A 61,040-nucleotide genomic window follows, 5' to 3' on the forward strand; every position below is an offset into this window, starting at 1 on the left:
TTTGACACAAGTTTTCCTCAATAATATTCACTGTGAGCAGTTGCACAGGGATAAACCAATCCCAAGTAAAATCCGCATCTTGGCAAAGTCATTTTCCTTAAGGTGTACAACAGGAAGTAGCATTTTACTGACATACATTTTAACATCTCAGTTAAGCCCAAATGCAAATTTCTAATGCCATGCCACCAGCACTGAATGCAGAGCCTTTCTTCAGTATCATGGATCAGCCTGTAAAATGGGTCCTGTGCATTTAACACGGCTCTTGGCGTGCACAAAAAAATACTGTGTACTAGCCCAAACCTTACAAATATTTCTCCTTGATTTCTCAAAAGCAGTAAACCCTACCAACACCTGTATTTCATCTAGTCCCTGCCTCTCAGCCTTGAAATTTTTGCTGTTAATAACCAAGTCTACATGTAATATGCAAAACAAACAAATTAACTCTTAACTTTCTGCAAGCCAAATACTATCTCAAAGTATTTTATTTATAGATGTGTTATAACCCTGGAAAAGGTGTTTATTTTGATAGTAATCAAAAGCCTTTAAGAAAATTGAACTATTCTATATTAAATGTTTTTAAAATCTCTGGAAAGCAAAATCATCACAATATATGCTAACAGTGCAGTTAGAAACCAACTTTATTGTTGCAGCTTTAAATTATTTACACAATATAAATCTCTTTGAAAGATACATTACTTCATTTAATCAGTGGTAGAAGGCCTTATTATAATATAGCTTCAACATTTAGTTCAAAAGAAATACAATTCACTCCAAATGATAAATGATGCAGCTAAACTCCACACTATACAAGAAAGGTCATGAGGTCTTTGGAGGGATGACAGTACTGGAAGATGATAAAGGCTTATTTTTAAATTGGACTTATTTTATTCACAAGACATAAATGAACTCAAATGTTTAAAAAAAAAAATACACCCCCCTCCCCAAAATGCAGTGAAAGACAGAAAATGGAATATATCCCTAATACAATATGGCCCTGTTTCCGTAAGTATTTAAAGGGTTTTAGATAGCTGGATTAAGAGGTTTGAGACAGAACCAATGCATCTACTTAAGCCACGTTTAAGAAAGATTGGATACATTCTCAGTGCTGAGACTATTCAAAGCACTTGTGTACAAAGCAGCATTATACTACCACAGACTATAGTTGAGATACAAGTGTTAAAAGGAACATTTCTACAAAAACAAAAAACAAAAAAGCAAGCTTTCACACACTAAAGACTTTACACACCTACCATTTTTGATAATACTTAAAAATTACTACCATCAAAAGCATCTACTTTTTCCAGTTTATTCTGCATTTTACAGCATTGTGTATAACATTTTTCACGTTTCTCCTCCGTAGTTGGTTTTGTGTTTTGCATGGATCTTTGCTATGTGAAAAAAACTTCAACACACGAGAAAAAAATGCAGGTGCAATACCACAAAAACAGGTCGGACAGTACAGTACCTCAAGTTATTTCAGCATTTAAGTTGATTAGATTTCAAGTAACTTGTATGCTTTCTAAACTTGCACCCGATTTCTAATTTCCACAGTCTCTGGTAACCGTGCCCACCCGTTCCAACTTCAGAGTACTCTGTAACTGCAGGCCCATTTCATTCAGTTTTTGACACTTAAAAAGAATAAAACAACCCACTATTGTCAGAGAATCTAGTGCAAGAACACCTACATGATTAAACATGAAAAAAGCCAAACATACACTTGAAGTTAGGCAAATTAATCAACTGCACACAGTTTTTTTTTTTTTAAAGTAAAATTTTAGAACGTTTCTTCTCTCCCCCAAAGTTGGCTGGTTTCCTAGTCACTTTGACTCAAACTTTACAGATCAGATCCTTTGGAAAAAGCACTTAAAAATCAGACAGTGCTATTACCAGTGTCTCACCACGCCATTTAAGAGCAGCACCATACCATTGGCAGATGCAAACAATTTACACATCTTCCTTTCCATTCCAGAGGTCTATAGGTCACAGAGGTTGGTTTCTTCTGACACATGGCGTCTGGGCCTGGGCATTTTCCCACTGCTGAGAGCCCCTTTCTTTAAGCTTGTGTGGTTGGCCAGCAGAACACCTACCTTGCACAAGATCAAGGTCAGGACTTCTCATATCTTTCACAACCGGTGAATACAATTGGCATTTAGCCTATTGTACTAAAAAAAGATGGGGGGGGGGCAAGCAAAAATAGCTGCAGGGCTGCTCAACACCAGCCTTATATTAAGTAGAAGTCTGATCACATGCTTTCTGTTCTGCTGCTGTAATTACAACATGCCTGGTGTGGAAGAGAGGACAGGAGACAGTAGCTAATTCCAATAGTTTAGTACTCTAGCACACCTCAAAAGGCATTTAAGACAATATTAACCAATACAAAAACATTAAAACCCAAAAAGGAGAGACAGCCACCTCACACTCATAGACAGGAGGCAGTCAACCTTTTCTGCAAGCTACAGGGAGGACTACCCCAAATGAGACTATATTCCAGTCGGTTATATTAAAAGGAAAAAAAGAAAAGAAAGAAAAAAGCATGCAATCAGAAAAGCAGTTACCTAATTTAAAGATCTCTTTCAGTAGGAGTGATAAAGCATATTTTGTAAGCTTTTGTTATCTACCAACTGCTTTAAAAGAAAGCTCAACTTCATTCTGAAACAAGTCTGTCTTTCTTTACAATTTGCTCGTCCTTAAACTATGCAAGTAAACAGAAGGCATATTCAATACCTTGTCACATGGAAAAACTTAAGCTTGAACTTCCATGTGACTTATTCACTTTTACTTATTTTTACTGACCCCATCCCTCCTCTTGACTAATACTTCTTTGACAGAAATTTACTTTCCAGGACCCTTGTAACTTCAAGTGTCTGCCCTGGTGAGCACGTGTACCGTTCATCAGACGCAGGTAAAACTGACAGACTGTACAAACTGCACCAAGATCAATTCACCGGATGAACAACGAGATTTGCACATCAGTATCTTCCAGCAATATTATTAAACACAGCAGTGAACAAGAACTGAGTAACGGCCTGAAGGACACTATGATAAAGTTTAAAAGCAAACAGACAATGAAAGGCAACAATAACTGTATCTAATCTGGCATTTAGGGAAAACAACTGTCTATGCTTCACTTCCAGGATTAAAGGCCTCTTCAGAAACAAACTTCCTACACCAAAAGACACTTCTTACCAGAAGTCATATACTTAAAGGAGAACACCATTTCCAACAAAGAAAGTAGGTAATGATGGTCAGATCTGGGAAGAAGTTTTTATAGTCCAAGCTTAATAGTCCTAGCACGTTCCCCTCTAATGAACTGGGGGGGGCGGGCAGAAGAGGAGGAAAAATACCTCAGAGAAGTTTCAAGTAGTCTAAAGGGACTATCAATAATTCCAGTGCTGAGGAAAATGGCCAGTTAGAACTATTTTAGCGATTTGCAGTTTTATTACAAGTATTTAAAAGTTAGTAGCTAATCCTATTCTAAGGCTATATCCACCAAAACCATTTAAGTCAGGAGACTTCTATCACAGTTAACTCAATTGCTTTCAACACCAGAGCACGCTCCTTAAAAGAGTGCTTCAGTTCTACATGTTTCTGTTTAGAAGTTACCAACATTCAAGGATATATGAGAAATTTTTTGGACGTTAAGTAATCAATTTTAACAGCCTTCCATATACCACAGGTACTACATGTTCCCCTGATATTTAGCTTGCTCTAATATTAGAACAGGTTTTCTCTTAATCTTATCATTGTATAAATTCCTTTATTCGCAGAATCATTCCCCAGAGTGTGATGTTAAAAAAAAGCTAATGGAAAAGACATTGGATGCCCATGGCTATAAATGGATACCTTAACATAAAACTATTATGCTCTGTTACAGGTCAAGTTAACAAAAGAAGTCAGCACACAGAGTTAGATTTCTTCTTTACATCAAAATTTCTACAAAATAGGAGAGAATACAATGCAATACACAAGTCCATAAATGCAAGATACAGTACAATTCACACTAATTTACAAATGGTTATTTACACTGTTGTATATACATATACAGTCAGACCTGGTGGATGTGAATCTGATAATTCCTTTCAAAATGCAAATTAAGAACTGTAAGTGAAGGAATTTAAAAGTTACGTGAGATCAGATTAGTTATCATTTCTAAATCTGTAATGGTTAAATGCTTTAAGAAATTATACACAGATTAACCAGATCCGACTGCAGAAATGAGAAGAAAAAAATTCACACTGTTCTGCTTTACAAAAGCAACCAGGCCACTATGGTCTATTGACTTGATGCTATTTATGCATGAATGCCATTATTAGCAATCCTCTTTATATTTACAATATACGTTTAACTACAGAAAGAATTATTAATTTTGGCATTCATGCCCTTAGCTTAACATAAAGGCAACAGAGTATCTTCTTGGCAAGTCAGTCAGAACTACTAAGGGATGTTTCTAGAGCTCAGTCATTTTTTTGTCCTCCTTCAAGTATCTTAAAAGTTGCTATAAAAAGACTGAGATAAATGAACTGAAACAAGTACGCATTCTCTAGTTTGGTGCTTTAGTACCTAACTTACATTCAGGATGTCCTGTATTCACAGTTTCAAGCTAGCTTATACACTGCACTGCTATTGCAAGCTACTGCTTCAAACTTAACACATCTGCAGATATTCTTTAGGAAGCGAGAATAGCCAAGTGCTACTGGCTAAAACTGATGTGGAGCAAGACTCAAGAAAACTGGCATTTCATTCTGGATGGTGTTTTACAGTACTTCCTCAGAATAACTTCTATCAGGAATTGTTTTAATCTGTACTTGTCTTGAAAGAAAGCTGATGCAAAGCAGTATTTAAGTGTGTAAAACGAATTTCAGCATGCAACATGAAAACCTCTATCAGTACTGCAAAGTTGACCACTGTAACCTGTGATAATCCTTGTGCTTCTTCAAAGTGGCTCAGGAAAAGCTTGCAGTATTTACTGTCTGCTTCAAAGTGCTTTTATGGGATTCAGTGGAACTTAACACCACAAAAGGAGATGAGCTGCACTCATGAAGAGCTTTGGTTCTGCAGGAGCAAGTTTCCACTCCTACAGAGTTATTGCTACTTATGCTATATAAACCAAATACTACTGAAAAAATAACACTAACTCCAAACTTAAAGAGTACTGGTACTTGAAGAGGGAATGTAGATTACCAACTGTTGGGAAAGCTGGACAGCATCTCCAAGTGTTGGATTTCCCAAGACTATGTCAATTTCACAGCCTCTTTTAAGTATTTTATGAATACAAAGCAACACTGCCAGAAATAAAGTCACCACTTGAAGAAAACAGTCATTGAGTTCTAGAACTCTTTACCATCCTTACTTCCAAAGGGATCTTGCTGAACTTAAAATGGACTACCAAGAAAGCAAGCAATTACTCACTGTGAGTTTGTCAATCACATCTACAGGGAGAAAAAGCAGAAAATAAACGTCTTCAGTGCTGTTTCATGAGCTCTAGCAACATCCTTGATGACTGCTACACAAGGAAAGTATGCCAATTTTAGCTATTTGTTTCTATTTAACTAGTAAGAGAATTTGTCCAATGCAGTAGCTTCCAACTAACAAATGCTAAAGGAAAACTTACCTAGTTTTCAAGTTATAAAAAAAAATCCAAATTCTCCCCTTTTTATTAAACTTTTAAGGTTTTGACTGAAGGAAATAAAAGTTGGAAACATTCAGAGATGAATATAAACCAGTTAAGAGGGGAAAAAAAAAATCCAATAAATCTTGCTTTTGTAAAATAACAGAATGCCATTCAAAATGGACTTTCAAGGTGAAAATTTTTCATTCACATCAATTGCTTTCTTTGTCCTGAATCACTCAAGCTTTTGTAAAGCACAGATGTATGTGTGTGTATACATACATATGTATGTGTACGTGTATATATGTATACATATGTACATGTACACACACATAACGACAACGTGCTCTAAAGCAATTTTGAATAAATATCTTTGCCGGAGTCTGTACAAAAGGCTCCCCACAATATTTACTCTTCAGGTAAGTTTGTGTTTACATGTGTATATGCACACACACAGACTTTGTACATGTGGGCACTTAAGTGACCAAAGTGCAAAGTTTTTCAGAGTATAATCAGGGTTCAGTATATGCCTGCCCAACCCCACACTGCATTGTTGGGTTGATTTTGTTTGTTTGAGATTTAAAGCCTCTTTTCCACTCCTAAACTTACATGTTATTTTGCTAAGTAAACATTTTCCTTTCAATTCACATTTTGCAATCCAGACCATTCTTGGTATAATAGCTTTACAAAATAAGAAAATATTAAGTGTGTGATGATCAAAGCTCCTTTGTTCAAATCATATACATTTCCATATTATCTTTTGAACTGGAGACTTTGAAAAGTAATTTGCTACCACAGAAGAAAAAGTAGAACATACTAGAACCTGCAACTACAAGACCAAGCACTTAAGACTAGAACCCAAGGTTACAAGATGACAAAGCAGAAGGAAAGACGTCAACAATACATGAACTGTAAACCTAAGTGTCTTGCTTCCCAGTGCAACAGGATCTCTGTTTACTAATATTCAGTTCAATAGTCCATTCTGTTCAATACTGCTGAAGTACATCAAATGCAGAGACCAGAATAGTGTTCATTTCTGAATCAAGTTTCAAAAAGGAATAAAGATTTTGGAATAGTGGTCTTTTGTTAAAAAAAAAAGTACTCTTAATAAGCAAGCAGCTTTCCCACAGAAGTTAAAGATGGTACATCTAACACTGACGGTACACATTCTCAAAGAACTTTCACATTTCTACAGCTCAACAAACCAAGAAGGAAAATCAAAATGCTATTTACCATTTCAGCAAACAGGTTGATTCTTACACTAAAGAGAAGTACCGCGATACAGAAAGCTACTTTTTTTTTTTTTTTTTTTGATCCTAGCCTTTTTCCCCCTCAATTACTGCATATTGGTCATCAGTATCTCAAGAGTATATTATCACCAATATTTGCTTGTACAGGTCTAACAGATTAATATTCTCTGACCACGTATTTCTCTCATATAAGTTAACGCAACTTCAATAAAATAAGTTGTTAAACAAATCCTTTGGAACAATTTCACCGTCTGCACCCAACTTTCACAAAAACTGATGAAAGCAGCAATGGAATCATGTTAAACTTATAATAAATAATTCACATACAACATATGTTAAATTACAAAAAAGGATTAAATTGCCATTTCTACAACTTTTTATAGATTTAGCAAGTTTCTAATCCATTTTATATCAACAGCAGTAGGTATGCTCTTCATATTAAATTTAACAATGAAGGACTGTTTAGAGGCATTATTTATAAAGCAAGAACCACCAAGTGAGCATTACAGAACTTTAACAAGTGTTTAGCTTTTTTCCAGTATCTGTTCTCAGAAGATTCAGGGGTTGTCTATCCACTTGGTAAGTTTCTTCCTCTTCATTACTCAGGAAGAGTTAATGTCATGACCTCCAGCTTCATTTTGAAATACTGGTTAAAACGAACAATCGCATACCTAATGAGAGAGAGAGAGAGAGCTTAAGAGCAAATAATTCCTTACATAAATGAAGCCGTACTAGGACTAATCAGAAGTCCACCTAATCCAGCACCCTCCAGAGCAGCTGCTAAAGGAAGAAATTAAGAACAGAGCAACCATATTGTGGTAATTCCTCAGAACACCCTCCCAGCTTGCTCAAGTTTGCAGAACAGTTACTGTTCCAGGATTATCAAAGATAGTGAATGGATAGCTGCACTTCCCCAAAGTCTGAGCCAATTTATTGAGAATACTGTTTCAAAACTCATTTGAAAACTGCAACAAAAATTTGTTTTCAATCACACTGTGCTTTCCCTTGTTTTTTGTGCCATCTAGTGGTTACTAACAAGTACTTCTACTTGAGACCAATTAGTCACAAAGCTGGGGCAGGGGGGAATTAACTTTCTGTACAAACTCATTTTCAAAATGATATAACACAACTAAGCCGAGTAACCTGCCTCAGTCATTAATGCAAAAGAACTCCAAACTGAAGTAAACTCTTATACTGAGTGAAAATGATTAATTTTATCACCTCTCCCAGTCCCCAGTGGATAAATTCCTCTGCTTGTTGTGGTAAAGGAATATAAGAAAAAAGATGCCAAGACCTGAAACAGAACCATCAACCAGTGTCTCTTGAAATGGAAACAAGTATTCATTGGCATTACAGAGATTCCTTAAAAAGGAAAAGGTTAGGAATTTCTCAAATAAATATCCCACGCAGCACGAGATAAAGAAGCTCTTTTGTACAAGAGCCTGGTCTCCTGACTTTCAGGGTCAGAAACACAGCTCTTGCGTCTGACAGACAGTAGAACACACTGACCAACCTACCTGGCTTCTGTGCCTTTGTCTATCCAATAAAAAACAATACTTACAAAACAGGTTTAACCCACTCAAAGTTCTTTGGCATGTTATATTATATATTTTAGTCCAAAGGCACATATTAAGTTAGAGAACTTTCAGCAACAAAAAGCAGACAACTTATCTTGCTATCTTCAAACGTTCTCTCTCTTTTTTTTTTTTTTTTGATTACGTAGATCAGGTCTGCTGCTCAGAGCTAGTAGTTTCTGATAGCTGGATGGCTGGACTACATGATTGGCAGAAGTCCCTTCCAACCTCAACTATTCTGTGACTCTATGAAATTCACTGACAGGAAAAAAAGTGTTTATATGTAGCAGGCATACTTACCCTAAGAAATCAAAGTCAATGGTAGAATATTTGGCTTGAATTAGAGCCCACAATCCCCAAAAGAAATGGGACGCCTAAAGGAAAAAATTAGTAGCAACAGGTTAGCATTATATAAAAACAAACATATATTCCAACGTTGAGACAATTAGCTTGAGACAATATTGAGAAAGTTATCCACAGGATAACTCTCTCCAAAAAACGTTCAGTCTTTCTGTAAAACTATTTGATATCTGTTTACCAAAACATTTTCAACAAGCATTACAGAATTAATTACTAGCAATCAGGTTGTCTCCGTAGGTCTTCTGACTTCCTACATTTCTTTTTAAAGAAAGACATTGTTGTTTTATTTGTAAAATAGTACAATCAAGTACAGTGTTGTGCAACTATATATATATTGTGTTAAAAAGTACATAGGAATACTTTTATTTCCTTGCTATTGCTATCAATTAAACAACTTTGACTGATATTGTGCTACATATGCATGCAAACACACACATTCAATATATGTGTGTGTTTATGTATGTATAAACACCAAAGCTGCTTTCGATTCTTTGAGTACACCCTGAGACTTAAACCCTACATCCTTTGATTACACCTTTGCTACCGACTTGGACAGAGAGATACAATCTGTAGCTGTGTTTCATGAGCATTTACAAAAATGTCTCCTCTGATCCAACCTTACTTGCTTTTCCAACCCAAAGAGGTCGCCTGTTTGTTTAGTTTCAGATTGGAACCACGGGTTACATGAATGATACAGTTGTTAGTATACTTTAGTAAACTCTGGAACATGTATGTGTATACACACACACAAGACATATATATAAATATATAAATAAAATGGCCAGGAGCTGGATAATCTCCTTGTGAAAGATGCATTTAATTTCTGGACCACCCACATTACATGTGATACATTTCAGACTTCTGTTCTGTAAATAACTGCTTACAGTAATTACCTAAATTGCTTCCTGAAGCTTGCACGTAACAGCACTGCACTTACATGTGTCTTTACCAGAAGCATACAACATATGCATGAACATATGCCTGAAAATGCCTTAAACTGCAACTGTTATATGCACGTGTGAATCTCTCTTCTCTACCTTTAGTTTCGTTAACTTCACCTGGTAGTAAGCAGTTTGTAGTTTTACATCGACATCTATTAATTTTAGTCTGTTCTCTCTTAATAAAGCCTTCTACTTTAAACTACATTATAACTTGTGCTTGGCAGTATTTGTATACCATGTGCAGTCTACAAATAGGTCTTGAGCTGTTCTCCAAACAGAACTCTATCCTCTTAAACATTAGCATGACCATAGTTTAGAACTGACAAAACAATGCTGAATTTTCTTAAGCAGATCACCAGCCTACATAATTGCAAATCTAACTTTAAGTGAATGGGACAGCTGAATTTTACAGTAACACTTGGTAATACAGACTAACAGAATAATGGCAAACAAGTTGGTATTTTCTGAAGTAAAGACTTACTTAGTAAATCATCTTGCTAGAAATCAAATATTTTCTTACTGCAACCATTAGCTTTTTGTCCGAAAACTAAAGGCGTTATGTTACTATGCTGTACTTGGATAGTCAGAAAGAGGACTGAAATAAGGCCAAATTGGCTTCTTAGCCCTAGTCCTCCTAGGCAGAGTTTGGCATGTTATCCTTTAGTTTCTTCTTATTTTGCTTTTTACTATCTAGCTGCTGGGTAAAAGACAGTTTTGCCATAATAATTCACGTTACATCTCCCAGGCAAAGCAAGATCAGGACTAGTCGGAAAACTTTACAAAGATAACGTGAACCTCTAAGTAGCTTTGGAAACGATACAGACATACAACCTTTTAAGTAACTCCTGGAAAAGGAGACAAGTATCTTAAAATTACTTCTAATAGTATATATAGAATTTAACGACATTCAGTGATCAAATGTCACATTTGTTTGACTTATCGTTCATAAACTATGTTTGACTGTTGTTGGACACTACTTTTTCTTCGACAAGGCACTGAAATCATTCGGAATTCTCTGACAAAGGATCAAAATTGAATATGCTCAGCCCTTTCAGAGCAAAGGGGCAAGGGAGCTAACGTTTTAGATCCAGAGTCTGCAATTGACAGATTGACAGCAGAGAGGAGAGAGCTTATACCACACAAGACAGGAGGAGCAGGGAGCAGACTCACAGAGCCAGGCATCAGGCTATGGAAAGACAAAACTTCCTAAGAACCATAGGACAGTACACATGCACTTTTGCTGCAATTTAAGTCACTGAAGTGACAAGAGTGACTTGCCCACCAAGACACTGCAGGTAGAGGAGTTGAGGCAGTACTGAAAGACTCAAAAGTGACCAAGTTATCTTTAGAAACCTAAGCATCCTATTTTTACTCAAAAAAAAAAAAAAACTTACTTTAAAAAGGCTTTTAAACTCTTAAGTGTTATAGGTCTCTATGAAGCACTACCTTGCTCTTCTGTCTCCTTACTACTATAAACTCAATGCAGACCCACTAAAGAGCTCTGGCCAACTTAGGGATCTGTCACACCAACAAACAGCTGATAAAAATACTTGATAAAAGTTCATCTCGTCTTGTTTCTGAATACTGTCTGGGTCCTTTGCTTGGAATAGTCTACAGAAGACTCATAAAACACACCATCAAAATTCTGAGGCAAAGTTACTTGCTACTTTCTGCCATAAAATCTTGAGATCTGGCAAGTTAAACAGCAAGAAGTAGTACGCTGCTAGTCTAAAATATAGTCACCCAGCATTAAATAAATCCAAATCCTATTGCTTCTTAAAAGGCTTAGCATAAAGGATACACATACTGAACACTCCATATGTGAAATAATCTAAAAAAATGAATTGCCAAATTTCATGAGAAGGAACAGTATTGGTATGACTGTGATGGTCTGAGAATGTGACACAAGAGAGAGCCTTTTGCAGTCATGTTAGAAGAAGAAAATCTAGGAAACCCAACTTGCAATCTTTCAAATTGATCAGTTCACACCTTGTTCTCTCCCCACCATCTTTTTTTTTTTTTTTTCCTTTTTCAATTACAAGGGTCAGCTGGACTGGAGAACTTGCCACTCAATTCATTTACTGGCTAATTTAGATAGCTACTCTAAGGCACAAGATGCAGCTTAATTTTCTCTCTGACAATGGGGATCAGCAGCCAAGCTGACTAAAAGGCACCAAAACTTGACCTGAGCCTTTTCAAAGGAGAAAAAGAAAAAAGAAAAAAAAAACACCAGCCTTGGGAGGGAGAAAGGTCAAGGAGGAGCAGAAGGAAACAGACAAACATACACAGTAAACAGGCCTGCCACAACAAGACTCCACATTCTCATTTAAACTGGCCAGAAATGATTTTGCCTAGAAAACGAAGTCATAAGATATAACCTTATGAAACCTAACATTATCTGTATTCCAGAGATAAAATGGATTTCAGTGACCACTTAATGCATATGTAAACAGCACTTGAGGAACGGGCATGACGTTCCCTGAAAAGCAAGAGTAAAGAGAAAGCTCAAAATTTAAATAAAACAGGCTAGGGAAGTTTTTCTTTCATAGACCACAGCACGCTGAATAAGATATAGGCAATTACGCTAGTCTATAAAGTAGCAGTCTTCTCTATAGCATTTGATATATTTTAATCTACAAATTGTGATTTACCAGCGCAAACTGATTCACTTGAACATAAAGAACTTCAACCTCCTTCTCACTGACTTCTGTACCAAATCCTTTGTACTCTTTGTAGGCCTCAAGGTAAGATCTCAGCCATTGTTCCTGTAATTCTCTGTTGGGATAAAGGCTGTAGTCTACCTCATTTACTCCTAGAAAAAGAAGAAAAAAATCCCTGTCAGGACTTCAGAGCATCTTAAAACAAAACAAAACACACACACACACAGACAACCAACAACCCCCCGACACACATCCACAGACCACAGCAGTCAACTGCTCCCGCCCCACACACAGATTAATGTGGACAAACGTAAGTATTTGTATTTTTACTTTGAGTTGATTTTATTAGTTACATGTTGGCAAGAATTTTTCATGTAGGATTCAACTTAGTAAGAATTACCCTGCATATATTTTCAGCCACACACATATTCTATTTATACTTTGAAATTCAGCATGTTTAATGTCAAGGGAAGCCTCAGAAAAAAGCATCTGCACTGTGAACCAAAAAGCCCTCCCACAGATGTCAAATATTAATACATTTTGTATGAAAATGGACTTATATGCAACATTATCTAAAGCTGAATCCAACTACATACACATTGTCACCAATTAACCTCATATTTCCAAGAAAGAAGCTTTATGAAAAGTCTGTTCCTCCCCTCCACAGGGTATTGGTAGCATTGAAAGTCTTATCTCTGTTAAGTAACTTTTTGGTCCTATTTTTCCTTTACAGTATATTGCTCCAAATCTGCCTATGCTGGAGATACTCAACCACAGGCCATGTCTGTCAGGATTCCCAATTCTGAATCACAGTTCATGCCCACTGGCTATTCTTCCCAGAAGATCTGAGAAGATTATATATATATTTATTTTTATTTATGTGTAGAATCTTCTTGTGGTACTTACTCCTTAAAGACTTATTTGGACTTAGAAGAGGTCCCAGATGAAAAATTAAAAAAACCAAAATCTTCAAATATATTTTGTAAAGAACTTAATTAAAAAAATCAGAGGGCATAATCAGCCTGCAGGAAGTGACATTAATACGTTCTGATGCAATCCGATAAACAACTACATACACAGACACAGATAGATATTTATACTGATATGCAGAGAGCATGTAAGGTACAAGAGTGTGAATTGTTTTGCTACTCAGTTGACCTTTACCTTGGAAATCCAAGTTTTACCTGCAAATTCATTGAAGTGATTCCCAATATCGTAAGCCAAGTAGTTGTATCCAGAGTACTCATAGTCTATGAACTGTACATCACCTATGTAAGACACAACAGCAGCAACATCAGAGTCCACATCAAAGTAGTCACGGCCCTAATCCTTTGGTGCCTTTGAAATTTTGAAGAAAACACAAAACAAAAAACACACTGTCTTATTTGTGCTCAGTTGTGTGCACTCAGACATTCCAAGGTAAGGCTGTGAATTTTGTGATACCATATTCTCTTGAATATTCTTTTAAAAAGCTCCTAAATAATTATCTAGAGCTTACAACATTCCATTTTTAAACTACGAATAGAAGTTCAGTTTTAGCTTCTACCACATGAGGGCATGCGTTGCCTTCAAAATAAGAAACACCACAGAAGATCCTTTACTCAAACTTTATCTAGAAACAAAACTTTTTTGCCAACTTAAAGAATAGCCCTGTTTATTCTCTCACAAGTGTATACCCAAGGCAGATTAACATGCTGTAACTTGTTGATATCATCCCCCCAACAATACTTACAATGTAAGAATAGTCTTGCTTTGTTTTTTTTTTTGTTGGCTTACACTAGTCAAAAGAAAGTGACAGAAAACGCTCAGGAGTTTGAATCTATGTAGTTTTATGTGAGAAAGAACTGATAAAGCAGCCACATTCCCCAAATGCTTCCAAATTACTAACTTTTCACCATATAGTGTTTACCTACAGGGAAGCTGGGAAAGTGCTTCATTCAAGGTACTACAGCCTTGAATCTCCTCAGGAAAGTCTGTCTATACGACAGCAAATTGTCAAGACATCATCAAGTTGGAATAATTAACCTAAATATCTTACATTTCAAGGGAAACAGTGAAATTGGTAAAAACATCAGAAAGGGAAGTGAGGGGTAATTTAAGAGTTGTTCATAGTAGAAATTTAAAACGTAAATCCAACTAGAAATCTTGCTTTTCCCACTGCTAGGCTGAAAGGAACTTTCACAGTTTGCACTGCTCCCTCTCTACACTTTACCTTTACCGACTGTCTCTGTATTTACTCAACAAAAATATATACTCCTTCCATTACAATGAATAAGGTTATTTATGTGACTCAAAACATCTTACAGATACTAATGCTAAGTACCAGATCTCCAGGTCAAAAAGGTAAGAATAATAAAACTGAACTACATTAACTACTTCCTGGACTGCAAGGATTATAAATCTCTAGTATAGTACTTGCTAAAAAGATTTATGGATATTGCTTATACCAAATACAATAGCTTTGTCATAGACAAGTGTCCCAAGCAAGTCACCACAGGACAACTGTGTTAGTTTCTCATATCTACGCAGTTCATCTTCATCATGTTTGAAACACTAACCCATTAACATTTTTCATGTTTTTATATGGATCCATCTTCTTGTGTAAGCATTTAAAATGAAAATTAAACCCCACAACACAAACAAAACCGCTCAGTCACAATCCTCCAACTCTGAGTTTACTCTTTCCTCCACAGAAACAGAGGATTGTGTACCAAGCTTATGAGGTTAAACATATCAGGCTCTGACAAACCAACATGGGACTGACCTGCAAAGTAGCAAGCTGCTCCCAGGAAAATCTTGTTGGCAGTACAAAATTCAGGTTTTCTAGAACACTAAAGCAATTTTACAACAGCTGCAGCCAAGATCTTATGATACAGTTATAGATTAACTTCTGCTGCTACTTGACTGACACATACATACATTTGCATGTTTTGTGCTTCTTACTGGTTCTTTAGTTTTCGTTTGTTTTAAACAAACATCTGTAAGTTACAAGCCAGTAAAAATGCACAGCCAACCCTGGTTACTATTCTGCTACACAACTGAACTACTAACCCCCTCCCCAATCATTTAGTATTGCTTATATTCAGAGTTTTTCTCTCCCATATAAAATATAAACATGGCAGTTTTAAAAGTCTGTCTGCAAAACATCAACGTAAGATATACTTTAAACTACTTTAATGCCCAAGTTTCATCTTGAATATACCTGTAGCGCCAGTATGCTTTTTTAAATATAGCTAGACTTTAGATCTTATTTCCAGATATAATCAATTATATTATAAAATAACAAATTGAATCTAACAAGATACAGATGAGGCTGTTACCAGGCTCTGCGCTCTCCTATGGGGAGGTGCATGTGAACAAGTGACGCGATAAACCTCCAGGCAGTGTGTTTAAGTAGCGCGGTGCACGCCGCCACAAGGCAGCAACAATGGCATACCTAATCTGTAGCAGATGAAGAAAATTTGGCAAACTCGCATTTGATAAGACAAAACTTTAAAGTAAAAAAGTCTTGCATTTTTACTGGTCTCTTTCAGACTCACACTACTGTGGAACTCAACCTTAAATTTAAATTTTGGCTTGAAACAGATTAAAAGATGCACAAGTGTTTCTTCCACAAAGAAAGCAAAAACCTTAAAGTTTGTCACTCCGTAAGTCTTGGGAGCATAACTCAGCTACCTTGTTTGAGGAGAAGGAGAAGAAACTTTGCATTAAATGTCAAATGTCCGCAGTATTAGAAGTTACTTTTAAGACTTACTGCAATTCATAGAGGAAAGTCACTTCTAAAAGATATGGCTTACACCAGTAGTTAATCAGGTAGCTTTTGTTTTATAGCACTATAAAGAATTTGTTATATCCCACTGGTATCACCAGGTGCAGGCAGACCAACAATAGATACTAATAAAAGCACATTTATTTTATTGAAGTCAAAGAGTATTTAAAACTCTGCTCTCTCATCTCTCTGGACAAGCTACTGTCATGAACAGTAATAAAGATATCAAGAATATTTGAACATTTTAAGTTGAAAACAATTTCTTTTGCTAAGTGATCTACTACTGTACTACTGTAGACAGCATACAATGTAACGTATGAACACTACAGAAAGATACAAAACAGAAGCCACGTTGTGCTTTATGCATCTGAAATCCAATTTTTAAATATATCAAAAACAAGAGGGCATCTGTTGGATCTCTTCAGGGAACTGAAAGGTAGGAAGGTGATGAGAACCCTCTTTCTAGCTGCTCTTCACTTTCGACGGTTTAGTAAATTAAACACTTCCCATGTGTAAGTCCTAGCTGTAGTTGTCAGAAGAGAATCACGTATCCCAAGCTCTCTCCCATCCTGCTCATGAGGGGAGCCAATAAGGACCTACAACACAGCTTCGTTAAAGAGAATGATCTATACTATGAACATTAATTTAAAAATACACAGAAGGGCCACATATCCAAAGAAAAATTTTAGCTATAAATACCCAATATACCTTTGCAAAATAACATAGGTTTTTAGAACAAAACCAGAAGCCTTAAACATACCTCAGTCTTCAGAAGCACTGAGCACCCACAGACTCCTACCAAAGATCATAGAAAACATTGGGTAGGCAGAGGGAATAAACAAAACAAAACCAGCCATCTACCTACACGCTTAACTTCCTGGCAGATGATTTTAATACATTCAAAAAGAGTACATATAGATAGAGACAAAAAACCTACTGATACTTGGTCTTACTGAATAGCAAGTATTTGAATACTCTTAAGACAACAGGTATCTTTTGAAACTCCTAGAGCAAGTTTAAAAAAAAAAAAAAAAGCAACATCAGCAACAAGAAAAAGCTTGAGGAACATCAGGAGGTCTATAGATGATACCAAGCAGCAGATGGACTATTTTGATGTTCAAATTGTAATTAAGAGCAACATGTAGCTCTGAATTTTCTCTGAAAAGTAATTCACGCTCATAAGTTATATAAAGTAATACTTGCAAATTTTCATATCCTGAATGAATTGAAACGGACATTAAAAAAGCAGCAAGAGGCAGTTCTCCGAGACATAGTGTGAATAAGTTCAAATTAGATGAGTGGCACACTCCATTAAATGAAGGTAGCACTAAATATGCTATTCCAGCCTTGTAAAAATAGCTTAAGGACACAAGACTGATTCTTCTTAAAAACGATTATGTGACACCACTACAATTTTTTCTTGCAACTTAATATGATCCTTATCTGGAGGACAAATCTAAAGCAAAGCACGGGTACAAGCCACAACCATTTTATCTTCATTGGACCAGAGTCCTTGTATCTGCTGACAGTCTAGCTATTTTTTTTCCCCATGCCTAGCCCTAACGTTTGCAAACAGCATAATGGATGAGGCATTGTTAAAACCAATAAACGCGTTATTTTGTTTCTGCCAGCCTCTGAAAGAACAGATGAATACTACCTGCTTTGATCACACCTGACTGAGTAAAAGAGAGAAAAAAGAAATGAGTAGTTAATCTAGAATTGTGATTTTTCTCTCCTCAACTCCAGTTTAGGGTCACCAAGATCTTTCTCATACACAGGAACCTTTCTAGATGAATTGAATAAATTTAAGATCTCAGCAAGGCCAAAGCTGTTAAACTAACTTCATACAGTTAGAAGTCATACCTAATGGTGAAGTGCATCTTTAAAGATTATATTTTGTGCTCTTGTAAAGTTACTTTTATATCAATATAAACTTTTCCTTTGCTAAACATGAATTGTTTGAATTCTGTGTATGCACAGTTAAAGTTAAAGCTGAGTTTCCACTTCAAAAATTAATGTTCATCTTAAGAGTGCACTAACAGACAAAAAGGTAGTCTTTGCTCTCTAAGTAGCGCAGTACAAGAAATAGCTTTCACAAACTAATGTTCTACAGATGGCATTGAGGTTTGGTTACTATAGAAATGGTACCTGTTGGACCTGGATTGCAGAAGTTTCACAACACAGTATATATGTGCGACATACAAGCATGTAAGTTTAACAGTCTACCTACTTCATATTTCCAAGTGTTCTTCCCAGTGGTTTACAGCTACCCTGAAGCCAAAGTGTTTTACATACCTCCCTCCTCCCCACCCTGTCCCCAAACACTAAACACTCACACACTGGTTATTGTAGGATTGCTCTTAAGTGATGCACTGCTGGCATTGTTTTTTCCTCCATTCTGTTTACAAAAAGAAAAGCATATAGCATTTGTTGTAAAAGTAGGAACTTTAAAACTATTGACCGTGTCAGTGAGCCTTCTAAAGGAGCTCCTCTTGTTTTATTTTACTTTGAAGTACGGTTCTACTATGAAAAGTGACCATAGAAAAATGACTTTTACCTCAGTGGGCTTGATCTGGAATGCTAAAAAACAAGGTAATTTCAGTATTAAAAAAACCCACACAGTAACAATGGATTTAATTTTGGTACTACAAAATTGCAACTCCAATGTGTCTAAGAATACAAGCTGATCTTTTTTTAAAATTAAGCAGAGCTGTAATCTATCACTGGTCCTAAATAAAACCCCTCAATTTTTTTTAATTGAATCATCTAGAATTTAACACTGATGGTAATCACATTATACAGGTGCAACCGGGCCTATATTACGAAAGACTTGTGTGTGCGTGTGTGTGCATGTGTGTAACTCACATGCATTCAGTGTATCTGATGCAGAGAGTGGTCATACACACACAGACAATTTTCATATGAGAACCAACTCCAGCATCTTCTTCAACTTTTATTTAGAACTTAGGGCACAAAAGCTGAAGAGCTCAAAAGATCAATGATGACTGATGGAGAACATTTCAGTTCCATTCAAGGTCATTTACTTCACACACTTTGGTTTAAATACCAGACTGATCACCAAACTGCTACAAACACATATAAAGCTACTAAAAAGAATATGTCATCGTCATTTCTAAAGAACGTCTTGAATACCTGTCTGATGAATTTGTTGCACTCAGCTGAGCTTGGATATTTGAAATGGGAGAAAAGTTGTGCAGGTAAGCTAATAAAGTAAGCATTTTTACTGCACCACATCAATTTTAGTGTCCTAAGTTTGCTTTGTGTTTTTGTTTTAATACCTCCATTTAACTACTTCATTTAGTAACCGAACCTCAAACCACTAAAACCAAGCAATAAAAGATACCGAGGGTTTAAACAGAAACTAAAAAGCTTCTGTATAAGCCATCTTTAATAAAAATGAATAATTTTATGAGTTTAATTTACTTTAATAAAAACAAAAACATAATTCACCTTTGCCAAGATATGTACTGCCTGCAACAGTTTAAAGAAAGCATGTATTTACAAGACACATCTTCAACATTAAGATGTCTGTGTACCTCATACAGAATAAAAATTGAGCCACTGAACGTAGTGCTAAGTATCACTAAGATACTTGATCATGTAGGTCTCTTCCTTGGCAACAATACAATTTGAAAAAACAGAACAATACACAGATAAATAGGAGAGAGCATCATCAAGTTATTCTCCGTGCTTGCATGATCTCCCCTCCCTCCCCACCCCCCAGAAACTTTGAGTAATTGCTAACATACTTTGAAGCCTTCAGTCATACAGGCTGGCTATGCATTAACAAATTCATTACAGAAAAAGTAAGAACTCCAAAATTTTTCCCTATGTACTAACATATAGAATGAGAATTAGCTAATTAGGCAAATAATCATTTACATAGATATTGCTACCATTACATTGAATTTTAAAATGTCAAAATGAGTTCACCTGTTGCCATCAGTAAAGTGACATCACCGACTTAGCAAATACAACTATAGAACAAAGTAAAATAAACCAATACTTACTGCTTCGTTCAATACCTACCTCGTTTCTTGTTGTAAATAATATTCTTACACAAGAGGTCATTGTGACAGAGTACCACTGGCGATCCTAAATTTGACAGTCTTTCCTTCATCCAGGCCATCTCTTCCTGAAGGACTTGAGGACTTGGAATGTCTCTTAAAAACCTTTTTAGGTATAAGACATTAATATTTAGTATTGTGCCAGAGCAAACAGCTGCAGTGAAATAACTTTATTAGCATCCTCTACCCTCTTATTTCCAACAATTCAATATACCTTCTCTCAAAGTAGGGCACTATCTCCCCTTGCCATCTCTTCAGTCAAATTACGACAATTATTCCCTTCTCCCCATCCAAAAGCAATTCTCTGAAGATTGTCTGTGCTGTAAAAAATAGCAGTCCAAAACTCAGAAGCAGGACTGAGTGCAATCCTGCACTTTTTCAAGGACTATAGATTAAAAGGGATGTAGCGTAACTTTCATTCACTTACTGCTTAAAGCATTATGTTATTTTCCTCAAATAGAATACATAACAGTAATTAAATACCACATGCATCTATACAAGAGTATCTTTTTTTCTCTAGTACAGCAAACACTCAAGTAGCTATTTCATGTTTCAGATTTTCAACTAGTTGCTCAAATTTTTCAGTTTTCTTGAGAATTTTATCTAGCAGAAAATCAAATAATGAAACTTTGCTAGTGCATTCCTTAATTAAAAGGTAGCAAACAGGGCAATAGCATCAGTATTTTTAAGGATATTTTTAAGAATGTTTTAAGCTGGAATTTGCTCATTGAGAGGTATGAAATTTGATACTGTACAAAGACTTCCAAATTATAGCTTAAACTTTGATTTCCCCTTCGTCCCAGAAAAACAGGACTTTGACTCAAGCTTTAGATTACAGCACAGAAACTTTATTCAGGTTAAACACTGCTGCTAGGATTCTTGTTCCTCTCATCCCAACTTCCCAGTGATTTGGGGGGGGGGGGCGGGGGGAAGGGAGGAGGAAAAAAAAAAAAAAAAAAAAAAAGAAAAAGGGAGTTCAAAATCCCCAAACCCAAGTGAAACCATTATCTGTATTCCACAACAGAAAAGATCTGACTGTGCAGACTCCTTTTTCCTCCTCCTCTGTAACACACTCTGGAAGCTTATCCCATCACCAAGTCAACCTTTCATTAGCTTTATTTTTATATAGACTTTCTTACCCAAAAACTGAGATGATGAATTGAACAAATAACATAGAACAGCTAACAGAGGCAGGTTAGAAGGAAGAAAGTACTCCTGCAACCCCAAAAAAACAAACAGCATGCTTTCAGTATTTATTCCAGGACAAATGGCTCTTTGCCTTTGGGGAGACTGGAGATTCTAAGCTGTTAGACACAACTACCTAAAGTACCACCTTCACTGAGCCTTGGTTCTTCATGAATAATAAAGCTACCATCATGTACCATGAAGTGTCTAATCAACACATGCACTATGTGGAGATATAAATATACACACATACACACAATACACCAAGTGAATTAAAAGTTTCATCACATTTGCATTTATAAGCTACTTAGGAGTACAGTAAGACCCAAAGTCTTACATACTTTCAACTGTAGGTGATAACTCAAACTATTTTGTAAATATTCTTCTACCCCTTACCCTGATACAAAGAAGGCAGGGTCAGAGTCAGTCAGAAAAATAGATAATGAAATATCTACCTTTTATTTAGTTCCTCATCTGTAAATTCTGTGGGTATCAGAGAAAAGTATTTCCCCATCTTCAGCCAGAGGTTAGATTTAGGGATCCATCCATTGTGTGCATGAATAGTATGGATTTTAGCAAGCTGTCTGGCAATCAGTCTAAAAAAAATATAAAGTTTAATTTAATGTTACATTTGCAACAGATGGGAGAGTCCTTATCATATCTTCTCCCAGCAACAAGAGAAGACAACAATATATACAATGGTGAATCCAAGGAGGATATGCACAAGACCAGTAGAGCTGTATGGAAGCCTAATGAACAGCCTCCTACAAGACTCAAAGGTCTTTAACAGCACTACTAAAAAGCTTGGTGGCAGGAAGAGCGCATTAGTTCAGTTACAGCATGCATATTTGACTTGTATTTGCAATTTATTCTTCAACTTGCATATCTTTACAAGAGTTGACTCAAATTAGCTGCAGCTCTTAGGCATCAGATACATTTCAGCTTATGTACGAAACGCCAAACCTTGAGATATTTTCTGTTCACTGCTGATACCTTAAAAAAAAATCAGGTCTCCATAGAAGACTATTTTGAACCTATTCACACAAAACAGTGTACTAGAAACCAAGAGATAGGATTCACTTGAATCAAATACAGCCCCCTATGCTGATGTACCACGTTAAATAAATCAATCTCCCGATGGTAACACGCGTTAATAAACGTCTTAGAATAAAATCAATTCTAATATGCACCTTGCTACCTCCCCAGAAGACTACGTATGTTCAGAACTGAAACGCCATGATTAACTAAATCAGAGGATAATGAACTGTCATACAGTAAGAGCATTAAATACTCCTATAACCTGCAGTAAATTGATTTCAGTCTACTCTCATACTAACTTTGAGATTGTCTGGGCCTGACAGAACGCCATAAATGCATCGCAGAACTCAACACAATCAAAACCTTACCTGAAAATATCTGGACTGCACACATGTTCTGGATCCAGCGCTTCTCCCTGCATGAACTCATAGCACAGGCCATTATTGAAAGTACAGTATAGTTGAGGTGCACAGCCATGGGCCTGCAGCACACGGAAACTCTTCACCTCCTCATCTCGATCTACTAAGAGCTCGGTTTTATTTCCATAGATTCTGACTAGAACCACATCATCCGTTATGTCACCCACGTAGCAGCCAATAAGTTTATTGGTGATTCCATCAGTGAACAGCTGAAAAATAAAAATAATGCATAACCTGCTTAGTTTTGCATTTATATTTTGGATGTGCAGGAAAGGGAAAGAGAATGCAAGATTACTCTTTGGTTCACAAAATAAAACGTTTACTAGACTGGGAATTAACAAAAGAAATCTTTAAGATACAGGAAAAAACACGGAGAAAATTTCAAAGCTTTTCCAAGTAACACATGAAGATAGACAAGGAAGACATGAAAACATGCTGCAGTGAAATACAGAAATACTCATGCAGAGTCAGCAACTGAAAGTTCACTATTATAAATAGTTTTCATATAAGCACTCTGAAACTGATGGATTAAAATGGCTGAACTAAAAGCCTCGACAAGACATTTATGCTGCATGCAACATAGGTAGGAAAACAGTTGCTAATACACACCACATGAAAACTAAGACAGTTTTGATGCACTTGAGAACTTCAGCATTTGCTGATCAGTGCCCAAGTATAAAAGGTATTTCTGGAGTCCTAAGCTATTCCTTCTAAAAGGCAGAATTCAGATCAGAAACCCAGTTCAAGTTCAGTGGTTATCTTCCACTGGCCTCAAGTTCTACTGTTTGAGAATGACAGTTCCTGAAGTCACTTACCCTGGCTCCTCTACAAATCTGAGAAAGCACTTCAAGAACAAGACCCCTTCCCCCGCCCCCCAGTCTGCAGCCTCAGGCATCATTCCAAATTTAAAAGTTTCAGGAAAGATTCAATTTTCTGCCGTTTCACTTCACAACTGGTACATGACATTCGAAAGACAAATAAGCATTCTGAGCCCTTATCATTAAAACATATCGGAAAACAATTTTTAAAGCCCTGCAATTTACTTTTGCCTCAGTGACCAGACTATTCACTGACGACAGAATAAACTCAAGGTAAAGCAAACAACTTTCCACAAAAATAAGAACATTAATTAGGCATTATATTTGAATCTAACAACTACCTATTCATTGCCTTCTAAACAATAATGGAGGTATGGATGCAACAACTTCCCAGCTATGGAAAAAAACAATCATAACCTTCTCCTCTCAAGTTTAATGACAGGGGACTAAATAGTCAATAAACAGTGAGGTCCAGGAAATTCCACTAGACAGGCACACAGGATCATGAGTTACTGGGCTGCATGTTCAGAAGCACACTTAATAATGCATTTCTAAATGCACCCTGTGCCTGCAAGAGCAATACAGCAGTTCTCTCCTCTCTTGCAATCTGGGATAGTTTTACAGTTCAGAAAAATAAATCAGATTTGGTTCTTTCAAACTCTTTGCGCCTTGTCAACACAGACTGAATGCTTACAAACTTCCTAGCTGAGCTTTTAAGATATCAGGTAGTATTTTGTCCTAGGCCTGAAGGGGTTACAAGAGAATTCTGTGAAAATAAGCACAATCTCAGAACCAGCTCCAGTACTAAGGCTAGCTATGTTAACTCTTAAAAAGAGGAATGACTCAAAGGATAAGACATTAACCACTGTCAGGTGACAAGCCTACTTTCAGCAACAAGCTACATCAAAAATGAGAATGCCAATGTTTTCATAACTCCTGAACAGCCTCTTGCAAGACTGCTGCAGGTTTAAATGCGAGAGGTAAATGATCTAAAGCTACGGTTCCCATAGCAATTGTAATTTGTACTCGAGTAAACCCTAAAAAAAAAATCTATGCTTTAATTATAGTCCTAGCATGCTTCTTTTCCCACTCTGTTGGCCCTAAAACCTTAAATTAAAACTTAATTAAAAACATAATCCCTCACACAAAATAAAACTTCCTTTCATGACCCTGCACTAAAATAGGTAAGCAGCAGAAAGTAGCTTCAAGTTGGTTAATGCACACATTTAAAAGATAAACAATCTTCCCTCAGATGGATATCTTACAACTTTAACTTAATGTTCTCTTTCATTAATTCTCATTCAGGCTTTTTTGGCACATGCAAGAGACAAATGGAGATGTGTTCTGATCACCTTTATTAGCCCTTTTTCAAACTATGTAGGTGCTCAACCCTCTTAACACTGCAAGCAGCTTTTATTTAAAGGCAACCTGAACACTCTGGGGACAATAACTTTAACTCTTAACTGTAACACAAGCGGGAAAAGCAGCCCAATATTGAAACATGTTTCAGCAGAATGAAAATACTCAGTTTTCAACAAGTTGGATACCTTATTAACTGATATCTCTTCACTCATCCTTCCTCTCTTTCTTCTCTCAAGCTGGAAGCCAGACCCAAAACAAGAACACTGACAAATGTGAGAAGTCTGTTGCATTTCAGACTTCATACTAAATGAAATAATTTTTTTTCTTTTATTAAAACACATGTCAATAACAGGCAACTTCTCTACATGCATTTTCGCCCTTTAGGATCCAATTTTTTTTCCAAAGCCAAACACAAAAAGTCAGAAACTGACATTTGTGGTGGGGTTCCCCCCCCCCCCCCCCCGCCCCAAGAGGTGGCTTTATTTTGAAGAAGAAAAAAAAATGAAGAAAAAAAATAACCACCACTTTCATTCAAACACAAGCAACAAGCTCATTTACAAGTCTCAGGGGTCTGGAGAAATCAAGCATAAGGAATAATTTGTAAACACTGAAGAAAAAATTCTGAAACTAGGTTAAGTTTCTCCACTTAGGAAGACAGAGAGATTTCACAGTGGAAGATTATGTATTTTGGCTATTACATCTTGGTTTCCCCAGCATCCTATGTGGTGAGGTGAACGTGCTCCATAACAGATGCAGAAAAGGGTAGAGAACTTTATTTGTCATCACAGCAACAAGAGAGAGCTCAAGAGAGAGCTGAAGAGAGACCCGGAAAGGCAGAGAATATGAAGGTACTCTATATGTTTAAACATTTAAGAACACTCAGTCTTGCAGAAATAGATTCAATAGATCATTTTCTTTCCCCCTACACAAGACAACCATAAACTCAAATAATCTTGCTTACATGATTCACTCACAATTAAGACTTCACAATTTAGGGGCAAGTTTTATTGCAAGCTATCATCTTAAAATAAGACCTAGAGGCCTTCTTTTGGCAAGCCATTCCACACAAGTTTTAATGCACATTTTAATGCAAGAACCAATGCCTTTGTATTTATGGAGCAATCAAATACTACTACTTCTGTCCACACAGAAGTGTGGACAAAATAAGGTAGTTACCTGTGATGGAAGTCACAACTGATCTGTTAACATCAATAGCATCATTCTATTTGAAGTAAAAAAATCAACAGAATCAGATTACAAGGTTTGAGATATTTGAAAAGAAAGATTTTTGAAAGAGATTAGCTCCTAAATATTTATTTAGCTACTAAATATTTATTTATAGTTAACCTTATATTTATTTATATATTTAGCTCCTAAGTATTTTTCAAAACAGTTCATTTCATTACTGCACTCACTTCTTAACAGACAGTTTCAGTACATATCTTCTTCACTACACCAATCCATAGTTACCTTGCTTACAGCCAAAAAGAGGATTTATTGATTCTAATCTCACTAAATTTACTAGGAATTGTACTAGTAGACTTTCACTGATAAATCTTCAGAGGTAGTTTTCACACGCACACACAAATCACTTACACAATTTCCACATGCTAAACTAGAGACGGGATGAAAACATCTTTTAGCTCTACACACAACCATCACTTGTTATCAAAGATAAATGTATAACAGTGTGCAGAGCCAGAATAAGAGACAAGTAATGCAGAATCTTTGCCTTCAACAGTTTTTGTAACAGCTAATACTAATTTTAAATTGTTACAATGTTAACTAGTGCAAATGTATGAAAAACACTGTACCTTTTAGTATCAAACCTCCAGGTTTTCATATTAAAACAAATACAACTGTACTCTAACACTATCCTATCTTTCTGATTGACATACATGCAGAATTTTAAGTACGTAAGCATATTATTGCAATACAGCACATGATATCAAGATAAGGATGATGTGCTTGAAGAACGTTACCTTATTTAACCAAATACAGTATTTAAATATTTCAAGTGTCATAATTAAACCTTCATGTTATAATATATCCATTCATAACTCCCTTAAGTTTAATCTAGCAGCAAACCAACGTATAAGTACTCTTCCCATACAGTTTTGCATAAAAACAGAATTGTTAAGTCACAAGAAAGTTAGAAGAGTTCACCACCAAAATCTAGAGTTACCTGCTTCTGAGAAGCCATGAAGATTGGAAGTATATACCTCACGTTCTTAGCTAGCATCCAGTTAAGGCAACTTACTTAAGTTCATGCTTAAGTGCTTTAAAAAAAGGGGGGGGGGAGAACTTGTTTAGTGGCATCAATAGGTACAACAGATATGCAGAAACAGGGTGAAGACCTTCAGTTCAAACAGCAGATGTTTTTGAGAATAAAGAGCGCTTTGCCCAGAGGTAGGTCCTGATTTGTCCAACAAGGTACCTTGAAACATGTTACACATCAAATCTCTAACAATCACATCTTCAGTGAAAGTCCCTGCAAAAAGCAAGTCAACCTTACACCAAAGAAATCTTCCAAGAAGCAACTCCACACAAGTGCATTCCAGACCTATTACTGTCAAAGCATTTCACACAGCTGGTGTCAATACAGGTTGCCTGAGGAACCACGTACCTAGCTCTGGAACAGTGCCTTTTCCCCTCCCCTGCCTCACCCTTTTTCACAGTATTCAGGGTCATGCCCGGACTCCATTCTAATCTTTTCAGTCTTGTATAGGTATGCCAACATCTGGGCCAACAGTCTGGATAAAGCCATTAAAAAGACAACATTATTTGAATCAGTAGAGTCTGAAACCGGGCACAGACTTCAGGACAGAAAACTGAATTTGCTGCACAGGGTTCTTATTTTGGAACGCCTTATCAAAATCAAAACCAAAAATGCCTAAAGCCCAGGAGCAGCAGCTCAGTTTCTGGCCACTGTTTTGCTGCCCTGGGCAGCAAAAGTAATCAAAATTATTCTACTGTTTTGCCACTCCTATTCAACCAGGTGAAATAAACAGATCACATTCATGAACACAATGAATACCATTATTAAAAGGATTGCATCAACTCACTTGCGGATCAGATGAACGTGATTGCTACCAACACATCAAGAACAAACACACACCTGACTAAGTATAAGGAGAGGAACCAAAATAATTGATGTAACTGTAACACAGTTACAAAAAGGAAAGTAGCAGTGGAATTAATCCCCTTAATGAAACAAGAGAGGGGAAACAGAACAGGTAAATAATAAGAAGTTATACTCAAATCAAGCACTCAAGACAAACATTCTGGAAAAAGCTGAATACTTAAGCACTATAAAACTATTGAGCAACAGCATATATAAAAATAGTTTTTAACTACCAAGAACCCAAATTTAAGAATCCAACTAACCTTAAAGGATCTAAATGATAAGCATTGAGCACAAACGTCAAGCAATTTATTTGTTTTACAGAAAATACTAGGGGTAATATTTAGAACTGAACATAATGCTTCTGACGGTATCTCAAACACTGTATGAGGTTCTAGTACACACATACAACTTATTAAGAAGAGGCAGATATAGACTTCTGAAAAGACAGCTAGTCTAAGTAGTAACACTGTCTCATCCTAGGCATAATATGTTAATTAGGATGGCATAGTTTTGGCCAAGGAAGTGAAAACAAGGCAGGGTTATTTACTGACTATTAGGAAACACTTTGTGGAAGTTGAAAATACCTTGTTTGCCATAACTAAATGAATACTGCTGAAACGCAGCGTTACAGTTCCTACCCTGTCATTGCAGGATGGACAGAAAAAAGTGAAAATCTGTTGAAGTAAGACGGACCAGAACCTATAAGTATTAGACTCACTCCTCCAGTCTGAAGTCCACTGTTTTTTAATCTGATGGCAAAGAGGGAAAACAAATGAGGGGGAATAATTCCCAGCATACACTAGTACCATTTCAAATCACTGGAACTTCTGCTACCATTGTCGAAGTCTTACTAAACAGCTCTCAAAAGCAGCTTGCTTTTCCTCCTATACAGAATGGCATTACATAAAAGGCCAAGCTCTAAGTTCATCAGAAATAGCGACAGCCCAAAAAAACATAGGCATAAGTAGCACTGACAAAAAAAGAAACAGTAAGAATTAGATTTGCCTGCATCGTTTTGATGGGCACACTTCTGGCCGCTGCACAAGTGTTTTGTCACACTGCACAGGTCTATTAGTGTCTCAAAACAAGTCTCATTAGTGTTAATAAATAAAACTTACAAGGAAATTGGACTCCCTCACCTGATAATTGCAGAACTCTACTTTTTATTAACATCTACTTAGAACATGCTGCTATAAGTAATTATTTACACCCAGAAGGCCTTTTATTTATTGCTTCTTAAAAAGGCAGAAGAGTCAGCTTACTTTTCTAGTCATATTATTCAGAACAGATAACTTCCGTTACCCATTATGAAATAAACATTTAATGCTGTCTACTTATAAGACAAAAACATAATACTCATGTTATTATTTCATTTAAAGCGCCTTTCTGTAGTACTTGAAGAATCAGCTTAAAACGTCTTGCCTGAAAATTAAAACTGAGATGCAGTAGAGCAAAATAGTGATTCTATAGCAAAAGCATCAGCAGCGCAGCATAAATAGAGAGCAAACTCTCACTACAAGGACAAGAAAGGATAATCAGTAAACTCTGCAAGGCCACATGGAAGAAGATAGAAGAAACTATAAGATGTGATTAACAGTAGGCAGAAAATTCTGGAAATGAGAAATACAGACAGCCAACAGAAGTGAAGAACATGAAGTTCATAAGATAAGTCACCAGCTAGATTTTGGTACTCTTGTAATCTGAAAGTAAATATTTAAATATTTACTTATCACAATGTGATAAGTACTTCCAGGTGAAGTGAGGCTAAGCTATATCCACATTTTGACAACATTTCTCAAAACAATATTTATACCGACCCGCAATCCAGGTGAGAGATAAGAGGAGGAGATTAAAACTTTCTAAGCTTTGGGAACAAATACAAATCATTTACTGAAATACAGACTGAAAATGAAAAACTGCAAATGAGTTACTCAAGTGCAGTCACAGAAAGAGAGATGGCACAAACAAGAAACACCAAGTGAGTCCAGGAAGAGCAGAAAAGCCTCAACCACGATGCGAAGCATCTTTGAGATTAAGTGCACTCAAAAAAGCACTCTTATCAGCACTGGCCATGCTGTTAAGATTCCTGAAAATTACATGTGATGGGTATGTTTCCATCTCATAACTAAACAGTTACAAAAATCTCGTATCTGATCCTTTTGCTCCAGATGTCCAAAATTATGAAAACCAAATTACGATCACATCGCTCAAGCACAAACAGGCAGATATACTGTTTCACAGGGGCAAAGTAGAGAGCATTTATTGCCCACAGCAGAGGTGTGAAATCAAGCTGATCCTCTTACAAACTGGCGGTTACAATCATAAGAAGAGAAACAACGAAAGCAGTATTGTACTACTGGAAAAAAAGAATAGTGAAGTTTTAGCATAAATAAGCAGTAGTTTCCCTGATTTTGTTTCTGCACCCCAGACTGCGCAGTAAAGTCTCTAGAACGGAACGGGAAACTTTAATGCATTCTTCTTAAAATTCTGCAAGCATTACACTTTAAAGAATGTATTGTAAGATGATACTTTACCTTTTCTGGGAGAGCACAGTCTATACAGGCATGTCCATAAGCATACATCTCCCAGAAACCTGATCTATTGAAACAAGGCTAGTTATTTCTCCATCTGTTCCTTCTATAGCTACCCTTAAAAAAAAAAAGAGGGTAGGACAAGAGGAAAACGTAGACCTTAAGAAAATTCTCACATATTCACCTTGGCTTACAAGAAACTCATCACTCAAAGATCCCCTGACTCTGGCACCATATCCTCTAGATCACTACACTTGACAGTTGAAAGCCAATGTCTACATGAGTTTAGTAGTCGCATAATCATGAACTAGCACTACTTGGTGTTAAGAGTACTGAGACTAAAAGGAAGCCAGTAAATTAATGGCACCATTCTAGGTTAAGTTAGGACACAGATTGAACTACCAGTCTTTTACTGAACTCTCACAGCACCCAGCCATATGAGCAGCATGGAGAAAGCAACACCACTACAACCACGCTAAACAGTATTACTTGAACATTTCTGGCTACCAAACTGCCAACTGTGCAGCTTTGAGTAAGAATTCAGGTGGGTTTTTTTGTTTTGTTTTTGGTTTTTTTGGAAAGGCATTAGCTTAAATTTCACATCCTCCATATTCCCAACATAAAGAGCATTTAAAAATAGATCCAGTAGTCTATTATAAAATACTATACACAGATATAATGTCATCCCTTGAAAGGGCTATTTCTGATCTAGATGTGTGACTAGATGAGAAAGTTACTTTTGTTTATGACAGAAGAATCCTCCAAACAGAAATTAAGTATTTTCCATCTTGCTTGTGGAGAATATTCACCTATCTAAGAAAGTACAGTCAACATCAGGAAACTAGCTTAAGACTTGTAAAATGATGAATTGTTTTACATTTTTCTACACACGCTGTGGTTTTAAAAAAAAAAATTACAGTTAACTCTGAAAAATAACACTGACCTCAAAGGAGTCTAAGATTTTATTTTAACAACTCCAAGAATTGATTTCCTGCTCCTCCTGTTAGAGGCCATGTGAAAAAAAAAAAAACAACCAAACAAAAAAAACCCCACAGACACACAACCGAACATCTTAGATAGCTATCTTGCTTTCCAATGGTTATTCCAAAAGTCCATAGCATATGTTTATGCCATTACATAGCCAGATCAAAAGCTGTTATCTGAGCACATATTAATCATCTGCAATTAGAATCGGAGACATCAATACAATCTGACACACCTATGGCACACACACCCAGACTACATCATGCACTGTGAGGTGGCATATGGTTACCTAAGACTTCACAGCATGTTTGATTGCTGCCCCACCCTCTCATATCACAAAACTTCCTTTACATTCCTTTACAACAGGTGATTATCAAGCTCCGATAATCAGAATGAAGACGCTAACCCAGCCTCAAAAGATATTCAATACTGCCTAAACTTCCCACTTATTGTGAGACTGCATTTAAGGTGGACTTCAAATAGGTTTTTCATAATGCAGCAGTAAGGCAGTCTATTCCAAAATCCTAAATTTTCTTGGTTTTTTTCTCCATTCAACACTATTCTATTTAGATATATCTATCATTTCAGTACATCAATCTGTGACTTCTTCCCCAATTACGCATTGAAGTCACGGTCCTTGCCTTTTCGGTAGCAACTACTTTCACTACTGAAAGTCACAACATCCTAAAAACAGCTAAGCAATAATAAAAAAAATTCTCTTGCAAATTTAATATCATCAAGATACAAAATAAAACGTTACTATTCAATGCTTTAATTTCCCATGAGACTAATACTTCTGTTCCCATTCAATTATTTCAAAGCTTTAAATACCAAATGCAGCCTGTTTAAATAAATTGTTAAGCATTTTAACTAATTAAAAAAACCTGAATCTAGTCACAGCTCATGGAAAAAAATACCGAGATCTAAACCAGTAAAAAAGTGGCAGCCCAAAAAATACTGCCTGTAGGAAAACTGTTGAGCACATAAATGGGGGGGGGGGGGGGGGGAGAGAGTAAAGAGACAGGGAGAAAAGCTAACCTGCTAAATAAAGAAAAAAGGAAAGAGTAATGCTGTTTTGTTGATGGGAGTACAGATCTTTATAAGCATGGTCCTGTCTTGTGCGATCACAATGCATAACTACAGGAGTAAGTTCTTGGAAAGAATAATAAAAAGCTGCAACAGCATTTATGGTCACATAAAACACTGATAAATGCTAAGACATGTAGACATGTATATCTTGGTAACAAAGAACACTAAAAAACAAGCAAGGTCCCACTATTTCAGGAAAAAAATTGCTAAGACACTTATTTGGAGACAATCTGCAACAGAGTTCTACAGAAGAGCTTGCGGGGCGGGGGCAGCAAAGGTTGAATTCGAGAAGCTGATCTCCTTCGTAAAACTGTTATATTTTCCCTTCCATACCTCAGATTTGGACAAAGATTACCATTTTCTAGAATGCCATTTTTATCATTTTAGATTTCTGAATGATCACATAGCTAAATTTTAGGCCCTGAGGATATCATGCTTGTCTATCCAAATAATCATTGTGTAAGCAACTACTATTAAGCCTCTTTATTAGTAACAGCAGCCACAGTTCACTTATTCTCAATATTAAACATTTAATTTGTACTTCTGTCCCTTTTGAAGTGTTTTTTTTTTCCTGTTTTGTAACATGAAACCACAGAATGGCAAGTATGAAATAGTATATTGAACTTTAAGGAATCCTTCACTATGAACAGATCTACAAGATGTGGAATAGGTCATGGCATAAGCACATCCTGAGTTTGCATCTGCTGACGTGATCACCAACATTTCACTGATCTTCCAAACACTGATCTTCAAGCACTAACACAGAGCAATCTCCATAAGAGAAATTAAAAAAACCACACAAACAAAACAAAGATAAAAACACTCGAAATAGGCAATAAAGATTCCAAATTCTGATTGCATTCTTATGTTAAGAAGGCTGATAAAACTTCTTCATGACAGTAAGGGTTAAGAAAAGGTTTTGTATCTATCTGATTAATAATGAATTGTCCAGTAAATACTAGAATGACCACTGTCACAGTTTAAACTTTGCGCTAACTCAAAACAGGGCTTGAAAATGAACAGTGCTGAGTTTTGAAGGGCATCTATTTTTGTGAAATCTGTAAAACTTTTTCCTGTATTCACTGCAACCAACTTCTGAGTTAAGCAAGCAGTGAGCTTGAGCAGGAGTTTGGAATAGAGGCCTGCAGAGATCCATTCCAAATAAAATTAAGTCTATGATCCTGTGGCTAAAATCAGACGGCACAGAATCAGAACTCACTACTGCAAAAGGCATTGTTTGTTTTTTTTTTTCTTATGATATTGGTTTGCATTACTGTAAAGTAGGAGAAAGCAAACTTCAGAAATTTAAGAGGTAAAAATAGAACACTCAGTTCTACGTGGTTCCTCGTACAGCCTTAGGTGACCACCACACAGAGTAACTAATGAAGACCAGCATTTAGACAGCAAAATTTTGTTTCTCCTTACAAATATAACATAACTTGAGTATCTGTACTGTTCTGTAGTGAAAATAGTCACACATAATTAGAGATAGAGAACGTATGTTACAGTAACACTGGTTGTGATTCAACAAGTATTAAGCAATGGAGATTCTATAGGCTTTCTGATAAATGCTGCAGTAAAATGCTCATTTAAGCACAGAAGATTTAAATGATTTTTAATCCTCTGTCCTACAGGTACATTCTATGCTATGATTCAAAACTCTTATTTTTTTAAGATATATTCACTAATATACTTTAATACTAATTAAATACTTAAAGATATTTAATTAATATACTTTACTAAGTATATTCATTAATATACTTAAATACTTTAGTAATTTATTAATATACTTAAATACCTTATGAGAAGTGAGGATTAAGCAGAAGAATTTTTAACCCCATTGTTTCAGAATTATTTAGCTGACTGACCAAGCTGGCAAATACACCACAGTAAATTTCTGCAAGATAAGTCAATAAATTTTTATAGGTCAAACTCTTGGCTCTTCATCTTCTTACTAATTGTTTTGACCCAAGAAGCACTAAGAGCAAAGGTATCCAAGTGCGGAGTTCAAAAGAAGTCCATATTCCTGAGCAGTTCTTTGCACCTAACAAGGTTCTTAATCTGCTTTGCTATGGTGCTGCTGTTTCAGATTAGTCAAGCATATTTTCCACACGATGCATGATTCTCGTTTTCATCTCCCTCCTAAACATATGGACCTTTAAGGAGGAAAATTTAAGGTAGACCTTCTGTTTGCCCCACTGTCTTAAAAAAAAAAAAAAAAAAAAAAGGTAATCTTTCATTTCAGCATCTTACTCTATGTGATGTGTGTGTAACTAACACATTGCAGCAGTGATAGCTGGGATAAAACTAGTTTCAAACCACATGCATTCTTGCTTATTACTTTTATATAGCAGTTTAAAAATAGACTAAAAATAAAAGGCTAACTAAGAGCTTCAGGAATAGGATGTTCTTCCATTGTACTAAAAGACCCATAAGAGGGAAAAAAAAGTTTATAAAAAGAGTTAATGTAACTTGGTCGAAATAAACTTCAGGTAATTTTTGGACACAAATTCCTAACCACAGACAGTAGTTTATTACTTTACTCTTGCAGGACCAGTCAAGAGCCCTTTGCCCTGGTTCCACATGAATAGTATCAGTGGTTTTTATTCTGTTAATTGCTTCTTTCAAAAGAGGGTGGTGGAAGAAGGAAGTAGCATTTTTTTAAACCGATTAGAACTTTCGCAAAAGGTGAAGGTCAGCCCTCCTTAAGAGGAAAAGGTTTCAGTTTCATTTATTAGTTTTCGTTATGACAGAAAAAAAAATCCTGTTGAGAACTACCTTCATCATACAACTAGAAGAATATATACATTGTAACATCTCTGTTTAGTATCCTTTATCCTGCAGAAGGCATTAGACTGTTGTAAAGCTATTTTCATTGTACCTCAAGAGAAGACATTCCCTCCCTGAAGGTTAATATCTCCTATATTTTGAGAGTGTAGGTAAATTATGCCTGTGGCCCTCAAGGAAATTACCTGGAGGAAAATATTAGCTTTATTTTTATACTAACTGGATTTATGTATGTCAGATTCCTTCCGCTATTAGGAAACTTCAGAAAATTCCTGTCAATTTATGTTCTCTCGCCACAACATGCTCAGTTTTTCTATCAGAATTTGTTCCTGACAAAGCTCTTCTCAGTGAGCTTCACTAAAATAAGATACTTCTGCATATTAGTAACTTTTGAGTAATACAGTTTAAAAGCATATAATGAAATGCTCAAGTATACACAGGCTGTAGATCCACTGCTATTTTTGTCAGCTAAATTTACTGAATATTTGTATGGGGTTAAATATATTTTAAAAGCACAAAGGCAGCTAATCCCCAAGCAGATGCTTCACCACAAACATCAATAACTGCTCACCTAGCAAAATGCCAGAGAATAAGCTGTGATACTCCCGAATATATTCAAGATTTTAAGAGATGCAAGCACAGACGTTACCGGGGCAGGTACTTACTACGACGAAATGGCGTCAGATTAAAAAAGGAAAAAACAATAACAACAACCAAAAAAAAGAAACGAATCTAAGGCTTTTGTTTTTATTCATTTATTGCATGTCAAGGCGTCGGGAGAGCCCGCAGGGGCCCGTGGCGCCCAGCCCCTGCCCGGCGCGGCGCCTCGGCGGCCGTTACCTCAGCGGCCGTTACTCCCCCCCCGCACAACGGCGGCACACCAAGCGCATCGCCGGCGCAGCCGGCCGCCGCCTCCTCCTCCTCAGGCTGCCGCTGCTTCTGCCCCCGGGGAGAGGGCGATTTCCCCTTCGCTTTATGAAATCCCCTGCTCGGCATCGAGCCAGCCAGATGAAACCTCCTGGGGACTCTGCCCTTCCCTCCCGCGGCGGCATCGCAGCCCTCGGCTCCCGGGGCCAGCACGTCGGCAGCGGGCATCGTGCGTGCGCTAGAGCGGAAGGGAAGCGAGGCGAGAGCGGGGAGGGGGGAAAAGCTCCCTCCTCCCCTCCCCCTGAGACGGGGAGCCAACTTTCAGTGGGGAGAACACGAAAGGAGGAAGAGGAAAGAGAGCGGTAGGGAAGGAGGAGGGCTGGGAGGGGGCAGGGGATGCTGCGCGCCGACACGCCCCGCCGCCAGGCTGCCTAGCAAATGGGGCTCAGCGCAGGGGGCTGCATGGAGTAGGCGAGCGGGGAGGGGGAGGGGAAGGAAACGAGGCAGCGGCTCCCCCGCACAATGGCCGCCCGCCCTCCCCCCCTTCCCTTCCCTCCCCTTCCCTTCCCTCCGCCGGCTCGGGCTGCCGCATCCCCCGCCAGACACCCGGGCCCAGGAGCGCCGCGCCGTGCCCAGCTTCCCCCGCCGGGTCGGTACCTGCAGCGTCACCTCCTCGGGTCTCCAGTGGGGCCGCAGGCGGCGCAGGAGCTGCAGGGCGCCCTGGCGGTAGCCGGGCCCCTCCCGCTCACTGACGGTGATGTCCAGCTTGGGCACCTCCGGGGAACCGGGCGGGACGTGGATGTAGTTGGACATGGCGGCGAGGCGCGACGAGACAAGGGCGGGCGGCTCTCGCGGGCGTCTCCTCAGCGGTGAAGCCGGCAACTGAGGGGGAAATTTCCACTTCGGCTCTCGATAAAGCGGCTCCACCTCCCCCTACCCACCCCCTCCCACCCTCCCCTGCTCGGATCGCGGCGCGGAGCAGTCTGGGAGAGCAGGCGGGGCTTGCCGGCGCCCTGCCCTCGGCCTGCTCCGCGCCTTCCCCCCCCCCCCCCCCCAGCCGCTCACCTGCGCGCTGCGCCGCGTCGCCCTCACCATCCCGGGCTTGGGGAGCGGGGCCGGGGCGCTACTCACCTACCTGCCCGGGTCCAGGCTCGCGAGGCACCGAGGAAACGATTAATAAAAACTCCTGGCTGCTGTGCTGGGGCCACCGTGAGCGAAGTGCGGGCCTGCGGCGAAGCGGGGCGTGAAGGAATGCAACCGGCAGCTGCAGCAGCGCCGCGGGGCCAGTGGTCGGTTTTAACCGGTCTCCGAGTTATCTGCTGCGGTTCACTTTTTGCCTTTATGATTTCTCTGTCAGCCTTCGTAAGCTTTTTTTTTTTTTTTTTAATCCCCTACAGGTTATGTACGTGCTCACCACTTTCCTCCACTCACTTTCCACTCCTCTAGGACTACAAATGAAAAAAGTGGAGTGCTGTGCATCTGCCCTGATTTAAACATCTTCGGACATATCATCCTTTCCGTTAGCAGTATGGAAGAGTTATGTGCGTTATTATTTTTTTCCTCATTTTTTTATGTTGTAAACCTTGGGTTTTTTCAGGTTTTACGGGGCAGTTTAAATTCATATTTTCTGCCAGAAAAGTCAAACTTTACCAAAATACAGCATTTTGCCAATCTAGAAAAAAGTGGAACTGATGGTCCTGATATTTTGGAAGTATTTTGATATTACTCTTAATATCCCAAGAAGTACTTGCTTCCCAGCACGTTCTGTGATCTTAGCTAGGAAACACTGAAGACTCAGTCAGTTCCTCTGTCATAGAGCAAGTTTATTAGTTAGCCAGTTAGCACAAGAACTGGGCACCTACGCAAGCAGGGTAATTGTCAGTAATTGTAATTATCTCTGCCCTAAACAGTTCTTACTCTAAATAGGCCCAGGTCAGGGGAAATGGCATAACATACATTCAAACTGAACAATGCGGTGAGGGAAGCAGCTAGGTCTGCGGTATTAATTCTCAGTGGTTTCATACATGTTTCTTTCCAACACTACAATTCATTAGTAACCTTTCCACTTCATGCGCTACCATCTAGTTGTGGATCTCTTACCAAGAAATGCAGTCTTCTTGTCACTGAAGGGTTTTGCTTAACCTAACTATGTATATCGTCACTTCTATTCCCGCTCTTTCTGTTGAACACCTCACGTTACCCTAACATTTATTCTTCAGACACTCACCTGCATGCCTGTCCCCTCAGACAGCAGTCAGCATTTTCTCAGGTCGTTTCCTTAAATCTTTTTTCTCTCTTCATTATCATTAACTTTAGTATTCTCTTCCACCTGGACTTTCATTCTCTAGTGTGTAAAATCTTTAGAGGAAAGATCTGTCTTTGTGGGCACTCAGTAAACAAAATTTCCTTCGGCTCTGTTTAAATGAAAATAAAACATTTATGGGCATTTATAGGCTAAGTGTTATTAGTGTAAATATTCTATATAAATAGCCTTTTCCAACAAAGATTAAAAGGGTAAGACTATGGGGACCTGAACCAAATTTTAGAGTCACAAATATCATAACATTTCCAGATCTAAATGTTATAGCTTGAGTACATTTCTAATGATAATAGGCTTACCTTTATCTATTCCTTACAAGACACTACTGAAAGTGCTATAACCCTCTACTCTGAGATACTGCTTCTGTCTTTTTATACACTAACTCATCACTTTTTAAAAATCTTTTTTCTCCATCTCACCACATTTCCTCCGTTATTCCACTCCACTTTTTCTTCTTTGTCTTCTTTAAACTCTTAAAATTTGTCCTCACATTTAAACGCTCTTCTATTCTGAAAAGATTTCTTCAAACATACTTACAGATGTCATCATTTATACATGTTCAGTCTTATAAGTTAGTATTACCATAGCAACTTGATACCACTCCATCTGATCAAGCGTGCAATACATGGTGCCTCACTTCTGCTTAGGCAGTTTGGTAGATGATAAGCTAAGACTTATTTATGGGTTAAGGCAAAGTGACATTTTTGTTAAAAGAAAATGTCAAAGGTTGAATGCCCTGGTGTCCATGTGCTAAATTCAGAAAGAGCAGGTTTAAACAGAGATCAAGCTTGCTAATGCTGAACGTAACACTTAACTCCTGTCAGAAGCCCTGCTACTTTCACTTGTTGGCTCTGAGAACCCTTGCAAACTTACCAAAGTTGCACAAAATTTCCAGAAGTTGACTGTGATTACATTTTAACCAGAAGGGGGGATGCTGAAGCAGTCACGGTGCTTAGATTGTCTGGGAATTAAGGGAATTGAACTTCTGCCTGCCAAATGTTTATCAAATAGATGAAAGAACTAAGAATGCTTAGGCAGAAGCACCTTCATCTTTTCTGCTCATAGCATAAAGACATGCCCTTCTTGTTTGTCCTCATGGTGCCTGGGGAATTCTTCATTCCAATGTTAAAACAGTTCAACAGAAGTTACAGCTGCCTAATAGCCCTGTTTCCTCTCCTCTTCACCTTTTGTTTCCTGTTCCTGTGAATATTTGTTGTGTCCACATCAAATCCCTGAAGACATTTTCTGAAGTCTGGAACTTTTTCTCAAAGTTTTCAGGAACGATTTTTTTCCTTTTAGTCTTTTTCTAACATCCACATCCTGCAAACTGTGAAATGTATTACTAAGGTCTAATGGGGTCCTCACAGGCCTGCTAGATGTTCATGCCAGCTACAGGCTTGTTCCAAAAAGACCTAATGTTGCATGAAGTAGGAGTTTGGGAATAAATAGAATGCCTTTTCTCTTGATGCCTGATATTTTTGTAGATACACCATACCAAATTAAAGTCACTCTAAGTCTGACCTTATGGATTTATGCAACATGGAATTTAAGAAAACACTGTGCTTTAGTTCTCTCCCAGTTCTCTCCCACTCTAACAAACAATCGCAATATCGACTACATACAGCCTGTTCGACCTGCTTATACTTGCTATTTTGCCATTCTCTTTTCCTCCTTCTGCTAATCAGAAACTGGGTTGTTGCCATTTCATTTATTCCTATGTTCTTCACCTTGCCTTTAGGTTACTGCTGGAAGCCTGATAAGCTCTTAAAAAATGAAAGAACGGAAGAAGGAGAAGCATCAGGCTCTGACCAGTTTTAACTTCCCAGATGCAGTTCTCCTGGCTGCTTTCCAAAACGCAGTAATTCAGTAATTGCTTTAGAAGAACTCAGTGCATAAATGTGACTATAAATGGAAAATGTACCCCTTCTAGCCGTAATTAATTTTAATAATAGTTTGCATGCCTGAGAGTCTCAAAATACTGTCTTTATATTGTCCTAATCTTACAAATACAAAAATTAAGTCATAAGAAGGTTCAAAACTGTCATTAGACCAGTCAGTCAGTGGGTCTGGAAATAACTTTTGACTTCCAGTCCTTTAATCACAACCTTTCTTCAAAGCTTTAAAGAATGCCATCTCTGTTGATTATCCAGCATATGTTATTTGTGTCAAGATGAATCACATCTCTGTACACACAATGTTAAACTGTTATTCAACTCTCATATTTATTATATTGATTTTTAAAGTGCCTGGTGCCCTAGCATCCATATTGATTTACCAGCTGCAACTCTCAACACAGAAAGCTGATAGTTCTATCATGTGTTTATTGTTCTCCGTAAACAGATTTCATTTTGATCTTGGTGAATACTAGCTTGAAATACATTATTTTATAAAAATCTTGACAGTTTGTAAATGTCTCCAAGATGGATGCTGCTTGGTACATTGTTCAAATGGTAAAAATCCATTTCTTGTGCAAGTTACTTGACAGAATAATAGATTATAGCTTTTTCAAGTATATTTTTGAAAGGCATGTATGGCAGCAGACTAAAACCCTCAATGCTCTTTGCAGTTTTACGACTTAATTTTTTTGTAGCCTAGCAATTAGTTACAGTCATTTGACACATTCCATAGGATAATCTAGTTTCTTACTATCTTACCCCTGTTTTTTTCCAGTATGCGAGTGGTGGTGCGCATAATGTCATTACTATAGCAGATGTGAATACATGTGAAATAGTTTAGTGGTTTCCAGCTCTTTCAGGGTTTCTGCTGGAAAGGCTAGCACCCTAGTGGAAGTCTGGATGTTTGTCACAATAGGCATGGTTACCTACAAGGTCACTTCAGATAAATCCACAGACATCTTCCCTCTTTTCTATCCCTGGCTGTGAGTCCCTGAAGTGCAGGCTAAGCTGCTACCAATAGTTCTTCAGTGACACATCCTGCAAGAGTCAGGAAATCTGGCCTCAACTAAGCAAAGCACTTAAACATGCACTTAAGTTAATCTCAGTTCGGCAAAGAAACAAAGCTTGCCTAAATCAGTAGAACAAATACATGCTTATCCCTAAGCAGGTGCTAATTTAACAGGAGCAGTTCAGTAAAGAATTGTGTGATTTTTCCATTCTGGTGGGGCTATATGTTTTGTTTATGGTTACCTATAAAGGATGATAGCCATTGGGCATAAGGAAAGAATAGAAAAATTTCCCACTAATAATAATACTCAAAAATGGCAGCACAAAATCAGAATTAAGACTAGCATCTGCATTTATTTTAATAGAAATATCTGATTTTTTAAATATGAAGAGTAATTAAAAGTTAACCGATCCTTAACTAACTTGACCTATACATACATCCAATGGTTTACCATATCCTGAAGCTTTCTCAAGGGCAGCAAGTATGCACATTGTGTAAGCAGCCAAAGAGAGTCTACGCAAGCAGATTTAGTGCCTTGCATGCAAGAATAAATTCACCTGCAGTAATAAAAGAGGAATAGTTGAATGACTTTTATATCTTCTTGAAGTTCAAGTTTCCTAACATATTAACCAGTCAAACATCCTCCTATGAAGAAATGTTATAAACTTTAGTAATTTGAAACATTCTCTGTGAACAAAGAAAACATCAAATGTGCATTTAAATGTTATGTAAGCTTATAAAAGAAGCCTAGAAGACTTTTTCCCTGTTTTTAAGGTACTACCAGAATGCCATTCTGTATTCCCTAGTGAAATCTCTAATCAATTCTCATACTTTAAAAAGCATAGTTCAGTTAGCTGAACTAAATTAAAACAAAAAAAAATTGTATATAGAATTAGCTGAACTAAATTAAAACAAAAAATGTGATAAAATCTTGAGAGACTGAGAGTATAATTATCATATGTGAATAACTGCCAATTCACATTCAACCTGAACTAATAATAAAGAAAGAAGGTGGAAAAGCAAAAGAGGGTGTCAAAGGAGGGAGGAGAGGAGCGAGGGAAACGAAAGAGCAGAAAGTTGTTGTGATTCTGTGTCAATGGGAGAGGAAATTACTAGGTTGGCATAGGTGTCTGTCTCACAAAAACATTACTCCAAGTGACCCTGTTGTTGGCAATTTCAGAAAGAACTGGAGAATCACAGAAACTATGCTACTTTCTTACCCTTAATCCATTTACATCAGATTGATGGAAAACCACAAGGGCTCTGTGGGGCAATAACGCTGCAGCCTTTCTTCCTGTAAGCATTCTACGAGCTTGCATATCTGGGCCTGTGTGTCCAGTAGAGCTTAAGCTGGATGCTCTGTTAGGTGTCCCTGTTTACATGTTTTCTCCAAGCTTTACTTCCATCCTTGTTTATGACCTGTTTCCTACGGAGTTAAGGTTCATGTGACCAAACTCTGTATCTATCTTCCCTTAGTAACTTCAGAAACAGGGCATGTCAGAGTTTCACAGCATCTTGAAATCCCAAAGATAGTTGAAAGTCCTATAACTTTCAGGATTACTGAATAGAGAAAAAAATCACTTATTTCTTACTGAAAGGAAGGCAGAGCTAAGCTTTTATCCCTGCTCTTGCTGCTTAAGAAGTAATTTACTTGTTCTTTGCCTCTATACTTGGTTGCTTTGGGGCTTTTTGCAACTTCTCAGCTGAGGAGAAGGAAGAAATCCTTTCAGTTTAGAAAGGTGTGTAATCCTAATTCTTGTGGATTCAAACTGACTAGCAGAATCTATCTTGGTATCCTCTGCTCAGGATAACCAAACTCTTGTCCCTTTTTCCACAATTTCGATCTCCTTCTCATTCCTTGTTTCTCTTGTAGGGCCCTCGTGCTTTGGTCCCTTGCTACTGGTATAGCGGAAGGATGTAACAGATCTTTGAATAGCTCCTCTCTGAAGGACTTGTGTTACGTCCAAGGAACATGCAACATCACCCCAGATTTGTTCATGGTTCTTCAATTGTTCTCCTTTCCTGGATCTCTTATTTTTGTTCTATGATCTATATGCTTCCTTTCTGGTTATTTTTCTTTGTCCCTTGCTAATAGCTAATTCCTGATTCCTTTTGGCCTTCTCCTTTGTAGTGGGTTTCTTTTGTTGTGTATGTTACGGATTAGTACAGTCTGATTAAAATCAGTTAGGCCTGAAGAGTAGAACTTCCAAAAGCATATTTCAACTTCCATTATAGTCACTAGTAAAGCTACAATTTACTTAACTGGGAGCAAAATGAAGTGAAACAGGCTACACCTCTGTGCTCACATTAGCTTGGATTAAAGATCACAGTTGAGCTCTTCTGTTGCGCTCCCTTCTCCCCATGCCCAAGCAGCCACAGTGCAGATGGCTGTGTACACCTCAGGGCGCTGCGTGGGCTGGGGGCACCCTGGAGCCGGTGTCAGGGGGGCTCCCAGAGGCGCAGAGCCAGACCAGGCTGCCAGGGCCTGGCAGCCCCTGAGGGAGCAGAGCATGAGGGGTGGCCAGGGCCGGGCTGGGGTGGGGGTCGGGGGGCCGTGGCCTGGCAGGGGCAGGGCCATGGCAGGGCTGGAGCCAGCACTGCTGCAGCATCGCAGGGCAGCAACTGATGGCCCCAGGCTGGGCTGAGATGGGGCATGGGGCTGGATGGGGAACGGGGCACGTTCCCTCTGGCACGGGGAGGGGAAGGGACAGCAAGGGCTGGGGGTGCCCGCGAGGCGCTGGCGGTGTCCCCACTGGTCCAACCATGGAGTAAAACACTGGCTTTCAAGGAAGAGCAGACTCGTATTTCCATTCTGAAACTACAAGCTATACAACACCATCTCAGGATGCTTTTGAAAGTTTTTTGTTTTTAATTGTTTATTTCATTATTTGTCATACAGATTGTATTTACTCCTGATGCTGGGAATTTCAGAGATTAGAGGGTTTGCCAAAGAAGTACGGTGGGCACAAGAGAAGACTGCCTCCCAGCAACCGGAGACTTAAACACAGACTGTAAGTATCTTTTACAGTCTTCTCCATTTGCATCTGCTGCTAAGCATGGGTAATTACAGAATTAGTCAGCTTCACTTGTATTTCTGTTCAGGGAGAGCTTAAAACAGTAATTAAGTTACATTTAAAGTTTAGGGATAATAAAACTATGTATCAAGAAAAGAACAATAAAACTATAGCAAATATACCAAGAGTAAAAGCGCCAGCCTTTGCCAATGCCTCTGTCTTTCCCGCATTGGGCTGTGGAGCTCAAACACAGAGGCAGAGAGGAAGGGAGAGGAGAATTGTTTGTCTTGGTCCTGCCAAAGTAGACAACAAATAGTAAGCAGGAGGGTCATTGAAGAGGAAGGTAAGGAAAGTTGCTATAACAGGAACAGAGTGTCTTACTAGGAGGTCACAGTGCAAGTGGAATTCTGAGTTTAAGACTTTTATTAAAACACCTAGAAGGAGAACTGGAAGCCTCACTGCAATGTACACACACATATTGTTAATCATTACCAGCTTCCCTAAATTCTTTTCCTTTCTCATATGCTCTTAAAATACTTCATTTCATACAACAGATGTAACGCTGCAGTCTTTAGACTTGAAGATCTGGTTTGTTTGAATCCTCAGAACTTTTAACATGTGAAAAGGAAAGAATATGCATTCCTGCTCCATCCCCCTCTCTGCGAAGGAAGCAGCAAAGCAGCAGAGGTGAGGAGCATTGCCTCTTGTTCTTTCTCAGGGGCTGGAATTTTGCATTTCTTTGTTAACTGGGCCTCCCAGCCCACAGTGTATAAAGCCCACAGTTTGCCAAGAACACAGCAGAGACTCTTTTGCAAGCACATTGCAACGGCAACATTTTGTTTCATTTCTGTGATCTGCCTGTTGTTCTGAGATTTAAATTTTTATCTTGACTTTTAAGTATCTAAGTTAGTAGCCTTTTTATTTAGAAGATACTATTTTCTCTGGTATTCACTACAATTGGCTGTTTTGAGTATGCCGGGAGCTTAGTCAGCTGTTAGTACAACTGGGAGGCTGAGACTTGTTTTTCTTCTTTTTATCCCTTTCACCCAGTGGAAGGTTTCATGCTGCTCACTCTACTGATATTTGATATCCTGCCTCCAACTGATGTTCATCTTTAACTTGCTTTTAAAGAACATCCTGTGAACTAGCTCTGTTAATTATCGCTCATTTTGTCTTTTTTTTTTAACTGTATTGCAAGATATTTTGGAGGTGTTACTTCTCAGGAGAATGATTTTTTTTCTGGTCTGACTCCTTCTTCTGTAATCAAAAAAAAAAAAAGTCATGTTCTCATGCTTTGTAACCATGTATTTATTTAATCTACAGAATTAAAAGAATGCTTACAGTAAACAAAGGAGCCAGTCAGCAGTTTTTCAGAACGTCTGTTACAAGTAATATTGTAATGCAATGAAAAGAGAACTTGAGAGATTTCTTGAGTTTCTCTTGATGTGGTTTACATTCTAATAGATTTTCCTGATAATCATCATTCCTCCTTTTTTTAATTTTTAATGAGAAATGATCTTTCTGGCAACAACATCAACTGCCTATATTGGAAAGACACAGTAGGAAGCCCTTAATATGAAGTTATTGATCATTTAATAAAATGTATCACTATAAGCCATGCTAAAAACTGTCTCATGAGCAAATGAATAAAACATTTCTAAAACTTTATTCTACCATGAGTGTTGAACACCCTGGTTATCTTTACAAGTATTTCTTTCCCACTGGCAGTAACTTAAGGGTCTTTGGGAACAGGAAGCTTTAATCCGTAGACAACACAATGAGTATATAAAAACAGAAATACCCAAAGAATATTTTAAAGATAGATAGATTGCTCCTACAATCACATGGATTAATTGCCCCAAATTGTGTATTTATAAAAACATCTGCAATATCATCCATGGATCGTTAGTGGCTATGTGGAACTTATGAGATTGCTCCTCTGTGATAGTCAGTTCTGGTCAGTTCTAGTTCAAAAACCATTGTCTTGCTTTGCTTTGCTCAGTTAAGTTGTATAAAGTCATTGGCTCAAGGTCACGAGGTCAACTTCTATGTGATCCCTAAGTGATCACCAAAACAGCTCTGCCACAGCCCCAACCAGATCCTATCCTACAAGCCAGTACCACACATGAGCCAGACTCTTCCATGAGGAAAGTACAATAAACCCAGACATTTGATCCTTCAGAACGTGTAAAAAAGAATATTTAAAACACTTTGATTAATTTGGGGTCATGCCTCAGTTGCAGTTCACTTCCTGTCAGTCAGAGATTTACTTTTCCTCAACTATACTTTTCATAGTATTTGTAAAAAAGTTCTCCTTAATCGTGTGTATATGAAAGTCAGTGCCAAGAGCCAAACCTTTGGCAGAAAGTATTTATTCATACAGTACCATATCCCTTGCTTACTGTTTCATAAAGCAAACTCATAAGTTAGCATCCAGACATTTTCTGCATTTCTGCTATTCTCTGACATATTTCTACTCTCTTGTTTTTGTAGTGTTTTTCAGCATTCTTTCCTCAGCTAGCTGTTCAAATCTGATCCTAATAATTCAGCAGGTGTTTTCATAAAGAGATAGATGCTTCTCTGAGAAAGAAATGCTCAAATCCAGGAGGTTTTACCTGGTGAAAAGAGTCTGGGAAAAAGCTGTATTTCATATGGGGAAGGATCATAGAACACAGAAACAAAGAACCAGGGCATTTTTGATGAGGTCCCTGAAAGTGGTGTGATCAGAAAACAGGATCAGAAAAAGGTTAATAATTATGAAACATAGTTACTATAAGGTTTGGGGTTTGAATACTAAATCAGGAAACAGTCTTAGTTTTAAGCACAAGACAGTAAATAACAGAAAAGCTGCATGGTAGAGAAGCTTAGGCTCAAAGTTCAAGAAGCAGCTGAAATGGCCACAAAAGTATCTATGGAGATACACTTCCTGTGTCTTTGACCCAATTTTACAGAAATAAATTCAAGTTTTATATGAGAAAAATATGTTTCCATGTGGACACAAGGTGGGTGAATGCAGTACAAACAGGTTAAGAATAAGATAAGCAGTTTCTATAGACACTGTTTGTGGAATTCTTTTCTTTTTTGAAAAACATAATCATTACTTTTACATCTCTTATCAAGAAAACATGGAATTCACTACAATAAAACTTACGTCCAATGAATTTAAAATAAATAAGAGGAAACCTTTTTGAACTGTGATAGGTCTGTGGAAAACACTGCTTTGGGCAGTTAGTTAAAATTCTGTGGCTGAATAATTTTATGGCTGATAATAATATCTGCAGGTACAGTACATGCCAAGATAAGGATAATTAAATCTTATTCTTGTTAGGTATAAACTAAATGGTCTAAAAGACAGGAGGGCATTTTTTCTTCCAAACTTTATTTTAGGTGCAGCATTGCATACTTGTTTAGGGACTATTAGAGCCTGTTTCACCTTTTTGGTTTTTGGAAGCCTTTGGTTCTTGGATACTTCTGATAATAGGACAGTGGATCACCGGTATCATCTGGCATCAGGTTATTTTTTGGTGACCTTGGTGGAAAATCAAAAGGCCTGCAAAAAAACAAGCGGTCATTCATAGCGAGACCAATTCATTGTGTTTTTATATATATATATATATATATATATATATAATATATATATATATGTTCAAAAGTGTGTAGAAATATCTGGTGATGGTACTGAAACATTATACTAGTCATACATAAATGTTTCAGTACATTTTGAATTTCTAAGCCTAGTGCACCTTAAGAATTCAAATTTGTTTCTACATTAAGCATTCAGCACACATGCTTCTGAACGTCAGTGTGGAGATCAGAGAGAGAGTTCCGCCTCTGAACGTTTCTTCACCCTTAATGAGCTTCCTAGCCGTTCACTGGCTGCTGAGGAAATCCAGGTCCTTAGAGGGTTCTGGATAATTCTCAGTGTCATTTTATATACAAGCCTAACTATGTATCAACGGTGCTGCATCCGTGGAACACACATGTATTAGCTTTTAGCTTCTATATCTCTGTTTTTACAATTGCACCCTGATAGGGCGTTATCTTTTTTTTTATATAATCTTGTCTGATAATCTTGTCTGACCGTGCGCCAAATATGATGTAGTTGCTAGAAAAGGCAAAAGGAATCCAAAGGAATCCTAGAATGTATCAAGCAAGGTAGTCCCAACAGAGATTAGGAATTAGGGGTTATATAAAAGCACTGTTGAGATCTCATCTGAAGTACTGTGTACAATTCTTGTCCCATACGTTGAAAACTGAAACAGGTATGGATAAGGGATAACAACATGACTGGGCAAATGGAGACGCATAGTCTCTTATAAGAGGAGTCTGGAAGAGCTTGGCTAGTACTATTTAGTGAAAGAAAGTACTGTGTGAGCAGAAGTATCCTTTAGAAAAACATTAGGGCAGATATACCCTGAAGAGAAAGGACCTATTTAGGCTAAAAGACAATATTGGTATGTGTAAAATAGGCATAAACAGCCGTTGAAGTTCTAGTTAGAAATTTCAAACTATGCAATGAGATTATGAAGCAGCCTTCAAGTATAGTAATAGGGACGGGAATTGTCTTTGAATTTAAGTCCAAGCTTGACTTTGTTATTAGGATTAACCATCTGATCTTTTTCTGAACCTAAGCAAGAGGGATATTTCATAGTGGTTGCTTTTTAAAGCTTCAGTACATTTTATACGCATACCTAACTGCTTCCCAAAATGCACTCTTTTAATCCAGAAAAAAATGAAAGAATGAGTTTATCTACCAGTTAACTAGCTGTATATTATCTTCTGAAGAGACCAACAGACATAGTTTAATTACAAGAAACTTGATATTTTTGTCCAGTTTGATACTGAATGAAGAGGAATGGGCTTTTTAATATTTGATAGCATATCATCTTTAAAAAAAATCAGACAATCTGTGAGTTCATTCTGATCAGAGAGGGAAGTGGAGAACAACAGCTAGATAGTTAGCTGTACTTTAAATTTAGTGTCCTGCTATTTTCAGTCGTGGCAGTTTGGAATGAGAAAAGATGCACAGAAGCATGTCCCTGTCTAGATCCAGCCCACCTCCAATTTTGAGTTTTGGTACCATACGATGATCTAGTGTGGCTAAAACATAATCACTCTTTCCAGATTACTTTTCAGCTGCATCAGCTACCTGATTTGGTTCATCACAACTTAGGCATCACCAGTTAACACAGCTGTGAGCGAGGATCACATTTTAACACATACCAGAGTACTTTTCAGTAATTGTGTGAAAAAAATATACATAACCACGAAGAACAGAAAATGAAGGCATAACTGATTTATGAGCTGAAGGTTCCCTCTCCACTGGGAGTCATTCAGTATCACAGATTGATTTTAAATGTAACAGCATGCTCTGATAATAAAGTCTCAATCTGAAACTGGAAAAGATTGTAGCTGCAAAGGTTGCACCTGAAGGAAAGAGCTGTTTGCTCACTGCTGCATGCAGATGACAAAAGCTGTCCACCGACACAACTTCAAATGCTTATCTGACACTTGCTGATGATCCAAAAAAAAGTCTTGCAGAAGTGAATTACAAGTAACAGTTAAATATCTACAATTACAGGTGGAGTCATCATACTTTCCAAACTTTTCCATCGGTTCCCCTAGCTTAGTAGCATCACTCTTAAATGGATTTTGCTTCAGCCTTTAAATACTCATCCACACTCCAGTCTGTCTAAAACGCTCAGCTAAGAATTCAGGAGCGCCTTCAGGCACAGGCAAATATCAGAATACGTGACAATAACAGCTAATACATGTGCATCTCAAACATCTAATAATATATGCATGAGAATTACTGCCTGCAGAGAACAAGCAGTGTGTTTCTCATCGTTTCACCCTAAGCCACTGACTGTGCTTTTAGACTATGAGAAATCTAAACACACCAATTTCTAATACCATATCGGTGGCTATGGATTAATTTTAATAGGCCATCTGCAGCATAACTAATCTATTACGATAGTCCATGCATTGTCATATCTCAATGACACAAATCAAACCAATGACAAAAACCAAAACTAAGCACTTACGTGCATCATGTTTTTATAACACACGATCTTACACAAAAGATATCACAAGAAACATGTTTCAAATGTTATCTAACACAGTGCTTTTTTAAACTTGAAAATCAATGTTATCTTGCTGTTTCCCCACACAAACAAACAATAACAAGGTTAAAATAATATTAGGTCTGTCTTAATTTCAAAACAGTCCTCCAAAATGAAGTGAAGGCTGAAATGCTCAATCTGTTGACCTAAAGCACAGAAACTTACATAGCGTATTGAGATAATCTCAGACATAAATGAAAAATCACTGGAAAGGAAGGCCACAGATAAAATATGATACTAAAGGTAATAGTGGTTAACTCTTGGGATTCAGAGCAGGTGTTAGAATTAGGCTGCAAAAAATTCAAGGCCTTGTCTTCACACAGGTCATAGCCACATTTTGCAACATATTCTTGAATTAGTTATCTTTGCAAACTATTTCGTGGATGCTTATGCTGTCTTTGAAAGCTGATTATTATCAATCTGGCATGCCTTCGTCTGTTGGGTAGTGTTCAGGAGTCACATCAATAAAATCAGGAAAAAGTAGATTTTCGTATTACTGAAGATCATTTCTGAGTTATCTCAAGACTGGTACTGTAAAATTAAAGCACAAAATTAGTGTTTTATTATTACTATATTGATGATAAATAATATTATAATATTCATTATCATTTTTATTATATACAGATGGAAGTGCTGGAATATTTTTATTTCAAGTTGCCTCTTTTAGACTGTTAAGATTTGCAAAGGCGGGTCTGTTCTCAGTCCCTAAATTTAGTAATGACCAGATAGCAGAGATCCTTCTTCCTCCAAGAGCCTTAACTGTAGGAGACAGTTCTTATGGGATGACCGTAACATATATGCATAGTTGAAAACTCTTCTGGACCACTGTAGAGAGCAATTTTGGGAGGGGCTATTTTTAAAAATCCAGTAGTGTTTCTCCTTACTTTGTGTTAAATATGAATTTACTTCTAATTTTAGCAGAACGTGCCCAGGCCCTGCCCTCAGCCCTTGCCCAAGACCTGCGGCAGGTTGGCTGTGTCCAGCCTTATGGCGCGAACATCACTACCTCGCTGCCTTGTCTTCCTGGCGTGGCCTTGGGCCTGCCTCGTCACCACGGACCCGCCTGGTCGCCGGACCTGCTCTGCTCCCCTTGTTTGGGTGCTGCGGGCCTGTGTCCCTGGGGCTGTTGCCACCACTGCTGCTGCCTGCTATGCTGTGCCCTCAGCTCCTGGCTTGCCTGCGCTTGCAAAGCGGGCTGCTGTTGCTGCTCCCTGAGTCTGTGTTTAACTTTTGCACATCCAAAGATGCTCAGTTGTCTCACAACATTATTAAGAAGTATAATTAAGTCATGCGCTTAGCATATGCTTCTGAAGTTAGGCCGTTCATAATTACCTTTGCTAATAAAATCAAAGCTGCTATCAAGACAGTCCAAGGTGATGATCATAACTCTCCTGTACATAAAAGCAAAGAAAGGGCAGAACAAGTCTGATGAATGAGAAGTTTTTGTACTTTGAAAGCAGTTTGGAGAGACTGTCCTCATATTTCAAAAGCTCTATAAATTGCAGTTAGCAGGGTCAAATGCAGCATTGAACACAACTTTGTCAGGAATGAATTACAATAGTACACAGAGAAAAAGCACAGATGACAGAGCCCAGGATCCTTCTTTAGTTATGCTTATTGCCAGGTTTTATTGTACAAGAGTTTCCACCTAAGAAGTAAGATGATAAGTAGAGAATGTAATGAGTTGGACGCAATGGTCAGTAATCAAGGGAGTGAACTGGATTAATTCACAATAGCTCAAATGGGCCAGTACTAAGGCCATCCACCTTCTCTCCTTTCCATTCTTTATAATATAGTTGTATGCATCCAGGGCTATACATAAATTGGAATATTTTGGAAAAGTGTGCTTTGTGTGGTGGTAGTTCTCTTGCAGGTCCCGCGCTCCTATGCTTTCTCTTTGACTGGAGATTTCCTCCTGACCCCTAGGGGAAGCCGGAATGTGAATGGGAATCATGATAGGACACTGAGCATTAAAAAAAGAAATACTTTGTTCGAAGCAGCCATCTTGATCACTCCAATAACCCATCAGCAACGAAGAAGAAGAATCTTTTCTTCTTTGGACTTCTGTCAATCTTCATATGCAACATAAGCTTGTATCTCAAAAGACCACCTAGATCTGCTCCCTAGCATGGACCACTAATTCTTACAGCCACACCATACCACACCACAGGAGACACAAAAGGAGAAAATACAATATGAACTTGAAACTTCTAGCTGGGGTTCTTGCCCACCCCTATCCTCTGAGAGCTCTGGATAAGAAAGGGCCAATTTGTTCTATTTGTTCACCTTTTCTCCCTACCACTGAGAACCTGGTGGCAAAGATCTTCCAGTTAACTTGTGAAGTGCTTCATGTCATGGGAATCATAGTTTTTCCTACTTTTTTCACATGGTATGTCACAAACACTTTGTTAAGCTGAGCTTGACTGATATTTTCCACAGCCATAGAACACTTTTTACAACAAATTGGCAATAAAAAGAAAGTGAATTACAGGGCTATTACTTTGGTTTCAAGTTTAAGCTTCTAACTTTACCGGCCTGAGTTGAAAGCTTAGTTTTTTTGCTCCTTATGTATTAAGTGAGGAAAGAGAATTCAGATCAGGAGCCTCCCTGTCTCCTCTGGCTTGGCATGAAAATTAAACCTCTAAAAATAAGCAATGTGAACACCTCTGCTTCAGATGTTTTGACAGCAAATGAGTATCAATGTAGACAGAAGCCTGCATTCCATGCCTCTATGAAGCTAAGCACAAGGCCTTGCATGCTGCTGAAAGCAAAACTTGGTTAGTTTATGAATTGGTATTTTTTCTATATTCAACAAAACTTTAATGTATAATTATTTTTATATTTAATAGCTCACAACATCATATTTGCATATTCCAAATGGAACACAAGAAGCAAAAGCATCACATGGTTTTAAAGAAGTGCATTCATTTGAAGTTTTAGAATACAAAGTTTTATTGTTTTGCTTATAATCCAATTTAATCTCTTTACTGCACCAGGAAATAACTTGCATATCTTGTGAAAGATCATGAAGACTGCTCTATAGATATTTTATGCAGTTACTCTACTTAAAATAGTCTCCTCTGAGTCAAAGACCAATTAGCTGAGGAGTGTCCGTATATTCTGGCTGCCTATGCCATAGCTATTGACAAGACAAACTACACAGACCATAGCCTTCACAAGCACTAGCCCACTTTGAAATTTCAGGACCATCACTTTTGATCCTGACAGCAAGTTTAAATATATAAAAATGCATGATTATTAATATTTTCATCTTTTGTGATAGGAAATAAGTAAAAAATCTATTTATTATATTTGCACAGGAAAAAGGAAGGCAAAATGCCAACAACGTTAATCAGAAGGAAGAAAAAAGCCCAGGAAACATAACTGTTTTAATAACTGTGCGAGTGCAACCCATATTGCAATTGCGGTGACATTTCATTTCTTTGACTCAACTCTGAAAAGGAGAAAAGGCAGAAATGCTGAAAGCACCACTGCAGGTCTAATTATTGTCTAATGATATAAATGCTGTTGCTAATAATTACACTTAATTAAATTATTAACTAGGTGTTCACTAATTAACTAGAGCTTTGTAAATGTGAAGCACTCTTAATAGCTACTGTCGCACTGCTTGTAACTATCTTTGTTATCACATATGTACACAGCATTCTGCTGCAATCGCTGTGAACTGATATCCCAGTTATGCCATTGCCACCCCATTGCTCATAAAAGGTACAAAGCTATGTGCAATGTTATTTCCCTTAAAGAACTGTAAAAAGATAAATGCTATCGAATTACTAGCTGAGAATATGACATCAGATCCAGTTGTTTGTTTGCCTCAGTAGGTAATTGCGTAGATTCCCATGTTAGTGAATACTTTTTTATCCACTTTCTTTTAACTCTGTATAGAAACTGAGACTTTCAAACAGCAATAATAGCATGAAATTGAATATTTTAATGGTCTTCTGTTTTTATGAACTGCTTGATATGGACCTTCTGTTTTTATGAACTGCTTGATACGGGCCAAATCCTAAACTGCTTAAGTCAATAGAAGATTACCATCGACTTCAGTAGACTATTAGAAAGACCTTACATTCAAAAGAATAAAATGTTGAGATCACTTCAGTGTAGTATTCTCTGGGCCCAAAGGGGATATCTTCATTTCAGGAAATGAAGGTACCTAAACAATTCAGAAATACAATTTTTGGTCTGAGAAAGTATGGGGCTTATTCTTCTTCCTTAATGCAAGATTTGAGAATAATTTTTGGCTTCTGTTTTTCTTCAGAAGACAAGGGTTTATTAAATTCAGTAGAAATGCATGGCAAAAATATTTTAGAATATTACTCTATTAGAGAATTAGAGAAAATAATTTTTATTGGATAAATTTCTCATACGTATTGTAGTCAAATCCAGATAAATGTGCAAATATCCTGTTGTATCACTATTACGCTATTTAAATTTCCTGACAATCTTCAACTTCAAAAAATAATTCCAAGATACTGTCTTCCTTCTGAGGTCCAAATAAATTCTGTATTCAGTTCCTGTATAGCGTAAAGGAATAGACCATCTTATCATATATCCCCAATCAGCTCAATTCGTTTTCCTAGTTCCATTAGCCTGGGAACTACTTTAAATGGATTCATGACATAAGTAGACCATCAGTGTATATTATTTATATCATATACTTTAATTCCATAAGCAAAATCATTCATTATGATCATCTGAATTTTACCTAATAATTATCACATCAAGATTTAAAAAAAAAAAAAAGCATTATTGAGAGAGGTAGCTTTAGTCAGAGTGAGACAAAATTAGCGAAACTGTGCCTATGACAATTCTCCCCAAGTAGCTGAGAGTCCAAATGAACCTTTTGGCTCAATTACCAGGCACTGTTTATTGCCTGCTTTCAAGGCCTTCTGGAGCTGTTTCCAGGCTTGCTCTCCCCTGTTAAGGGGGGATTTATAAACAGGTAGGGACCTGCCCTGGCAGTGAGATGACGATAATGGAGGACTGGAAGCTGCCCACAGTCACCTTCCTCCTTCATATAGTGCTTGTCTTATCAAGGCCATGGGCCGTTTCTTTTGTTTTTATCCCTAGGTCAGAAAAAAAAATACAATCTTAGTGATGGACCTACAGATTCCAAGTGCTCCCAATGACTTATGATTATGAGCAATTCAAAATACATATATTTGATATCTTCAAAGATAGCTCACCTTTCTGCAAGTTCTGTGCACAAATTTCCTGTTTTAATATGTCCAACTCAGACTTCCATCCTTTCTATATCATTGCCTGCCTATATGGAAGAGCCTTACGGTATCAGGAATTTGTTCAGGTAGATAGCAATAGATATTAAAATTGCTCTTCATCTTTTGTTTAAATAGGGCAACTAGAGTGAACTTCTCCAGAGTAGCTCAGAAACCTCAGCAATGAAATTTCATTCCCCCAGAAGTTCACAGCAAAACTAATTATTCATTTCAGTAAGATGAGGTTTCGCTCTATGATTTTATTGAGACAGGATTTCACTTCATGTCTTCTGATCTAATGAGAGTGATTAGGCAATGCCATGTCAAATTCATAAAGAAACAATACAAAAGAGCAGTGATCATGATTTTGCCCCAGTCTAAATCGTCAAGAGTGGACACAAAGAAGAGCACATATACAGGCAGAGAGCATGTAAGGTTTTTCTTCTGGGATAGCAGAGTTCCTTTACTGACGATATATCTATCACTTGCTTTAAAAGGACCCCTGTGAGTATTATTAAAATATATTTTTGGATTGCTGGCCCAAGGATTTCAGCCAGATTTATTGAAATATCCAGTTTTACAGAGAAATATTGGGATTTTTCCAGAAACCAAAAACTGCCACTGCAAGGTTTTTCATGTTGATAATAGTTGGCAAAGACTGCTGTTATGGAGACTGCTTAGCACAATAACTGAAGCAGAAATTGAACCAGTATCTTTTGCAAATGCTAATAAGCAAAAGCAAATACACAGTTACACAGCAGATACAGCATCAGTTTCTAAGGGTTTCTATGGGTTCAACATGCATATCTGTCACAAAGAAAATCCCTCTTTGTTTGAAATCAAAGCATATACTTAGCTAGCAGTTCAGCAGAAAACAAAACACAAAACAAAACCCTGTCATACTTACAACACTTGGGAAAGAAAGGCTATGTGGCTCTTTACATTTAGATGGTAAGAATCTGTTAGATTCCCCACACATAACAGTCCTATTTTTATGACACTCATTGTTCCACAAAAGTTGTCTTTTATATTATAATTAGCATTCTTGGTTTGTAGAAGTTGGGTTACAATGCGTTTGGATACATGACAATATCTGGTCAAATAAGATAACATTTGTTTAAGCATGTCACACTTGTTATCTTGCTGAAACACGGACTTCTATTGTCATAACCTGCTTAAACCTCACTTTTAACTAAAAGGGAAAAATTTAGCAGGAAACAAAATGGATGCCCTGCCCATATGCTAAAGTGCCAAGTCAGTTTCTCAAATCTTTTTTTCCTTTTATGATGAAAATACATCTCTCCTTGGTATTTCCTCTGGACTTCTGGGGTGCATATTACTTAGAAGGTACATACTATAGCTTTAGTTTTAAGCATATTCATTACATTAAACATCATTTACCTAAATAAAGAGAAATCTAATGCTTCTTTTAGATGACTTCTTTTTAGATATACATTCTAAGGCTTTGACTAACCTTTCACCTTCTACCTTCATGCTATTGGGATGAAATGTGTTAAGTGACATGCTAATTTCTGGGAAGACAGGTCTTATCCTGTCAGTATAGAAAGCCCTCAGCCGTAAGACAGGCATAATACCAAGAAGGTTTCTTAGTGCATTAAACCATACCTGACTGATCCTTCCAAGGATTGGAGAAACAGATTTGAACTGGTTTTCCAAAACAAGCGTTTTTCACGTTTCTGGTCTTCTTGACTGCTCAAATTTTCATTGTAAAAATCTTTAGGCACAAACTTTAGTGAAAGAAGTATGTATTGCACCACTCCCTGTATTTCATTATCGCAGAGAGAAAGGAGAGAGGCATGTTCACTGTCCAACACTGGGAAAGCTTCACTGGAACACTGGTTACAGTTTAGGGTACTACACTTCAAGAAAAACTGTGGCCTGTTCAGAGAGTCTTCAGAAGAAAGGAAGATGATGTTTAGAGACGTCAATAAAGATTGATGAAGAAAGACTGGAAACATTCAAGTTACTGATTTTAAACATGTAAAAAAAGAGTTAGATGATAAATCCTTTAATATATAAAAAGTTATTGCAGGAGTAAAAGTTGAAAGGGAACAATTATTCATTCTCTCTTATAATACAAAAGATAGGCGTCCACAAATGAAATTAGTTAAGTTCAAAATAAAGAGATAAACTTGCCCAAAACAAGTAGCTAACCTGTAGATCTTATTGGCCCTGGATACTGTGGATTTTTTTTTTAAGCTTAACTAAAAGTGTATGTACCAGTTATTACCAGTTTAATCCAGTAAGGCTCTTCTAAAGTGATAATCTGTTTTTCAGGTTCAGTAGATAAGACAAAGGGAAAAAAAGATTTGTATTTTATCACAAAAGATTCAGTTTAAACAGTAGGGAAACCTTTTGAATAAGTTTGAGAATAATAAGCATTGAAGTGAATTGCCTGGGAAGATTAAGAATCAGGCTCTTTAAGAATCAGGAGTGATACAGGTTTATGGAAACCTGCCTGGAAGAGCTTACTGTGCTGGATGTTCTCTTGAAAGCTTCCCTTTCTGCAAGCATCTGGCACAATAATACCTGAATTGTCCACAGACTGCCCCAAATTGTAGCTATCTCATTTAACAAAGCAGTATATTCAGTCAGGTATTCATTGTATTAACTGGCCATTAGTCAGTCATGCTGTCTGATGCTTGGAGAACAAGAGAGCTCCATTCTTTTTGTTCAGTGTTGTAGAACTTGTCCCAGTAGAAGGAAAGACAACAAGAAGAGAAGAGCTAATTCTAAAAAGACATACAAACTTAGATTTAAGGTTCCTTTAAGATTTTTCAATTAAATGTGAGTAACAAAATAGAATTTATCGGAGACAAGGGTTTAGCATAATTTACAAGAATCTGTTTTATGTGCACAGAGGACTAGCACATGTATTACTGGTATCAAAAGTTCCAAATAGTCAGCCTTTTTTTTACAAGTATATATAGCAAACCTCTTCTTCTGTATTATTTTGAAACAATTCAAACTGTATTACAGCAAGAACGCTGTGACTGCTCAAAATGGCATGGCTCTCCAACATTTTCACAGAAGTAAAGGGACAGGAGTTGGGGATGCTGGGGCCAGCTTGTTACTCAGCATTTACCATCAGCCAGCCAGTTGAATATGTATTCCACACAGGGACCATGCTGACATGTGGGACCCAGCTGAAGTGTATATATTGTACTGAGTTCTCTCTATGTGACCACATATGAGTTTTCTCTTACTGCTGGGTAACATTCCATAAGCAGCATCTGATGCGACAGAGAAAGGCACACAGAAGACACGTCTAACTCTCCACCCTTGGCTGTGATCTAACATCAAAAGCTTACTCTGGCTCGAGGAATCCATGCCTGACTAGAAGGGTCTAGGAAGACCCTGGCATCACAAACATGTTTCCACTTGTGATTCCTTTGTAGTGGTCTGCTGTGATGTTGTGTGCTCATGGTGGCCTTGGGAAGACACAAATCCTGTCAGTGACCCAGCTGGGAATACGTTCACAGCAAAGACCTGGAACTCCATGAAGCCTGTGATGTTAGGCCACTCATGGGTAAACAGTCTCCACCACAATCATGCCTGCTACAGACTTGTCTCCTCTTCACTGGTAGGTACAGGGAGGCCTCCAAAAGCAACACTGCTGCCCAGAACAGGCTAGACAGATACTCAGTGTTGAATAGTAGTTCACCTGGAAAAGAGCCCTGAAGACAGCACTCTCCCTTTAAAGCTTCTGGATTCAATGCTAGTCATGCAGGTATACGGTGTAATTTTATCTGACAGACAGATTATACCTGGTCCCTGCATAGTTCCCTGAGCCACAGACCTCTTTACGACTGGTATGGTGCGGGTAGCGAAAAAGTTTATACCCTAATACAACGCCACAAACCTGTGCTGGTTAAATAAGCTGTTAGCAGGAGTCTTTCCCTCCACTCTCAGCTCGATCAATGAATAACAACTTGCTTAGCCTCATTTTGGAAAACAAAGTGGCATCAGCAGCGAGCCTGAGATGGTACCAAGCATGAAGGTGAAAAACAGATGAATGGTGTGAGCAAGCAATGCGGATATGAGCCATTTGTACCTCCTGAGTGATGGCACAGAAACCACTGCTTGGTGCGTAACTTCCTTAAAGTGTAGACAGCAGTGGGGAATATTGTATATCTTAACACATAGTTGTATGTGTGTATCCTTACATGTTTATAATATACAAGATACTTCCCCTTTTCCATCTCAAAGCACTAAAAACTTGCTTTCTTTCAAATTAAAGCAAAAATTTTAATGTATTCACACCTCTTCATACGCTGAAACAAAAAATATGCTACATATCACAAGACATATAGCAAAAATCATAGCAACTGCAGTTTCCTAAAATGCTTTATTATAATTTAGTTAGCAAGAGAAGCAAAGTGGATGTTTTGCCATATAAGGAACATATGTCACAGTTTGCTTGTTCGTCCTTGTGTTTAGTCAAGAACTGACTTTACTCTCCCTACATCTTGGGGCATAAAGTAACATACCATCAGATAACAAAGGCCAAACAATGCAACAGAGAACATTTTCTTGTCATCACAACCGTCTGCTGGCAACTTTCTATTTTAATAGGGAAATTAAGACACAACTGGCTATGTTAGCAAGTAATGTAGTTGATTAATGGCAGATCTTTAGGGTGAAAGGGAGCTGAGGGCCCTGCATCCACACAGTCAACACACATTTCAGGAGATTTCATTTCAGACTAGCTTAGTTTCCTGCCATGGACTGAATGTCCTTGGGCAGCCGGAATGTATCAGGTGTGTTGTTAGAGCATATTTTTCAGTTCAATCATACTCAAAAGGAATATCCAGTTCATATGCTCTGAGACTGCTCCACGACATGAACCAAAGTCTATTAAGTAGGTGAGATCAGCAGATTCTAACACAGGAATTGCTAACACAGGAATTACTAATTAGCAATATAGTCCCTGGCTTTGATTCCCTCCCTGGATCTTTAGGC

At 37.7% G+C, this 61,040-nt stretch overlaps 1 protein-coding gene and 1 long non-coding RNA gene across 5 annotated transcripts; one reads left to right on the plus strand and one right to left on the minus strand.

Annotated features, from left to right (window-relative positions):
- Nucleotides 1-3,906: 3,906 nt before the first annotated feature.
- Nucleotides 3,907-37,437, minus strand: ETNK1 (ethanolamine kinase 1). Of its 2 annotated transcripts, XM_068949228.1 has the most exons (10): nt 37,115-37,409; nt 22,842-23,101; nt 21,891-22,031; nt 20,213-20,355; nt 16,923-16,957; nt 15,158-15,224; nt 13,578-13,661; nt 12,385-12,545; nt 8,733-8,806; nt 3,907-7,529 (listed from the first exon to the last, which is right to left on the minus strand). In XM_068949228.1, the coding sequence occupies exons 1-10, from the start codon at nt 37,268-37,270 to the stop codon at nt 7,457-7,459; spliced, it is 1,194 nt and encodes a 397-aa protein (XP_068805329.1). In that variant the 5' UTR covers nt 37,271-37,409; the 3' UTR covers nt 3,907-7,456. The 2 variants fall into 2 exon arrangements, with proteins under 2 accessions (XP_068805329.1, XP_068805335.1); XM_068949234.1 differs by lacking the exons at nt 15,158-15,224; nt 16,923-16,957 and having other exon boundaries at nt 37,115-37,437.
- LOC104154102 (uncharacterized) lies at nt 36,669-55,350 on the plus strand. Of its 3 annotated transcripts, none has more exons than XR_011141983.1 (4): nt 36,669-36,819; nt 37,855-37,998; nt 44,581-44,692; nt 54,138-55,350. It is a non-coding gene; the product is annotated as an uncharacterized lncRNA (long non-coding RNA). The 3 variants fall into 3 exon arrangements; XR_011141982.1 differs by lacking the exon at nt 54,138-55,350 and adding an exon at nt 45,250-46,362 and having other exon boundaries at nt 36,697-36,819; XR_011141984.1 differs by lacking the exons at nt 36,669-36,819; nt 54,138-55,350 and adding exons at nt 36,949-37,106; nt 45,250-46,039.
- The last annotated feature ends 5,690 nt before the right edge of the window (nt 55,351-61,040 follow it).

This window comes from Struthio camelus, chromosome 1, assembly GCF_040807025.1.
Source record: "Struthio camelus isolate bStrCam1 chromosome 1, bStrCam1.hap1, whole genome shotgun sequence".
NCBI lineage: Eukaryota > Metazoa > Chordata > Aves > Struthioniformes > Struthionidae > Struthio > Struthio camelus.

Excerpts from the sequence above, each read along its gene's own strand:
- ETNK1 (XM_068949228.1), bottom strand. The coding sequence starts at position 37,270 with ATGTCCAACTACATCCACGTCCCGCCCGGTTCCCCGGAGGTGCCCAAG. Across the intron at positions 23,102-37,114 it reads CCGAGGAGGTGACGCTGCAG|CTGTTCACTGATGGAATCAC; the intron begins GTACCGACCCGG and ends TTTATTTTTCAG. Across the intron at positions 8,807-12,384 it reads AAGTGAATCAGTTTGCGCTG|GCGTCCCATTTCTTTTGGGG; the intron begins GTAAATCACAAT and ends TTTTTCCTTTAG.